The sequence below is a fragment of the Pelophylax lessonae genome (assembly GCF_965119305.1).
Source record: "Pelophylax lessonae genome assembly, chromosome: 10".
NCBI classification, from domain to species: domain Eukaryota; kingdom Metazoa; phylum Chordata; class Amphibia; order Anura; family Ranidae; genus Pelophylax; species Pelophylax lessonae.
The window spans coordinates 72,581,792-72,653,880 of record NC_138777.1 but is presented as its reverse complement, the minus strand read 5'-3'; the positions used below and the strand labels follow the sequence as shown (position 1 = coordinate 72,653,880).

At 44.2% G+C, this 72,089-nt stretch overlaps 2 protein-coding genes across 2 annotated transcripts in view; both read left to right on the top strand.

The window, feature by feature from the left end:
* CPSF7 (cleavage and polyadenylation specific factor 7) overlaps nt 1–16,312 on the top strand; it is a 43,397-nt gene extending 27,085 nt beyond the window's left edge. Inside the window, exons 6-9 of the mRNA XM_082271150.1 lie at nt 25–140; nt 239–386; nt 13,375–13,515; nt 15,436–16,312. Coding sequence (XP_082127276.1) covers nt 25–140; nt 239–386; nt 13,375–13,510 — 400 coding nt within the window. The 3' untranslated portion in view covers nt 13,511–13,515; nt 15,436–16,312. The remainder of the gene's footprint in view (nt 1–24; nt 141–238; nt 387–13,374; nt 13,516–15,435) is intronic.
* Nucleotides 16,313–30,507: 14,195 nt separating this feature from the next.
* On the top strand, nt 30,508–71,096 carry LOC309565944 (uncharacterized protein; the record flags this gene model as incomplete). Its single annotated transcript, XM_082270973.1, has 9 exons — nt 30,508–30,764; nt 40,857–40,909; nt 40,990–41,067; nt 42,740–42,831; nt 43,746–43,859; nt 46,386–46,440; nt 51,310–51,372; nt 55,575–55,630; nt 71,009–71,096. Exons 1-9 carry the CDS (start codon nt 30,671–30,673, stop codon nt 71,094–71,096), a joined length of 693 nt encoding a protein of 230 aa, XP_082127099.1. The 5' UTR covers nt 30,508–30,670.
* Between the last annotated feature and the right edge of the window lie 993 nt (nt 71,097–72,089).

Here is a 72,089-nt window from a genome sequence, read left to right as displayed (position 1 = left end):
AATGTTTATATTGTACTTTTACAGGGAAATGAAACATCACCAGCCCCTAGTCAGTGAGGCAGAGTTTGATGAGTTAATGAACAGAAATAGGGCGATTTCAAGGAGTGCACTTTCCAATGCTGTGTGTACGGCATCATCGGGTAAGAATCACTTTCCACGTTCTACCTAATTGAGTAGTTTGCTTTATCACAAACTGGTTATTCTGTTTTCATTGATGTGGTTTTTTATTTTCCCGTAGGGGATTTTACAAGTGCCATGAAAACATTAGAAACAGCAATAGCTGTTATCAAGGAATCTCGTGTAGCCAATGATGATAGATGTCGTGTTCTACTGACATCTCTTCGAGACTGTCTGCATGGGATACAAGACAAGGCCAGCTCTTCCAGGTACTGATTAATACTTTAATGCTAGGGCAATCTACGCCTTTGTGAACAGAAGGCCTTAGGTCAGCAAGTTCTTTTACCTGTTTATAAACTATGTAGGTATCTATGCAAGTGGTTCTAAAGCCTGAAGGTTTTTTACCTTCATGCATTTTATGCATGAAGATAAAAAACTACCTGAGTGCAGCAGCCCCTCAGCCCCACTAATACTTACCTGAACTCTCCCTTGATCCAGCGATGTGCACGAGATCATCGGTTCTCCAGGGGACTCTCTCTCCTCATTGGCTGAGGGGGCGGGGTCGAGCCACAGCTCCTTGTCGAAATGGACATGCAGAGCAGCGGCTAAGGAGCGCACCACAGCTCTGTGTCTGAATGGACATGCAAAGCGGTGGCTCGGGCTTGGCTGCCCCCATTGCAAGCTGCTTGCACCTGGCGGGAGGATCGGGGCTGCTCTGTGCGACACCTCTGCACAGAGCAAGATAAGTATGACATGTTTGTTTAAAAAAAAAAAAAAAAAAAAAAGAAATCACTTTAAATGTTGGAATTTGGAGCTTCCATTGTGGACTTGTTTCTGAAATTACAAGTTCCAGGTCTACTTGGTGGGTTATTGTCCTGGAACAGGCACATGCATATGCGGTATTGAGACATTTGATAAGTACAGGATTTTTCAGAGCACTTTTTCTGATTTTCATTTGAATATAGACCATTGTGTTGCCGTCTGTGTCCTAGGCCTAAACATCCGAAGGAAATTGCCTTGCGTGCCTTTAAAGTGGTCCAGGTAGTTAGGGTGTACCTGGCAGCTACGGAATCTTTCAGGAAGTCAGCTCTCCGGGGACTCTCCCTCATTGGCTGAGACAGCTAAGGAGCACACCACAGCTTCCTGTCTGAATGGACATGCAAAGCAGCGGCTCAGGAGCGCACCTGCTTTGCAGCGACTCATCTACGGTTACAAATAAACAGCAACTCCAATTGGTGAATCTTCAAAAATAAGTAAATATTAGCAAACTTAATTCTGGTTTATAAGTCTACTACTTAACCACTTACCGACTAGCCACGGTACTTATACTGCCGCAGGTCGGCTCTGTCCCGCGAAACAACGTACCTGTACAGCAGACGTTGGACAGAACACGGCAGACCGCTGTTCTGTCCCTGATGAACACAGGGATCCTGTGTTCCTCCTATTTAGGAACACAGGTCTCTGTGTTCATCCAGCAAGTCCGTCCCCCCAAACAGTTGGAAAGCACCCCTAGGGACACATTTAGCCCTTTGATCGCCCCTGATGTTAACCCCTTCCCTGCCAATGTCATTTGTACAGTAACAGTGCATATTTTTAGCACTGGTTACTGTAGTAATGTCACTGGTCCACCCAAAAACGTCAGGTGTCCGTTCTGTCCGCCACAAAGTCACAGTCCTGCTAAAAAGCGCTGATCGCCGACATTACTAGTAACAGAAAAATAAATAAATAAAAATGACATCTTTCCCCTTGTTTGTAGGCGCGATAACTTTTGCGCAAACCAATCAATATACACTTAATGGGATTTATTTTTACCAAAAATATGTATACATATTGAATACAGAATACATATAGGCCTAAAATGAGGAAAAAATTAGATTTTAAATTTCTTTTTTCTTTTTTTTTTTTTTTTTTTTTATTGGGAATGTATTATAGCAGAGAGTAAAAAATATAGTTTTTTTTTTTTCTTCACAATTGTCGCTCTTTTTTGTTAATAGCACAAAAAATAAAAATCGCAGAGGTGATCCAAATACCGCCCAAAAAAAGCTTTATTTGTGGGGGGAAAAAGGATACCAATGTTATTTGAGTACAGCATCGCACAACAGCGCTATTGTCAGTTAAAGTAACGCAGTGCCATATCGCAAAAAATGACCTGGTCATTAAGGGGTAAATCCTTCCGGTCCGGAAGTGGTTAAAGGAGAAGTAAAGCCAAAGCTATTTTGGCTGTACTTCTATGGATCACAGTTTTGCACTCCTCTGACCTGTTTTTTAGCTGCTCCCGGCTGACATCACACAGCCCGTCCAGGCTGAGGAAAGATCCTGACTTTACTGTCAAGGTCCACCCAGATGTCTAGACTGGCAGCTGGATTACCCTCTCAATGAGCAACTGAGCCAGCTGCTCTCACCCCCTCAGAGCAGGGGCGGAGCAGAGAGCCAGTGACTGACAGTCACCGACTCTGCTCAGTGAAGCGGTCTTTGATCTCTTAGTTCTCACTTTTTGAAGAGGCAGGGAACAGATACAGCTTTGGAATGATGCGGTTTCCAACATAATGAGTATAAAAGTTTATTTCTCCTTCATTCATTGATACACACCTTCTGGTATTCTTAACTTTTGGGTTATACTGCCCCCTACAGGAGTAGGACACTAGGCAGAAATGAATTCTGGCTACACCCATGGGCAGTCCCGTGGGGTATACTCCCTCTCTCTGCTATAGCCACTGTGTTCTCCTGCCTAGTCAGGAGTAAGAACCTAGTTCCTTTCTGGGATCTTTGGTCCTGACAAAATTTTTTTTTTTTTAGCTGGAAAATTTTTTCCTCCTGGATTTTTCCTGTGAGATCTACAATCAACTGCCGACGGACTGGGTGACAGGCTGGATAATGTAGATCCAGTGGTCACCCCAGTCTGGCCAGGGAGTACGCACAGGCCTCAGCTCCGTGCAAGGTCGACTGCGACATAGCCCCACTGGACGGGGGCTGACCCTGCAAGTTAAACGTCTCGCAAGGTCACATACGACCTGGCCTAGGTCTGAGTCGCAGCGTTCTTCCTGGCAGACAGCCCCCCATTTCGATGGCGAGCAGGATCTGTCTGGAGCAGTGCCTACCTGATTCTTGGTATGGTGAGTAGCTGTCCCCCCCCCCTCTTCCCTTGGAGGTCTTTGGGGTGGACGCGGGTTCTCCTCCCTGGCACCCCCCCACACTTGTCCCCCTCCACTATTGCGGGGTTTGTTTTATGGGTGGTCTGGAGTCTGGACACACCCTGGGGTGGGGGCGGGCATTATGCTGGCTAAGGGGGCGGGGGGGTGCGCAGCCAGCGACCGGACGATCGGCTGGGGGGGCGGTTTGTACCTGATGGGGGCTCCTGCCAGCGCCCCCCGTCCTGCCTTGTGCTTGTCCTATGGCTCGGGATATGTCCTGGGTCCCCGAAAGCCTTGTGGTGCCGCCATTTTCTTGTAGGCTGCAATGCACAGCGGCCATTTTGCAGTGGTTTGCCACTGAATACAGCGGCAGGCCATGATAGTGGAGCATGAGGGCTGCGTTTTCAGCAGTGGGAGCCCCCCCCTCATCCCCTAGTGCTGACTCCTGGATATTTTTCACTTCCTGATCGCAGACGTGCAGTGCAGGTTCTCCTGGTGACTAGCAGTGCCTGATTCTGCGAGTGGGGAGTCTGGTGGGGTCCTCTCCTTCTCTGCTGAGGGTCGATTGGTGCTTGTAGCTGGCAACTGGGTGGGGCTGCAAGCGTGGTGGGGGTGTCCCTTAGCAGTGTTTTTACACTTATTCTGTGGGTTCCCCTGGTGGCTAATGGAGTCTTTTTAGCACATTCCACCACCTGATCCCCCTCTGAGGCTGCGGGGCCCTCCGGGTCCTGACCATCCATCCATGCACTGACGGTGGCCCTAGAGTCCCTTGTGTCCTGGATAGAGGTGGCTTTCGGGCGATAGGCTAGCAAAAAGCGCCCCCAGTCTCATCCGTCTCATCAGGTCCTTAATCTGATTTGGTCGCCGCGGATGTGGGTCACCCTGATGGGTCTGCAACCATGCTTCCTGAATACTCAGATAGTGAGGATGATTCCTCCATGTCTGCAACCGCACACGAAAATGCGCTGGTGGACGCACTGATTGTATTTGTGCGTGAGCCTCTAAAAATTAGGGATGCGACTGCGACAGGAACGCAGGTTCCCTTGGCACTCCCAAACCACCCAGAGTGGCAAAAGGTGTTTGCCTTTTCCCGCTTATTTTGACAGAATTGTCGCAAAAGAGTGAGGACAATGGAAGCGTCCCTTTAGGGTCCCTAAGCGGTTTGCTAGGCAGTACCCCTATGAAGAGTCCCTTTTCAAAAAGTAGTCTGTTCCACCGGTGGTGGACCCTCCGGTTTTCCAGGTAAAAAAAAGCAGCCATTATTCTGGTTGAATAGTCTCCGGCCTTTAAGGACCCGGTTGACAAAAATGGCAGAGGCTGTGGCCCACGATATGTTCACCCTGACTAGTTCGGCACTGAAGCCGTTTTCATTGCCCTGGGGCTGCAAACTACGACTGAGTGGGCTAAGCTTTTGCATCGTGACCTAGAGGGAGAATCGCTCCCACCTGCCTTTGCTGAGCTGGCGGACCAGCTGTTCCAGGGGCTACAGTTTATCTGTGCTGCATCTTTGGATGCGGCTCCTCTAGTGGCTAAGCTCTGTTTTGACAGTGATCCTTGGCTAACATGCTGGTCTGCGATCCAGACTTCTTTTTTAAAAAAAAAAAAAAAAAGCCCTGGCTGTTCTTCCTTTTCAAGGAGATCGCCTGTTTGGAGCTACACTGGATGACATCATTAGGGGTCTCACAGGGGGGAAGACCCCTTTCTTCCACAGGCTAATAAGGGCAAGGACCCTTGTCGCAGATGTGGGCCTTCCATTTCCTGATGGATCCAAGCGAAATTGGTCTGGCAAGTCGAGAGCGGGCTTCTCCAGACTCATAGACAAGGCTCCTTCACCAAGAAGGTGCGCCCTCACCCGTATCTGGGGTGGGGGGACGCCTTCGCTGGTTCCAGGATCTGTGGACTTCCTTGGTACATGACAAGTTGATCCATGAAGTAATACGATCCGGATACAAGTAGACATATGCCGGTTTTCGGTAATTCGATATATCGCGGTATTGCATAGCCACGGTATTGTTATTGTGGCATTTTTAAAATACCGAGTTTATCTGCTCCTGGGTCTGACTTGTGAATTGATACATTTTAGTGAGCTGGATGACTCATTCACTCACACAGCTAAGCCTTTCAGCATGAGACCCGGTTCACACTCATGCGAGTGCCGGGTTCGCATGTAATGTCGGAGCGCACTGCTCCGACATTACATGCGATCAGCTGTGCGGTGCGAGTTTAGCCATACAGTTTGTATGGCTAAATTCGCATCGCACCCGGTGCAAACACGCACAGGAGGCATTTTTGCAGCCGCATCAGGATCGGATCGCACAGCGGTTCACACTTGTGCGATCCCATCCTGTGCGAACTGCACGATCGCACTGCGATATGCGATCAAACTGGGGGTGTCGTTAAGATTACATTGACACCCCCAGCGTATCGCATATGGCAGTGTGAACTGCCGGGGGTGCGTGTGCGATGCGGGAAAAGGCTGCGAATTCGCAGCCTTCCCGCATCGCAATAGTGTGACCCGAGCCTAAGTCTCCTAACTATAAACAAAAATGTTTACATTTGTATCTTTTCCTTCCCTCTGCCAGGGAGAAAGGAAGTTTAACCTCTTAAAGACTGGACCTTTTTCTGACAATTGTTGCTTGCAAGTTAAAATCAGTTTTTTTTTTTGCTAGAAAAGTACTTAGAACCCCCAAACATTTTATATATTTTTTTAGCAGAGACCCTACAGAAAAAAATGGTGATTGTTGTAATATTTTATGTCACACTGTATTTGCGCAGCAGTCTTTCAAACGCAATTAATAGACTTTAATGAAAAAAAAAAAACGTAACAGTAAAGTTATCCCAATTTTTTTTTTTTGTTACACAGAGAATCGTGAGAGAATCGTGATCTTTATTCCAAGCTAAAAAATCGTGATTCTCATTTTGGCCAGAATCGTGCAGCTCTAATATATATATATATATATATATATATATATATATATATATATATATATATATATATATATATATATATATATATATATATATATATATATATATATATATATATATATATATACACACACACACACGCATAGCAGCCCACATTACATTATTATATAGCCATCAAGCAGTGTCTGGCCTACCTGGTGATGACTGGTTCTGGCGCTCTGATCCGATGGCCTGGTCTTTAAAGGGGCAAATCAAGATAAAAACACCGGTCCTCCTGCAGGTTTAACCAATTAATGACTTTACTATTGCTTTAGGCCTGGTTCACATGTATGCGGGTTGGGGGCCCACATTTGCACAGGCATAGCAGCCCATTGATGTGAATGGGCTTGAGCTGCTATGCCTGCGTTTTCAGCTGAAAAAAGGTGCATGCAGAATTTAAAAAAATGCAGTGGCCGTGAAATCCATCCTTCTTTTGCACCATGCGACTTACCTGCCGTTGCTGCACACGCAAACTGTTTTTAAATGCCGTGCCCACGTATACAAAAAATGCAGAAAGCTTGCCAGAGCAGGAACTGCAGGTTAGTCGCATGGTGCAAAAGCAGGATGGATTTCAAGGCCACTGAATTTTAAAAAAATGCTGCATGCACCTTTTTTCTGTGGAAAATGAGGGCATAGCAGCCCGTTCAAATCAATGGGCTGCTATGCCTGTGCAAATGTGGGCCGCCAACCCGCATACATGTGAACCGCCAACCCGCATACATGTGAACCACCAACCCGCATACATGTGAACCAGGCCTTAAGCAATAGTAAAGTAATTTATAAACAACACCTCCTTCAGGTTTAACCACTTCTTGACCACAAGGATTTGCCCTCTTAATGACCAGGCCATCGGATCGGAGCCGAGCGCCAGGACCAGTTATCACCAGTTAGGCCAGACACTGCTTGATGACCTATTTTAGGCCTGGTTCACAGAGTCTGTACTGACTGACTATATAATAATGTGCATAAGTGAACCAAAGCCCCTAAATTCAGCAATGAAATTGAAGTTAGGTGGAAATTTAATAATTTAAATTTAATAATAGAATACCGTGATAATACCGTATACCGTGGCAAAACCTTAATCAATTAATCGCAGCATGAAAATCTGATACCGTCACAAGCCTAGATACAAGATCGAGTTTCGTGCTCACCCTCCGGAAGGGTACTTTTCTTCCAACGTGTGACTCCCTCCAGTCCGCTTACAGGCCCTCTTCGGGGCGGTGCAAGATCTTTGCTTCAAGGAGTGATTGTCCCTGTTCCGATTGCAGAACGTTTTTCAGGGGTTTTTACTCAACCTGTTTACAGTTCCCAGGAAGGAAGACAAGGTGCATCCAATCCTGGACCTCAAGGTGCTGAACTGCTTGTGCGGGTGCAGAAGTTCAGGATGGATTCCATTCGCACAGTGGTGGCTTCCCTGCATCAGGGGGATTGTCTTGCCTCCATAGACATCAAAGATGCCTACCTTCACAATCCAATATGTGTAAATCTCCAGCGCTCCCCCCCCCCCACTTTGCAGTGGGAGAGGAACATTATCAGTTTGGAGCATTACCATTTTGGTCCCTCCTCCTCCTTTTGATGCAGTGTGCAGCGTATGGTCTGAGCACTGACAGGCTGACCCCCCACCCCTTCAACCTCTGCAGCAAAGCTGGCAGCACTTATACGTCTATTTCCCAAAGACAACCTCTGGATATGAATCTGAGCATGTGCACTAAACTTTTTTGGTCCATCATTCCAAGGCCTGTTCTGAGTGGAACCTGTCCTGTTAAACTGCTGTAGGGTCTTAGCCACCATGCTGCAGCTCCGTTTCAGGGTCTTGGCAATCTTCTTATAGCCTAGGCCATCTTTATGTAGAGCAACAATTCTTTTTTTCAGATCCTCAGAGAGTTCTCTGCCATGAGGTGCCACGTTGAACTTCAAATGACCAGTATGAGAGATTGAGAGCGATAACACCAAATGGAACACACCTGCTCCCCATTCACATCTGAGACCTTGTAATAGTAACGAGTCACATGACATCGGGGAGGGAAAATGGCTGGGCCCAATTTGGACATGTTCACTTAGGGGTGTACTCACTTTTGTTGCCAGGGGTTTAGACAAAAATGGCTGTGTATTGAGTTATTTTGAGATGACAGCAAATTTACACCGTTATACAAGCTGTACACTCACTACTTTACATTGTAGCAAAGTGTCATTTCTTCAGTGTTGTCACATTAAAAGATCTAATAAAATAATTACAAAAATGTGAGGGGTGTACTCACTTTTGTGAGATATTGTACATAATGAAATCTGACTATTGTAGGCAACCATGTCAGGGATAAATGGTTTGTCTCTACCTTCTAACTGGTATATTTGCTGGACTGGTAAAGGAAGTTGAAAAATAACATGCTTGCTGACCGGATCAACAGGTGATGACAAAGGGGATCAAAGGCTAAAAAGACATTTCATGCAGTCACCACATCCTACTTTAAGCCTCAGCTCTAGGTTGGAAAAAATCTTGCACAGGAGTTAAAAGGGAGGACATCAGAAGGAAAAAAAAAAAGATATAGACACAAATATACTAACACTCTGTGTGTGTATGTATGCCACAATACCTTAGACAAAAAATCAATTACTAGACTGAAAAAGATATCCTCATTTCTCTTACGTTCATTAACAGACACAATTACTACTTCTTTATCCATGACCAGACAAGGTTTTATAGCCCCACCTACAGGAGTAGGACACTAGGCAGAAAAAAAAGGACTCAGCTCCGCCTATGGGCAGTCCTCTCTGGGCATAAAACCCACTTTCTGCTATAAGCCTCTTTTTGCCTATTGTCTTCAGGAGTATGAACGTGATGTTTTTGCTGGGGCTTGTTGTCCCATGGCTTTTTTTCAATTTCTTTTTCCCTGGAATTTGTCTCTTCCTGCAGAGATCTATCAACTGCCAGACTAGAGAATCTAGATCCAGTAGTCACCCCAGCCTGACCAGGGAGTACGCACAGACCTCTGGCTCTGCGCTCGATTGGTCGTGACTATGCCCCATCTGGATCAGGGCGGCCAGCGTGTTAAATGTTTCGCAGGTACACATATGATGGGATGCCTATAGTCTATTTCATAGTGTTACCCTGGCCGACAGCCCCCCAACTTCGGTGGGGAGGCGAATCTGTCATGGGAGCCTTACCTGCACACTTCAGCTGGATTGGTAAGTAAATGAATCCCCACCCCTCCTTGCCTGAAGAGGTGTGGGTCCCGGTTGCTCCCAGAGGTGGTTGGTTCCCATAGGGTTGTCCTGCTGGGGTTCTGGGATATGCTCAATGTGGTCAGCCAGCCAAAAAATTTAGGCCAGGGCTTTGCGACCTATCGCAGCGGCCCGCCATCTTGGGTATGGGCAGTTTGCCCTTCCTCTGTCATCACTTCTGCCTGCCATTGAGCTAAAAGCAGATTTAGACTGATTGCCAGGAAGGGCAGGCCTTCGGGAGGCTGGGCTGGTTGGGCGGGCCAAGGCTCCCTGTGCTGAGATTTTTTGCCCTTCCTTCCTTCCCTCCCTATCTAGGTTCTCACCTTTGGCGCTGAAGGGAATGCTGGTGGGCCTGTCGTCCTGGAATAACAGCAGAAGGTCCATTCTCAGCACTGCAATTTGCTGTGGTCCTGTTTAAGCACTGTACAGTTAATTAAAAGTGACCGGGCAGCTCTACAGCCGCCCTGATCCCTTTTACTGAAAAGCCAGTCACCAGCTGAAAAAAACAATACCAAGCTTGCCGCTGCAGCCGTGACCCTTTTTTAAGCACTTTGTTTACCCACATGCTGTCCATAGGACATGTATATTCATTTGGTACTTAAACTAGTTTGGCCATCTGTCCTGTGTTTTGCGGTAACTCTGATCTGTAAAACCTTGTCAAAATGGATAGAATCCATCAAAGTGGTTCCTTCTACCTCAGCGGAAGGCCCTTGGTTTCTAAAACAAATGTCTAAAGCCTTGTGCTTTTATTATGATGGCCTCCTAAAAGCCTCAAATCTTGTCTAGCATGAACTGATGCCTTTACAAAATGTCGCTCTGATTACGGGTAAAGAAAGCAAAGGAGGTGTCTAAGGAACATCTGGTTCCTGGTCCCTTCAAACGATGTCATTTTTAACCTGCTCTTGACACTGTCATTAGCAACAACACAAGTGGCCAGAGTGTGTGCAGAAGATCTGCGGAAAGGTTGGAGGAATCTCACTTATTTTTCTCATCCACCTTGTCCGTAAGTGTTTGTAGGTCTTCTGATCCTACCTCCTGCTCACAACCTAGGGCCTGAGGTCAATTATCCTCTGAGAAGCCCTTTGCATGAAGGTTTGCCCCCACTACAAGTAAAGGGACTGTGTGTACATCTGGATGAGTCCTTTAAAAATGTATTTATTGCATTTGGGTGTTTAGGACACCCCTTTTAGCCCTGGTGTGTGGCATCTCTTTTGGCTGCCCTTCTTAACTCTACACGTGCTACTGCTCTTGGCAGTGGGTCTTTCTAGGGTCGTCGCACACTGGGACCCTTTATTATTGTGCGAGTGGGAACTTGGCCTTGGGAGTTGTATTTATTTTGAAGTTTTCTGTCACCTCTCCAGGAGAGTTTGACATTCCTGATTGCTGCTAAACCCCTCCAGGTAGTCAGTCCCTCTGAGAATTCTTCCTCTTTAGGGGAACCCCCTGACTCTCTAGGTTAGCTGAAACCACTTGCCACTTCCTTTAATAATGAGCACCTGAGCTCTCAGAACTGCTTGAAGGTACTAGCTATTTCCTATGATTTTGTGCCTTATGTTCACTCTAGTGCCTTTTCCTGGCATCCCAATAAAGAGGGTTAGTACCTTTGTACTCGACCTGACATTCTTTAAAATTACACTAAACTCTGATTACCAAAAATAAAATTCTATTCAAAATTGTATTCCGAATTTTAAAAAAAGTACTTTCTATTGGTTTCATCTGCCTCCAAATTTCCAATTTTTTTTTTTCTGCTGTGATCTAGCTTCCTATTAGGGATTAGCTATATTTGTTTTCCATGGTCTCACTGTATGTAGGATTGTAGCCACCACCCTTTTTTGCTTGTACCTAAAGTGGACTAAGGACTATGGAATTATATATAGTGTGCATACAATATAACATAAAAGTGTAGCGCTAAGGAAAAAATGATACTCGCGAAAATAATAATAAATTAGTGTCCAAATGAATAAATCACTAATAATCACAATAGTGTATAAAGAAATGTCCAATTGAATAAATCTTCAATGAAGCATAGGATGTGAAAAAAACATAAATCCACAAGTGCAATAGTCCAAAAAAGGGAGGAATTCTTCCCGGGGCACCAGGGGTATGTGAAGGAAGGGGGACACCTCTGTGATGGAATATGATAAGCAGCTTACCAAATTTCCATGGCTGCTCAGATTAGTGAGTCAGCCTCTCCCAGCTGTTTAATCCAAACCACTGAAGGTCAAAAGGTACTTTATCAGCTCCAAGGAATCACCACTTGAGATGCAGTAGGATCAATATAGGATTGGCACTCATCAATATATGTCATCAATCATAAATGAATATGTGAAGAGAAGAGAGAGGCAACACACATAGCGTAATCCCATTTAAAACTTGTAGTCTTGTTTATTTAAAAGTTATACTCACAGTGTATCATAACAAACAGGCATATCAATGGCTAAATCGGGGATGAAAATGCGGCGTCCCGCAAACGGTCCCAGATAATAGGTGATGAAGGCCGGCTAATTTCAGGGGGCGTGTGGACGTTGCGTCTGGAGTCGCCAACGTTTCGTCTCAATTGAGACGAAACGTTGGCGACTCCAGACGCAACGTCCACACGCCCCCTGAAATTAGCCGGCCTTCATCACCTATTATCTGGGACCGTTTGCGGGACGCCGCATTTTCATCCCCGATTTAGCCATTGATATGCCTGTTTGTTATGATACACTGTGAGTATAACTTTTAAATAAACAAGACTACAAGTTTTAAATGGGATTACGCTATGTGTGTTGCCTCTCTCTTCTCTTCACATATTCATTTATGATTGATGACATATATTGATGAGTGCCAATCCTATATTGATCCTACTGCATCTCAAGTGGTGATTCCTTGGAGCTGATAAAGTACCTTTTGACCTTCAGTGGTTTGGATTAAACAGCTGGGAGAGGCTGACTCACTAATCTGAGCAGCCATGGAAATTTGGTAAGCTGCTTATCATATTCCATCACAGAGGTGTCCCCCTTCCTTCACATACCCCTGGTGCCCCGGGAAGAATTCCTCCCTTTTTTGGACTATTGCACTTGTGGATTTATGTTTTTTTCACATCCTATGCTTCATTGAAGATTTATTCAATTGGACATTTCTTTATACACTATTGTGATTATTAGTGATTTATTCATTTGGACACTAATTTATTATTATTTTCACGAGTATCATTTTTTCCTTAGCGCTACACTTTTATGTTATATTGTATTTTGAATCACTGTTGGTTGATTTTGTGTTGGCTGCTGATATTTACTATTCCTTTTCATTTATCATTATTAGCGCGGAAATTTTTTATCTTTTTTCTTATATAGTGTGCATATAGCAGTGCACATGACCCCAACTACTGTGCACTGCTCATTCCAAACAAACAGAAGTGATGGGGAAAAACAGTGGCTCGGGAGGCAGAAAAACACAAGAAGTAGTAATTTCATAAAAAATAGATTACAGTGCCATTAAGTAGTGGCTGTGCATGGATTATTTTTTGGAAAATAAGGTTTTGAAAGAAGGTTCTCCTGTCTGTCTCTTCTTTCGTTGATTCTCAACCTTCATCAGCCATTTCTTGGTATATGGGAACATTTCAGATGGTCCTTATGGAGCAGTAAGTCCCTGCATGACCCAACAGTCTCCTAGGGAGAATGGATTAGTCCCTCTGCTATTCTGGGGTTCCCTTGTTTGCAGGGGTGCCCTCGTCATTGGGACTTCCGCCTGGTTTCATATGGTTAGAGGAGGGATTATATGAGGGCTGCAACTTTCCTGTTTGTCAGTGTCTGAGCCTCCTGTATGCGGCAGTATAACTAGACTGTACTGAATTTCTTGTATCCCTTAATGGACTTGAAGGAATAGATTTTACGATGTACAAAAATCGTAATATTTTACACCAAGATAGGAGAGCTCACATTTTGTCTTCTCTCAGCAGAAAGCGCCACCGCTCCAGAGACAGATCACCCAGTCGATCGCGGGAAGGCAGCAGCCGGCGCCACAGAGATCCACATGAAGACAGATCAGATGAATATTATCACGACCGTCATCGTGATAAGGACAGACACCGCTAGTAGAGGTGATTTTTTTTTTTAAGTTAAAAACAAAAATGTATAGGCAGGAGGGGTATAGCAAAACAGTGTCATGAAATGGGCCTGATGCAGTTTTGTTTTGTTAATTCCCTGAAAGCCACAGGAGATCTTTTGAGTCATAAGAATAACAGTAAACCAGAACTAGAGCATATGTATATCTGGGTGTAAAATTTATAATAATTTTCTTAGCCCTTAGATGGAGATCTGATGCAGTTAGGTTCCATAAACAGTAATAGATATGGCCAAGACCAAGCTGAAGCCATTTCTTACTAAAGGGAACTCACTACGTGCCATGACAGTGTGCAGACGGGCCTCGTTTTGTTGTACCAATAGATATGGCCAACTTTATTATATATTTTTTTAAAAGTAATATAGTGCTGGAGATGCCTGTGGTGGCAGCATTCTTCATCTCTGGTCAGCTGCTCATCAGAGAATGCAGGGTTCACAGTCTTCAGCGGTCCTAGAAGCCCCACTCCACAGTGCTTCAATTGATGCTCATTCTCACAGAGAAACACTGTTGTGCAAGGGGTGTGTGGGACTGCTGAACCAAATACAGCACAACAAATTAACTAAAAAAAAAAAAAAAAGACGCTCTCATGTATAACTCTTTAAACAACCTGACTGCATTACAGTTATAAATAGGAGTTCTCCTTGGGACTTTGATAACAGGTAAGATACCAGCCGTAGAGGGAACCTTTTTTTACAAGTAGTCAGCCAACTGATAGACATGTATAATAGTAAAGCACAACCATTGTATAGCATTGTGAAGCGGAGTCTATGTAATGAGCAAATATGGCTGCCCCCCATGTGCACACACTATTTCTAAAACTAAGGTTTTAAAAAAGTAATATGCATTAACATTTATTTCCATCAAGCTGATTTTTTTTTACCTTTATCTGAAATGACTGTACATTTATTTTAATGGACTTTGGTGAAGTAGTCTTCTTTAAATTAATTGCACCCCCCTCCCCTCAGTGCAAGCCACCCAAAACATTCTTCCCTTCAACACTGATACAGCATGGTTCACTGTGACCCTGCCAGGCACCACACAGCCTTCACAAAGAAAACCTCGAATTGGCTCCAGCCCTATTCATATGTAGGGGACAGCAATGTGCAGCAGGACCTGTAGACTGCCTTGTGTATGACTATCGCCAATGAATGAGGAGGCTGCACCACATATGCAAAGAAGCAAGCTGGAGGTTTTCTCTGTAAAAGCTTTGTGACGTCTGCACTCAAGAGGGTGGGTTATTTTAAAAGAGAGCTTCACTGGTGGTAAAGTTTTTTTTGTATTTTAAGGATAGGTTCACCTTTAGTAACATGTTACACCTTTATTTAGGTTGTAACATGTAGCATGTTATTATGCACTACATCAACCCTGGACCCGCTGTCACATTTTAAAATTGGTGCAGCTGTGTGGGGCTCTGCGTAGCAGTTCATTGGCAGTTCCTTCAGCTTTCTATCAATAGCCCATACAGATTCATGGCAAGAAAGCTGCAGGGAGAGTGTGCAGGAGCCTGACAATGCACCTGTGATTCACTGATTGTTGGTGCAGTGCTCTGCAGGCTTTTGAGGAAAAAAAATACACTTTTACCTGCAAAAGCATGTGCATTTATTATTTTTAATCAAGAAAAAAGGTGAATTTAGCCTTTAAGTATTGTTGGAAGGCTTTCAAGGACAACTCAGGCTTTGCAATTACTGATTTGTCTAGGGGGAGACCATGTTTTTGTATACAGCCATCAAGATGAAGGGCAAGAGACTGGGGGCGCACCCACCGTGTTATATGGAGGGCTCCCAAGTTTTATTTGTTTTAATCCGGGAACCCAATATAAATGACTTGGTAATAGAAGATTTTCAGTATTTCATGTGACAAAGTTTCTAACCTCTAACCAGTTTTCTTTTTTGCGCAGGTCTTCAACGTACTGCACAGATGCTTTTTTTTTTTTTTTTCCCTTTTTTTTTTTTTAGTTTTAAATAAGAGACTCACATTTTGTTGTTGTGACATAGAGGTGATGCCTGGCCCTCCAGCTACAACAGAGACCTATGTTACTGCAGCCCCTAATGGATTTATTCCATTTCATGCAGGGACCAACCTCTCTCCTGTAAAGCACAGCTCTCTTCCTGTTCCCAACCAACAGTCTCTCCTAGACAACTTTTGCAGCGCCCCGTACACAGCACCGGCCCATTCTGATGGATTCTTTTCTTTGCTATTGTTGAATTTCTCTTGTTTTCCTACCAGAAGTAGTGTCTGATCAATTGCAGTCTCTCTCTTCCCCCCCCCCGTGTTTTAGCTTTGCCTTGTTGCATTATTGGACACGTCAAGAGATTGTCTTTTTTGAGTGACGCAAACATCTGTACAGTGATGTACTTAACCTTCATCTGTCCTGTAAGTGCTCTGTATGCCTGGCCTTTTTTCATGGGCTGGTCAGAGCTGTTGTGAAGCGTGCAGGCAAGGATGCCTGTTGTATTGTGGGTGGGGATGCCTAATGTGTTGAAGCAGAATTCATCTCCCTGTGTTCACCATCCCATCATATGAGTTATATGGAGGGGACTGCATTTACCAGGTTTGCTATGGACTGCAGATAGGAGAGGTGGCTTCAACGGTCAATCTAAAAGTCTATATTTTTTCTTATATTTGAAAACATCCGAATTTTTAGTTGCTCATATATTGAGGGGTGTCAAGACAACTCACTGGACAGCATCTGCAGGGATTTCACCCTTCCCATTGACACTCGATTGCTCCTCCTAGAAACTGCGAATAAACTTGATAAAGGTGTCACTCTTTTACCCGAGTCTGTCCTTTCTTTTTTCAGTTTTGGAAATTGCTGTGTATATGTTTGAGTTGTGTGCTAATGTGAAAATGTCATGAAATTATGCATCTAAAGCCAAAACACACACCTACACATAACGTGTGTGTGTTTTTTATATATATATATATATATATATATATATATATATATATATATATATATAATATACCGTGTTTCCCCGAAAATAAGACCAGGTCTTATATTAATTTTGGATACAAAAAACACACTAGGGCTTATTGTCAGGGGATGTCTTATTTATTTACGGCATGTACAATAATTTACATTTATTCAAACAGTCATGCCACCATGACGATCTTAAAGTGGTTGTAACCCTAACAAAAAAAAAATCCTGACTCTTTAAGGCATGATAGACAGCACAGTGCTTGTATTGTGTCATTTACCCCTCTCTTTGTTCTAAAAAAAACTTGGAATAAAATAGAATGTTTTTAAAAAAAGTTCCTGCGTTCCCTGTCTTCTCAGGAGTCAGCATTAGGACATTCAGTAATCCCAAAAAACAACCTTGATTAAAGGCATTATAAAATTATATAATCAGTTTTGTAAAAAGATTATAGAGTGTGTAGTGTGTCTCTTTTTGTAACTTTATAGTAGAAAATACCTTATTTACAGCGCCATTGGGTTCTCACATAAACCCACCGGAGCTCTTCTTCCCCGCTTTCAGCACTGCAGAGTGAGGAGCCATTGACGTAAGCCGCGAGGAGAGGAGATCTACCTCAGGTCATATGAGCACCCAGCACGCTGTAAATAATCTATTTCCACAAAAGGAGACACACTGCACATTATATAATCTTTTTACAAAATTGATTAAATGTTTTTAGAACGACTTTAACTAGGGCTTATTTTTGGGGTAGGGCTTATATTGCAGCCATCCCCAAAATTAATGCTAGGTCTTATTTTCAGGGTAGGGCTTATTTTCAGGGAAACAGGGTATATATATAAATGTGTGTGTGGATAGATAGAATATAATATTTTATATTTTTTTCTCTTTTGGAATATAGCGGTGAGGAGTTGGAACCCCTGTCAGTTGTTGTTGCTGTCTGGGACCCCCTAAAGAGATTCACTCCTATTTGTCCTGGTAAACATAAGGACTGAAAATGACCGAGAATCCAACATTTTGAGCTGTCACCAGAGCAGAAATAAAGGGGAAATCTTCCAACATGCATGCTTGACCACTTTGGAGAGATTTGCCTTCATTTCTTGTTAGAGCTGCATGATTAATGGTTAAAATATCGCGATCTTGATTCAACCCCCCTCACAATCTTATTCCAGGATTTCCACAATTCATGTAACAAATGCAGAGCAGTTCTCTGCTCACAGCTGTCAAAAAAAAAAAGGAAGTTGGCAATGTTTAGCAACCACATTGCTCAGCACTGAAAGAGGGCTAAAAAGAAACTTCTCTTTCTGTTCTTGTAGAGATCAAAGGGATGAACTCATCTGCAAATGAGGTCAGTTTAACCACTTAAAGCAAGCATGTCCAAAGTCCGGCCCCCAGGCCGCTTTAATATGGCCCCACAGATAATTTGGAAAAATCTATTGTTGTGGCCCCTGTGAATCCCAGAGCGCTGCTCAGGACCACTGGGATCTCTGGGTCTTTCAACACCCATGTTACTTGTGAATACACTAAATGTTAACATCCACCGCCCATCCCCACCAGCTTTATATCCCTTGCTCAATATGGCCTCAGACTTAAGGCCCGTACACACGATACGAAAATCGGATGTAAAATTTCATCCGACGAACGATCTGCCGATTTTCAGATTGTTAGCATAGTGCTTTCAACAGCCGATAACGAATTTTCGGACGACAAAATCTGCATGTGCAGGCTATAAAATTTTTATCATACGTCAACACAACGTCCGATTTTCCTTTAATTAGTACAGTTATCGTCCGAAAAAAAAAAATCGTAATAGCCAGACTAGGCATGCTCAGAAAGGAAAGAACACATACAAAACAATTCAACACATGACATCACTTCTGAAGTTGAATTCTGTCGTACGGGAATTTTTGTATGAAAGTAACCTCTTCACTTTCGATATGAGACTAGGATGCAATAAAAATCAGACGCAAGATCGTTTGATAATCTGATCGTGTGTACGAGGCTTTAGCCTGATAAGGGAGCACTAAAAAACACAAATAAATTTGGTGCTAGTATGACAGGACCAGCGCTCTCTCTATGATAACTGGTATAACACCTGTTTCGATTTGTCATCCATGTGACGAAATGAAAAGTATGCCGTTTGCAATAAACTTTGCATAAAATAGTTAATTTGCATTTAATTTTAATGGTCCAAAGAATGTCAGGCAAAATGGTCGGCCCTCACGCATGTTCACTTCATCAAATCTGGCCCTCTTTGAAAAAAGTTTGGACATCACTGGGATAAGTTCACCCGAACACTAAAATCCCTGCATCTACAGACATCCACGATCTAACACTAACCTATCTAGCACTGTAAAGAAAAAAAAAATCAGTAAACATACCTTTTTTTGAAGCCAGTCCGACCCAATCACACGCTGAGCTGTCAGCCGTGGCTTCGCTGTGGAGGTGGGTGCAGAGGACGTAGCCGACCACAGAAGCCCCATAATAAATCTATGGGTGACATCACTTCCCATTCATTTCACAGCTGTTGTTGGCTGTGTCCTCTGCAGAGCTTCCTCCGCTGGAGACCAGATTGGATCAGCTTCAAAAAAGGTATTTATACCAATTTCTTATTTACAGGGCTAGATAGGTTAGTCTTAGAACGTGGAGGTCTATAGATGCAGGGATCTTAGTCTTAGGGTGGACTTTATCTGTTAAAGACCAGGCCTTTTTCTGAAACTTGTTGCTTACAAGTTAAAATCTGTATTTGTTGCTAGAAAACTACTTGGGGCCCCCAAACATTATATATAAATATATATATATATATATATTTTTTTTTTTTTGCAGAGACCCTATAGAATAAAATGGCGGTTGTTGCAATATTTTATGTCACACTGTATTTGCGCAGCGGTCTTTCAAATGCAATTTTTGGGAAATGCATGAGACGCTGTTACACTGAGAATCATATTCTTTATTCTAAGCAAAAAAATTGTGATTCTCATTTTATCCAGAATCGTGCAGCTCTATTTCTTTTTGTGCCTACAGGTTATAGTGCAAGGATATCTCTCAAATAGGACATAGATGGCAAACACAGGGATTATATCCAGTTTTCTCTCTTTCCAAAATGTGAAAAATTAGATTTGGATATATTAGATGTAAATGCCCACTGAATGAGAATTAGTTTTTCAAGGCACTTTTACAATTGCCATTTTCTTTTTTTTTTTTTTAATCTAATACTTTTCACCTTCCCCTCCTTTGTGGCATTTCAGTACTCCTGACCTCCTGCAGCCTCTTTTTAGCCGCTTCCTGTCTACATGCCCTGGTTTCATTGATGGTTGTTTTGCATTTCTTAGGGCAGGTATCATGGTGGTGACAACATTGGGGCCATGCCTGTGTGATGTGTACTGAAGCAGCTACTTGTAGTTTCCATCAGAAGCTCGTGGGACAGGGTAATAACACAGGTGCACAGCTGGGAGATAGGGGCAGAGAGTTTTTACCCTGAAACAGAAAGTGCCCAAACAAGGACCCTCATGGCAGAGTCAGCAGGTGCTATTTTAGAGAAAGCTTTCATTTAAACCTATTGGAACTGACCTTTTGAAATGCTTTTAACATGTTAAAAGGTTTATGATATTTTAGTGCTTGGGTTTACGTTTGCTTTAAAGGAAACCTGTATTGAGAGCAACTGCCCGCATGAAAATGCCAGTGTCCTATCTACCATGGAAATCCCCAACTTCAGTACCTTGAGTAGATGACTTGAGAATGTATGCAGTAACTAAAGGGGGGGGGGGGGGGAACTCTTGATCTGTATTCTTGAGCCAGAAAGTACGGAGATAGGGAATCAACATGAATGTCTTTGGTAAGTGTTCTACAGATTTAATGACAGCTTTCAGTTAATAGGGCTGGTGTACTTAAACTGGGAGAATGGAATGCAGTCAGTTTTCTGCTGTCAGTACAGGTTAATATTTGTGAGGCCGAATGAAAAGCTTTCTCCAGGCATGTTCGGAAGTGCAGAATTTTTTATTAAATAGAATCAATTTGGACAAAAATATGAAAACATTTACATGATTTGCAAGTGTGAAAGTGATGACATGTTTCGGACGTGATGTGATATGGGGAGGTAGGCGGCATAAACGCCAAACATACAAATAGCACTAGACACACCAAACTAGTTTACTAACAGCCGTGCCCTTTTTTTATTGGTTTTCATAAATATAAATACTTTTTTTTGTAAAATTATTTTTTATTGATTTTATAAAAGAACAGAGAAACACAAATAGACATTTACAAATAGCCAAAAAGAGGCAGACATAAATATAAATACTTCACCATAACTCTAGGCCCCTTTCACACGTGCTATTTTTCCTGCGACTTCAAAGTTGCATGACAAGTCGTACCCCATGATTTCCAATGAGTACTATTCATATCTGTGCGACTTCAAAGTAGTCCCTGTACTACTTTGGTTTGACTTTGATGTGACTTAAGGACCATAGACTTCGAGATTACACATGCATTGCTTCAAGTCAAAGTCGTGTCAAAATATTGTGGTAAAGTCACTTGACTTTCAGGTCGCACAAGTGTGAAAGGGGCCTTAATAATTACTTTAAAACTGTAAACAAAATTAGTGGGGTGCTCTTCAAATATCCCTCTGGCAATCGGCAAAGACCATCCTCAGCCTCCTGCCTAAATATGGGTCCTGGAGAATTAATACCACTATTATCAATTGGTCTGACACATCAGAAGGAGCACAATGCAGCTAAGTCATCTTAGTCCTTTAGCTTGTTCGTTACTACTGGACCCTGAGCAACGATTGTTAGGCTATACACGTTTATTTTATATGTGTTGTATACCTGTTAGCCGGGGTATGCCCCCAAGGCTATGTTTTGTACTACATTTTCATAACTTTTCAATAAAGAGTTTAAAAAAATAAGTTTATGGGTCCTGGGAATTTCCTAGAGGACCCCCCCCCCCCCCCCTCAGAACTTCCAGAACATTCTCAATCAGCTGACCTTTTTTGACCTAACACAAAGCCCTCTATTAAAATCATGTTTCAGATTAAATTATTCTTCATAATTCCAGCTTGATGTCTATGCTTTTATAGGATTCTGGAATTATGTTGAAAATACAGGACCTATTACTCAACTCTCTTCTATGGTTTTTATGCTGGTAGCCCTTGCTACTATTAGGATATAAGCCTTGATTACCATTCTGGTATACAGGCTATTAATGTTTAATCAGCTTCTATTTGGTCTAAATTTGGGTACAGTGTAAAAAATTGTGACTGTTGGCTCATATGCTGACCTTTGGTTATATGCAAATACCTCTACCTGAGAGACAGAGGCTTCCAGTTTGGTGTATCAGGATATACCTCTGTGGGAAACTGCTCACATGATGGGAATTCCAGCCGATTGCATTGTTTCTTTTAAAGACCAACTGTGGGTTCCAGTGTATCAATTCTAATTCACCTGTGCTCCTGAAGAAAATCATTTGAAATGCGTTGTCTACATGTCAAATGTGTTGGAATCTAGACATGATGTGAACCTCTAAGCAGAGAGCATTTTATTACAGGGGTTGGACAAAAATATGGAAACCCTACATGATTTGCAGGTGTGAAAATGATGACTTTTCTGATGTGATGTGACATGGGGAGGTAGGTGGCATAAACTCCAAACATACAAATAACACTGGGCACACCAAACTAGAATAATAACAACTGTGGCCTTGTTTATTGGCATTCACAAATAACAATTCACCCTTAACTCTTTTAATCAATAAATATGTCAAAGCTGTACACAAAATCAGTGGGGGTGCTCTTCAAATATCCCGCTGGTGATTGGCAAAGCTCCCCTCCCCCCCCCCCCCGGTCCCCTGGAATGTTCTAGAGGGTCAGGTTACCTTTAAATGACCTATCCTAGTGGACCCTCCCAGAACATTCCTAATCGGCTGACCTTTTTTGACCTATTACAAACCCCCTCCCCCTTTGCAGGCAGTCAGTGGGGGGCTTGAACCTCCTACCACCACCATCTCATGAGGGAAAGGCTGGTCTCAAAACAGGCTATACCCCTTTTTCTCACATTCTTTTGCTTCTGCTGTCTGATGAGACATCTAGCTAATGTGGGAAGCCTCACTTTCCTCATTCACTGCGTGCGCTCCTAGTAATACAGTCATGTCAGAGCTTACTGATTCTCAAAGAGGGCAAATTGTTTGTGCCCTCTTAGCTTGTGCCTCTGTGACTGAAGTTGCCATTTTATTTGCTGCGTGGCGCGGCATAGTATTAAAGGTTATGATGACATATAAACTTTCCAGGAAAACGTCTGATAGGCATAAGCATGTTCAACTGACTGAGAGGTAAAATGACATTGTGCAGGACTGTGACCCGGAGTAATAATTGTCAATTCCCTGGAGAATTCAGGCTGCCTTGGATGCCAAAGGCGGTCTAACACCATACAGTTAGGTCCATATATATTTGGATACAGGCACAATTTTAGATTTTGCAGGTATTTACCAACACATATTCAGGCTACAGTTATATAATGGATATGGGCAGAAAGTGCACACTCTCAGGTTTAATTTGAGGGTATGTACATCCATATTGGAGAAAGGGTTTAGGAATTACAGCTCTTAGAAATAGCCATCCCCTCTTTTTCAAGGGACCAAAAGTAATTGGGCAATTGAATCAAAAGCTGTTTCATGTCCAGGTGTGGGCTACTCATTCAGTGTTTCTTCATCAATTAAGCAGGTAAAAGATCTGGAGTTGATTCTAATGGGCCATACACACTATAAGATTTTCTGAAGACTTTTTCCTTTAGACTTACCAAAACCATATAATATGAGGTCAAACCTAAACACTTTCAATTTGTATGCAATCTGGCAGGCCCTTGCACTACATAGAAAAGGCAAAATCTGAAGGAAATCTAACCACAAAAGTTGGATAGTGTGTATACAGCTAAAGTGTGGTATTTGCATTTACAATCTGTTGCTGTGAACCTACATCATGCATTCAAAGAAGCTGTCAATGCAAGTGAAACAGCCCATTGTAAGGCTTCAAAAACTAAACAAATCCATCAAAGAGATAGCAGCAACATTAGGAGTGGCCAAATCAACAGTTTGGTACATTCTGAGGAAAGAAGAATGCACTGGTGAGCTCAGTAACATAAAAAGGCCTGGATGTTCAACATCCAGACAAGTGAAGGACACTCTCCAGGAGGTGGGCGTATCATTGTCAAATCTACAATCAAGAGAAGACTTTACAAGAGCAAATACAGAGGGTTCACCCCAAAGGTGCAAACCATTCAAAAGCCCGAAGAATATAAAAGCCAGATTAGACTTTGCAAAAAAAAAAAAAACATCTAAAAAAGCCAGACCAATTCTGGAAAAGCATTATTTGGATGGATGAAGCAAAGATTAATCTGTACCAGAATGAGGGGAAGAAAAAGGTGTGGAGAAGGCTTGGAAACAGCTCATGATCCAAAGCACACGACGTCTGTAAACCATGGTGGAGGCAGTATGATGGCATGGGCATGCATGGCTTCCAGTAGCACTGGGTCATTCGTGTTTATTAATGATGCAACAGAAGCAGCCGAAAGATTTCTGCAGTGTTTAGAGATGTACTGTCAGCCCAGATTCAGCCAAATGCAGCAAAGTTGATTGGGTGTCGCTTCACAGTACAGATGGGCAATGGTCCTAAACACACTGCAAAAGCAACCCAGAAGCTTTTGAAGGAACAGTCTGCAGTGGCCGAGTCAATCAGCTGATATACATCCAATTGAGCATGCATTTCACTTGCTGAAGGCAAAACTAAAGGCAGAAAGACCAACAAACAAAGAACAACTGAAGACTGCTGCTGTTAGAGCCAGGCAGTGGCAAAGCATCAGCAAGGAGGGAAACCTTGTCCTTTGGTAATGTCCATGGGCTCCAGACTTCAGGCAGTCATTGCCAGTAAAGGATTCTAAACTAAATATTAAAAATAAACATTTTATTTATTCATATATTCATTTGTCCAATTAAATTTTAGCCCCTGAAAATGGGGGGGGGGTGTATAAAAATGGTTGCAGTTCCTAAAACTTGTACTTGATATTTAAACCCCTTGAATTAAAGCTGAAAGTCTGCACTTCAAACTCCTTTGGATTATTTCATTTTCATTTTTTTATTCTGGTGCCATAAAGAGCCAAGGGTATAAAAAAAAATGTGCCTGTGTCCAAATATATATGGACCTAACTGCATTCGGTAAGGATTTTGTTCTTTTGCCTGGTGTTTCCATGTTTTTGTATTGTTTTATTGTGACAAAATAAAGAATTGTTTTTATGATACCCCCTTTGTCTCTATATGATCCACGTTAAATAGAATTATGTTAGATGTATGACCATAAGGACATGGACATATAGCACACACAGTCTTGGTTTCAACAATATATGGATACTTCGAGATTAGTCTCAGGTGGATGACCAGGTGCTTTATCACAAGACCGGTTGAAAACTTTGCCCCCACTTTTCACCTACAGCCCCTTAAATATACTTAGGCTTCCTTCTGCCCTTTTGCCACAAGAACGTGCTACAACAGGGATCCTCAAACTACAGCCCTCCAGCTGTTGCGAAACTATACATCCCATGAGGCATTGTAAAACTCTGACATTCACAACCACGACTAGGCATGATGGGAATTGTAGTTCTTGAAAAACTGGAGGGCCATAGTTTGAAGACCCCTGTGCTACAGGATGCTCTGCACCTGAATTGCTGCATATTCCTCCTCAGCCACAATTACCCCATATCTGCAGCCTACTTGGTGAGTATCTCACAGGGGAATACCCTCACCCATAGCAATAGTGGAAAACAAGCAAAAGAGAGCCACAGCAAAAGCTCAGGCAAACATTCACTTTCCGAAGACCCACATAATACTCAATGTAGTGGTGAGGCTTCCCTTGCTCCAGAGCAGGGCCTGATTTTAACATTGGTCTTTGTGTCTGCTTCTTGTTCTGTCTCATGTATGCAACTAGCAGCCTAAAGCCCCGTACACACGTACCGATTATCGGCCGTAAATGTTTGGCCAACGTCCGATCGGCCGATTGTCGGCTTGTTAGTATGATGCTTCCGACAACCGACTGCGACTTTTCGGCCGAACAAAATCAGGTCTGCATGCTATAAAATTTTTGTTGGCCAACTACAGAACAGCCGATTGTTCGTCAGTTAGTACAGATTTCAGCTGACAAACATCAGTGAGCAAGACTGGGCATGCTCAGAGAAGAAAAAACACGAAAAGTAGACCAGAACATGACATCACTTCTGCAGTTGGTTGTTGTTGGCCGACATAATTTGTGTGCAGTCTAGAATACATTTCAACCAACACAACAACACTGGACAAAAGACGGCCGATCGTTCGGCCGACAATCGGTGCGTGTGTACGGGGCTTAACTGACTAATCGGACATGTGCAAATGTGTCAGTCCTCAGACAATTCATGGCTTTCATACAGTCATCACTGTCCAGGGCTCAAAAACCTCTACCTGAATCCGATCCTGATCTGCCCTGCCTAGAAAATGCAGACAGAAGGAAATGAAAAAGACTTCGAGATGTTAAAGGAGGCTGCAGAAGATTTCTTACCCCCCAGTCTCCTATGCACTTGAAGTTGTTACAGCTTCACGGAATATGCTTGGTTGCCAGTATTGATATTCTCACTTCGTGTGCAAAAGTCTCAGCATTGTTGCACTTGGATCTCCCATGCCTGCCTCTTTGAATATTGGAGACCAGAAAAATCCAAAGTGGCTTTCCTTATTCTTGAATAAATAGAATGAACATTTTTTGACCATTGGGTCAATCCAGAAAAGATTTTCACCCCTCCAAAAATCATTGCTGACCTCTATCCAGTGGAAAAAGATCACAAAACATATGTTCCCGGTAGTGCAGGTATTTGCAAACTGTGGCCCTCCAGCTGTTGCAAAGCTACAAGTCCCATCATGTCTCTGCCTCTGGGTGTCATGCTTGTGGCTGTCAGAGTCTTGCTATGCCTCATTGGATTTGTAGTTCTGCAACAGCTGGTGGCTGCTTCTGTTTGGCTACCTTTGAGACCTGTGGGTTTAATATGTGGTATCAAAGAAGTGCAAAATAAAGCTCAAAATTCCAGCACTTCACTACAATTTATTTTCCCAAATTAGCCAAACTCTGACCAAGGATATATTCTAAACCATCTCTAGCCCCAAGGTGTAATTGTGCCAGTACCTGTAGACTGCTTCAAAGGATTCTATTCATGTCTGTTTATGTTTCCAAATCCCAATGAGGGTATTCCTCCTTTCCTGGACCTAAAGTCACAAAAAACAAACTTTCAAATTCCAAAATTTTGCTTGGAATTTGCAAGGTTAGTTATTGCCTCTGAGATGAGGGGGGTACTTGGCATCTGTAGACATCCATTATGCCTACCTACATATGTCCATTTTCACTTCATCAGCATTTTCTACTCGCATCACTTTGTTTGTCACTCTGCTATTTGCTTATCTTCTGCTCCAAGAATATTCACAAAGGTCCTTTTATATCTTCTTGCCCTTCGGGCATCCAGATCACAGGATGTCTAGATAGCCTTTTTCTGAAGGTCTCCTTTACCATTCCAGCTACGGCCACAGGACAATTCAGATGTTTCAAGCTTTTGGATGGGTGATCAACTTCTAAAATTCTCTCCAACCTTCTCTTCCCTTGGAATACTGGAATGCAATTTTAAACGTAGCCGAAGCCAAAGTCCTCCTGCCAGCGAACAGAAAACACGCTTGGTACTTGAGATCAAAGAGATGCCCTTCTGTGAGATTATTCATGAGAATTCTGGGACGCAGGGTGGTCTCCTTTGAGGTCTGTTTAATCAAATAGCTCAAAAGGGTCCTGTTATATTCCAGGACACTTAGCAAACTGAAATCTGCCTTCTCCCAATATCTATTAGGATTGCACCAATTCCAGTATTGGTGCAGACATTGAGTATTTACATGAGTACTTGTAGTCGTGCAAATGCTCCCATACCTAAAACATACCTTTGTGGTGCGAATTGAGCCCATACAAAATTAATAGGCTCAAATCGCACTGCAAATAATTAAATGCGATTTAAACAGGAATGCGGTGCGATTCCTGTCAGAATTGCATGCGGTTTCTGACATTGCTCCTGTGAGAACCCTGGCTTGTAATAGTGACTGCAGGCTGGGTTTACACAGGAGTAGTGTAGGAAACTGCATGCTGCACCGCATTCCTGTTAAAATTGTATGTGATTCTTTGCATTTGCATTCTTTGCATTTTGTATGGGCTCAAATCACACTGCAAAGCTATTGGTACTTTGTATCCGCGAGTACTTGACAGAAAGTATTGGTGCTTGGTGCTTGTACTCCCTGGAAAAAAAAATATCAGCGCATCCTTAATCTCTGTATATCCTCCAAAATCCCATCAATGCTTTAGTGCCGCCCCCCCATCCATGCGTCCGGCCCCCTAATCTACATGCGGGGGGCCGGACGCATGAAGTTAATCACCTGATTAGAGGATGTGTCCAGTGTTGTATGACCACACGTGTACCCAGGTTTACGCAAATAGCACAAACCCACATACAGCCATGGATTGCTCTGATTAGGTAAGTGCACTGGTCTGGCGGGGGGGGGGACACGCTTACGCTGGTCACTCTGCATTGGAAGGGGGCACGATGATTTCTGCATTGAAAAGGGGCATGCTGGCATCTCTGCATTGAAAGGGGCACGCTGGTATCTCTGCATTGAAAGGGGGCACGCTGGCATCTCTGCATTGAAAGGGGGTACAATGGCATCTCTGCATTGAAAGGAGGCACGCTGGCATCTCTGCATTGAAAGGGGGCACGCTGGTCACGGCATTGAAAGGGGGCACGCTGGTATCTCTGCATTGAAAGGGGGCACGCTGATCTCTGTGCATTGAAGGGGGGCACGCTGGTCTCTGTGCATTGAAAGGGTACACGCTAGTCTCTGTGCATTGAAAGGGGGCACGCTGGTCTCTGTGCATTGAAGGGGGGCACACTGGTCTCTGTGCATTGAAAGGGGGCACGCTGGCATCTCTGCATTGAAAGGGGGCATGCTGGCATCTCTGCATTGAAAGGAGGTACAATGGCATCTCTGCATTGAAAGGAGGCACGCTGGCATCTCTGCATTGAAAGGGGGCACGCTGGTCACGGCATTAAAAGGGGGCACGCTGGTATCTCTGCATTGAAAGGGGACACGCTGATCTCTGTGCATTGAAGGCGGGCACGCTGGTCTCTGTGCATTGAAAGGGTGCACGCTGGTCTCTGTGCATTGAAAGGGGGCACGCTGGTCTCTGTGCATTGAAGGGGGGCACACTGGTCTCTGTGCATTGAAAGGGGGCACGCTGATCTCTGTGCATTGAAAGGGTGCACGCTGGTCTCTGTGCATTGAAAGGGTGCACGCTGGTCTCTGTGCATTGAAAGGGGGCACGCTGGTCTCTGTGCATTGAAGGGGGGCACACTGGTCTCTGTGCATTGAAAGGGGGCACGCTGGCATCTCTGCATTGAAAGGGGGCACAATGGCATCTCTGCATTGAAAGGAGGCACGCTGGCATCTCTGCATTGAAAGGGGGCACGCTGATCTCTGTGCATTGAAGGGGGGCATGCTGGTCTCTGTGCATTGAAAGGGGGCACGCTGGCATCTCTGCATTGAAAGGGGGCACGCTGGCATCTCTGCATTGAAAGGGGGCATGCTGGTCTCCCTGCATTGAAAGGGGGCACACTATACCTTGATTACTGAAGGCCCCTTTCACACTTTTGTGACCTCAAAGTCATGCAAGCGTTTTTTGCCGCAAAGCAATGCCTATTACATTTTTCTGTTTGCGCCCCCCCCCCCCCCCCCAAAAAAAAAAAATTTTTTTGAGCACCAGCCGCCACTGAGGCTGAACAATGAATTGGTTTAATCACCAGGGGCTATATCATTAGCTTTGTCTGGCCATACATTATACAATTTTCCCTTAAGACCTACCAAAATCGTGTAATATGCTGTCAAACCTAAACACTTTCATTTTGTATGTAGTCAGGCAGGCACTTCACTTGCACTACATACCTGCAGCTAAATCTAAAGAAAATTGAATAGAAAAAATGTCTAATGCATGGCTAGCTTTAAAGTGGATCTTCATGCATTAAAAGAGAAGTATGGAGTTTTTTTAAATCATTCTTACCTAGGTGGATGCAGCATCAGACCCCCGCTGACTCTTAACGCAGAGAACAGAGCGATCTAACACTGCTGATCGCTCGGTTCTCAGGACTCCCTGAGCAGAGAGCTGGTGACTGTCAGCCACGGCTGTCTGCTCTGCCCATCGGAGTGCTGGGCTGTGGAGGGGGTGGGAGCGGCCGGCTCAAGCTCTCAGCGGCTCGCTGAGAGGCTGAGCTGGGTGCGGGTCCTGGCACGTGGGTGGATGCTGGATTTATTGTTGTGATTTTGCCTGAGCCTGGACCGGCTCTGTGACATCAGCCAACAGTTGGCTTCAGCATACTGCTGACAACAGGTCACAGGAGTGCAAAATGAACTGCACTCCTGTGATCCATGGGAGAAGTACAGCCAAAATAGCTTTGACTTTACTTCTCCTTTAGGTAAACTACCTATCTTCTTCTTCCTCTCTTGTTACACAATCACAGATTGTAATGCTTTGGAGACCTAAATACCTTTTCCCCCCACTTATAGTGGTGCAGCCTGCCACTTCCTGATCTCTTGCCTAGGCAAAGATGGTGTAGGAATAAACCACCTGGAATATTCATGTCACATATCCCAGAAGTCAGTGTTTTAGTAAGGGACAAAGTATCGCACAGTTTCAGTCTTGGCAGAGACCTGCAGCATACCCCTATGTGTGGGAAAATCAGCAAGCAACAGCTGGCTCCCCCAACAGGAGAAGGATGGTGGTGTGAAAGCAGAGTGGTGCAAGGAGAACTTTGGCTGCAAGACAACACTGACCTCCAGGGACTAGGATTTTCTTGCAAGTATGCTTTTTTATTTCGTGTTGTTTTTTTTTTTTTTTTTATTCATACCGGGACAATTATTACATGGAATTTATTTATACCTAGATAGAGTGAAGTTCCACTTTTAATAGTGAACAAAAAGGAAGCATGTGGAGTTTCCCATTAGCAAGCATAGATTTAGAAATGCAATATGGACTCTGGACAGCAGAGGGCAGCAACGCTCCTCTCTGTGTTCCTTAGAAACAGATTTGTTGCCAAGTAATTATTCTGGCTATACAAAACGAGTGTCACCGACAGCAGCAATATGAAGGGTGCTAGAAAAAAGCTAAAAGTGCGAAAGAGTATACAAGAAACTCCTAAGGGTGATGAAGAGAAAGAGATTGCCCCTAAGGATGAAGGTATGAAGAACTGTGGGGATTTAGTGACTGCAGACTTTTAGAAATCTAAGCTTTTCACAGGGCATTCCAGTCATGTTAATGCTTGGGGTAGATGTGTAACACCTGATTACAAATAATTTTTCTGAATTACAAGAGAAGTGTTAGAGTATATCTAAATCCAAATCTTTTTTTTTTTTTTTATTAGTTTTGGATAGAGTTAGGAATATTTAAAGGTCCGCTTATGAGATCAGAGCCCCTCTCCCTGTATAAATTCCATGTGCAGGTAGCAGCACTCTGGCTGCATACAAACTGGGTGAATAGCTGCATCCAGAACAGTGTTGCCAACCTACCAGACTCAAATTCACTGACACAACACTCAAAATTTACTGGCACAGCCAAGTCTTTACTGGCATTTTCCAAAAGTTACAAAATTAAGCTACAAACAAGTACAATATGCAATTAGCAATGTGGTTTAAGATAAACATTAAGGTAAAAAAACATATTTATTATGTTATTTTTGATATAGTAAGGGGGGGCTATTATAACCCATTAGATTTTGTCACATATGTCCAACTGGAGAGATTTTCTCTTAATTTCTGTTCCATAGCCATTACAGAAAGTGAGGGGAAATCCCTGGAAGCCACCAGGATCACCCAAATGTATGTCCCAATTGTAAGGATCTCCTGTCTCCATCACTCCGTCCCTCCATTGCCTCCTGTCTCCATCACCTCCTGCCCTCATCACTCCATCCCTCCATCATCTGCTGATTGCATCACCTCCTGTCTCCATCCCTTCATCATCTTCTGACTCCATCACCTCCTGTCTCAATCCTTCCTTCACCCCCTGTCTCCATCCCTCCATCACTCCCTGTCTCCATCCCTCCTTCACCCCCCATCTCCATCCCTCCTTCAGTCTGTCTCCGTCACCTCCTGTCCCCATCCCTCCTTCACCCCCTGTCTCCATCCCTCCATCACCCCCTGTCACCATCCCTCCATCACCCCATCTCTGTCCCTCCATCGCCCCCTGTCTCCATCCCTCCTTCACCCCCTGTCTCCATCCTTCCTTCATCCCGTCTCCATCCCTCCATCACCCCCTGTCTCCATCCCTCCATCACCCCCTGTCTCCATCCCTCCTTAACTACTTGTCTCCATCCCTCCTTCACCCCCTGTCTCCATCCCTCCTTCACCCCCTGTCTCCATCCTTCCTTCACCCCATCTCCATCACCTCCTGTCCCCATCCCTCCTTCTCCCCCCGTCTCCATCCCTCCATCACCCCCTGTCACCATCCCTCCATCACCCCCTGTCTCCATCCCTCCTTCACCCCCTGTCTCCATCCTTCCTTCACCCCGTCTCCATCCCTCCATCACCCCCTGTCTCCATCCCTCCATCACCCCCTGTCTCCATCCCTCCTTAACTCCTTGTCTCCATCCCTCCATCACCCCCTGTCTCCATCCCTCCTTCACCCCCTGTCTCCATCCCTCCTTCACCCCCTGTCTCCATCCTTCCTTCACCCTATCTCCATCACCCCCTGTCTCCATCCCTCCATCACCCCCTGTCTCCATCCCTCCATCACCCGCTGTCTCCATCCCTCCTTAACCCCTTGTCTCCATCCCTTCATCACCCCCTGTCTCCATCCCTTCATCCCTCCATTAAAATGTCCATTCAACCATCCCTCTGTTGTAGGTCCCTCCATCCACTTCACCCTCCATCATTTTCATCTTTTCATAACTTCATCATTTTAACGTGCGCCGTTACAATGTCGGCCCCACAACCATCTTTTTTATGGGCACCGCTGCCCATAACAGGCATTTACGGGCAGCCCAAAAATGGGCTGAAATTTACGGGCTGCCCGTAAATTAACAGGCGGTTGGCAACACTTATCCAGAACCTTCATCCCTAGATACAAAATGTCAGCATCCAGGGTTGGGAAGAAACCCTATTTAACATGTAACTGCTGGTATGAGTAGGTACATGCGAATAGCAGCATTGTTGGCCATTGATTTGTAGAGGGTACAAATCTGCCCACACGGCTATTCGCACACAGGAAGGTTGATTGATTAAATTTTCCACATTTTGTCAAGTTACAACCAAAAAGGTAAATTTATTTTATTGGGATTTTATGCGATAGACCAACACAAAGTGGCACCTAATTGTGAAGTAGAGGGAAAATGATAAATGGTTTTCAAAAAGTTTTACAAATATATATCTGAAAAGTGTGGCGTGCATTTGTATTCAGCCCCCCCTGAACCACCTTTTACTGCAATAACAGCTGCAAGACTTTTTGGGGATGTCTCTACCAGCTTTGCACATCTAGAGAGGGACATTTTTGCTCATTCTTCTTTGCAAAATAGCTCAAGCTCTGTCAGATAGGATGGAGAGCGTCTGTGAACAGCAAGTCTTGCCACAGATTCTCAATTGAATTCAGGACTTTTATTCACAACAATGAATATGATTTGATCTAAACTATTCCATTGTAACTCTGGCTGTATTTTTAGGGTCGTTGTCCTGCTGTAAGGTGAACCTCCTCCCGAGTCTCAAGTCTTTTACAGAATCTAACAGGTTTTCTTCTAAGATTGCTGTGTATTTGGCTCCATCTTCCCATCAACTCTGACCAGCTTCCCTGTCCCTGATGAAGAAAAGCATCCCCACAACATGATCCTAACACCCCCATGTTTTACGGTGGGGATGGTGTGTTCAGGGTGATGTGCAGTGTTAGTTTTCTGCCATACATAGCGTTTTGCTTTTAGGCCAAAAAGTTCAATTTTGGTCTCATCTGACCAGAGCACCTTCTTACACATGTTTGCTGTGTCCCCCATGTGGCTTCTTGCAAACTGGGACTTCTTATGGCTTTCTTTCACCAATAGCTTTTTTCTCACCATTCTTCCATAAATACAGATTTGTGGAGTGCACGACAATAGTTGTCCTGTGGACAGATTCTACCACCTGAGCTGTGGATCTCTGCAGCTCCTCCAGAGTTACCATGGGCCTCTTGGCTGCTTCTCTGATTAATGATCTCCTTGCCCGGCTTGTCAGTTTAGGTGGATGGCCATGTCTTGGTAGGTTTACAGTTGTGCCATACTCTTTCCATTTTGGGATGGATTGAACAGTGCTTCATGAGATGTTCAAAGCTTGGGATATTTTTTTATAACCTAACCCTGCTTTAAACTTCATCCCTGACTTGTCTGGTGATTTATCACACAAAAAAAAACAATAAAATACATTTACATTTTTGGTTGTGATATGACAAAATGTGGAAAATTGTAAGGGGTATGAAGACTTTATTAAGGCACTGTACTGTGCACTTCAAATTCATTTGCACTAGATCTGAGGGGAAGCTCTGAAATAAGGGGAAGTGCTGCTGATTTTTGTCATCTGAACAAGTATAGGCAAAAATGCAGTTTTTTTAAATTTCCTTGCATGTGATTGAGTATTATTTGCAAAGTGAAGCTTTACCTCCTTTCTATGCTCTGGAAAAGCTGCACTTGCACTGCACAGTATTTCTCTTACGTCCTCCGACAGTCGCCGCCTCTTCATATTCGTCACATATGGGGGTATTAGACTTTGCTCCGAAGGAGTAGCTAGGCAACAGAATATGTTAACAATAAAGCTTTAACATATCCCACCCTCAAGGGGTGGTCCCCTCAGTCAATACCCTCCTACTTCCTGCAACCATATCTCAGTTTTAATGTCTAGCTTGTCAGGAGTGGCTGGCTCTCTCTGTGCTGGGACTTTTTGTCCCAGACTCTTTCTTCTTTTTGATTTTTTGTTTGAGTTTTCTCTCTACCTTTACTTAGCTGTTATTTTTGTCAGCATTAGTTAGTTCTTCGGACGAAGAGGATCATGCGGACTGGGTCTCGGGCTGATCCCCCTGGTCGCAGGTCGTGGGTCAGTGGCTTCCCAGTCTGCCATCGAGCGTTCAGCCAGGTAACGCTCCTGGCACGGTGAACGACCCATCCCTGTTCGGTGCAGGGATGATTGGTGAGGTGGCTACCTCACCGGACGCTGTGCGGTTTCTGAACCGCCTTTGTGTGCGTCTTGAATTGCGACTCTCCCTGCCTCATGTGCAGCGGCTTGTTCGCCTGTGCGGGTTCCCCACGCCATGTGAGGTAAGTGTATCTATGTGGGGACCTGTCTGTCTGGGGGGGGTCTCAGTCTGGGACTGTGTAACCTGCCTTTAATCACACTGCTTGTCTCCCTATATCTCGGCTGCATGCTGTGGGCTGCAAGGGGGGGGGGAGCTGTATGACACTGAGTATGTCAGGCTGGGCAGTGTGAGGAGCTGTGTGCTGTGGGGCATGTTTTTAATGGCATGTTGGGGCATATACAGCGATCGCTGCGGCGATCTAACATGTATCCATATTATGGGATAATATTGTGTGTGATTTTATGCACTGTGGAGCGGCGATTTCGGCGCCAAACGGCGCCATTTTACCGGCGCCCGCTCCGGCCGCATGGTTTACATGCACGGCGGCCATTTTCTTGTAGCCTCCATAGGCTTACATAGAGCGCCCTGGCAGCATCACTTCCTCTCTCCTGGAAGCACCGATCGAGGCAGCAGCAGCAGCGGAGTCTCCTCAGGTTTTATCCTTCTATTCCTGTGTTCCATTGCCTGTATTCAGTCTGTATATTCCCTGTGGGGGTCTCATTGTGCCTGAGTGTGGTGCGGTGGGCTGCGCTTGCCGCGCTTGCTGTAAGGGGGCAGTTAACCCTTGGTTGTCTGGCATACAGGGGCAATGGATTCTCAGGAGGGCAAGTTTCCCACAGTATTGGTGGAAAGCCAGGGGACCGCTGTTTCCCCCCCAGGGGGGGATTTGGCCACTATTGTGGCTGGCCTTGCTGCACAGGTGCAAATGCTGGTGGCTGCTCAATCTACTAAACGGCCCAGAGTTGCTCTGTCCTCTGATTCTGAGGGTGAAGGTGATGGGGCTGTTCTGGCGGGGACCCCCCTGTCGGGGTCCCGCTCCTCTCTTGATCTAGTGGGGTCTGAGGTAGAGGCTGAAGTTGAGGGGGTTGATAATTCTCCCCCTGGCTCGCCTGAAGAGCTTGCAATCATGGATGAGTTGATTGCTTCCATTAAGCAGACGCTACGTTTGCAGGACGAGGTGTGTCCCCCAGCTGCCTTGGCGGCTTATGGGACGCAGAGAAAACGCAGGACGCCGCAGGTTTTTCCCTGCAATGCTGATTTTCAGCGCGCTGTTAAGGACCAATGGCGCGATTTGCGCAAGCCTTTTGCGGTACCAAGTAAATTTAAGCTGCGTTATCCTTTCTCGCCTGCCACTGATGAACGGTGGTGTGTGCCTCCGCCAGTGGATCATGCTATTGCGGTTTTGAACAAAGCCACTGCGATCCCTGCAGAGGGATCCCCTGTTTTCCGTGATGCCACGGATAGGAGACTGGAGTCTCTTGCCCGTCATACTTATTCTGTTACGGGTTCTATGCTTAAGGCTCTGTTTGCTTCTCTCATGGCGGCCCAGGCGATCGCAAGTTGGACGCAGATGCTTAGGCGCGTCCTAGTGGCCGATTCGGCCTCGGCGGCGACCCTGGATATGGTGGATCAGATCCACCAGGGTGTCATGTATCTGTGTGATGCGGACCTGGACCTGATTCCGTTGGCCGCGCGTGTGCACAGCGTGGCGGTGTTGTCTCGCCGCCTGGTTTGGTTGAAATGTTGGTCGGTGGACCAATCTTCACGTAAAACCTTAGCCAATCTGCCTTATGATGGGTCTCGCCTTTTTGGGGAGTCCCTGGATGTGTTGATTAAGGGGATTACCGGGGGTAAGAGCACTCTCTTGCCCCATTTCCCCAAGGCTAAGGGGGCTTCTGGGAAGAAGCATGCTCATTTTCGGCCCCCTCAGGGGTCCTTTCGTGCCTTTCGGCCGCACTACAAGGGCAAACCGTTCAAGGGCCAGGGCTCTCAGAAGAAACCCTGGTCTGGGAAACAGAAGTCCGGCCAATCCGGACCTGCGGCCCATAACAGTTCGGCCTGAAGGGGCGCCCTCACCCAGTTTTGGGGTGGGGGGACGCTTGCTCGGTTTTCTTCAGCCCTGGTTGGCCCGTGTGCGGGACAGATGGGTTCTGGAAATCGTTCGATCTGGTTACAAGATCGAGTTTCTCTCTCGGCCAGAGAGCAGATTTTTTCCCTCAAATCTACAACTGTCTCCAGAGCGCCTGCGGGATCTGCACCTGGCGGTGCGGGACCTGAGGGCTCAGGGAGTGGTGGTTCCGGTGCCTCATCGGGACAGATTTCGGGGGTTTTATTCCAATCTGTTCACCGTGCCCAGAAAGGAGGGCAAGGTTCGTCCAATTCTGGACTTGAAAGCTCTGAACCGCTCTGTGCGGGTTCGCAAGTTCCGCATGGAATCCCTGCGCTCGGTGGTGGCTGCCCTGGTTCCGGGGGAATTCATGGCCTCCATCGATTTGAAGGATGCGTATCTTCACATCCCCATATTCGAGGGTCATCAGAGATACCTTCGATTTGCCATTGCGGAGGATCACTACCAGTTCGTGGCGTTGCCCTTTGGGCTCGCCTCGGCTCCGCGGGTCTTCACCAAAGTGCTTGCACCGGTTCTGGCATTATTGAGAGCCCAGGGCATTTCTGTCCTGGGGTATCTGGACGACATTCTGATTCGGTCTGCGACCAGTCAGGGTCTGGAGAAGGACCTGTCTGTCACGATGCAAACTCTGCAGGAGTTCGGTTGGACGATAAATGTTCCAAAGTCGACACTGAGTCCGTCGGTTCGTCTTCCCTATCTGGGAATGATACTGGACTCGGTGCAGGCGAAGGTCTTCCTGCCGGAAGACAAACTCAGGACTCTTCAGGAGGAAGTCAGGTCCCTCAGGGACGTTCCGAACTCGTCTCTGCGGACGTGTATGAGATGTCTGGGATTGATGGTCTCGGCTTTCGAGGCGATTCCTTTCGCGCAGTTTCACACGCGGGGTCTCCAGGCGGAGATCTTGTCCAAGTGGGACGGGCGACCTCAATCTCTGGATCTTCTGATCTCGTTGAGTCATCGCACCAGGGAAAACCTTCTGTGGTGGCTCCAGTCCCCGTTGGTGTCCGGGGGCAAGTCGTTTCGTCCGATCTCGTGGACGATAATCACCACGGATGCCAGCCTGTCGGGCTGGGGTGGTGTTCTGGGCGTTCTGTCCGCCCAGGGGACCTGGTCGGAGGGGGAGTCTTCCCTCCCGATCAACATTCTGGAATTGCGTGCGATAAGGCTCTGTCTTCATCGCTGGACGGACCGGCTGCAGGGCTGCCCGGTTCGGGTGCAGACGGACAATGCCACGGCGGTGGCCTACATCAACCACCAAGGGGGCACCAGGAGTGCCCGAGCGGCTCGAGAAGTGGCCGACATTCTGTCTTGGGCCGAGACTCATGTCCCGGCGATAACGGCGGTTCACATTCCGGGAGTGGAGAACTGGCAGGCGGACTATCTGAGTCGCCAGACCCTGGATCAGGGGGAATGGTCTCTCCACCCGGCTGTCTTCCAGATGTTGTGCGCGAAGTGGGGTCTTCCAGATGTGGACCTGTTCGCGTCTCGCCTCAACTACAAGGTGAAGAGGTTCGTGGCAAGGACGCGCGACCCTCGGGCAGACGCGTCGGACGCGTTAGTGGCCCCGTGGCATCAGTACAGGCTGATGTACGCGTTTCCACCGATTCAGTTGCTGTCCCGGTTCCTTCGCAGGTTACACTCGGAACGCAGCACGGTGATTCTTGTGGCACCGGACTGGCCTCGCCGGTCCTGGTACGCAGACCTCGTGAATCTGGCGGTCGACGCCCCCTGGCGTCTGCCTCTTCGGGACGATCTACTGTCTCAAGGACCGATTTACCATCCTGCTTTACAGTCGCTGGCTTTGACGGCCTGGCTGTTGAGACCGAGGTCCTGAAGGAGAAGGGTCTCTCTCCAGAGGTTGTTCATACCTTGATCAACGCGAGGAAGTCTTCCTCGGGAAAGGTTTATTACCGTACTTGGAAGGCCTATTTTGCCTGGTGTGAGTCCAGGGGGTTTTCACCCCGCACGTACTCGGTTTCCCGTGTGCTGTCTTTCCTTCAGACGGGTGTCGATCAGCGTTTGGCGCTGGCTACGATAAAGGGTCAGGTGTCTGCGCTGGCCGTTCTGTTTCAACGTCCCGTGGCTTCCAACTCCTTGGTTGGCACTTTTATTCAGGGTGTGCGGCATCTGGTTCCTCCTAGGAGGGATCCTTTGCCCCCTTGGGACTTGAATCTAGTCCTGTCTGTGTTACAACGTGCTCCTTTTGAACAGATCAGGGAGATATCGTTGTCTATGTTGTCCAAAAAGGTCGCCTTTTTGGTGGCGATCACTTCGGCTCGCAGAGTGTCGGAACTGGCGGCTTTGTCCTGCAAGTCTCCGTACCTGGTTGTTCATTTGGATAAGGTGGTCTTGCGACCTAATCCTTCTTTTCTGCCGAAACGAGTTTCGGAATTCCATCTTAACGAGGATATTGTTTTGCCTTCGTTGTGCACGAAGCCTAAACATCCAAAGGAGGTGAGACTACATTCTCTGGATGTTGTTCGGGCGATTAGGGTTTACCTTAAATCGACTGAGTCTTTTCGAAAGACGGACTCCTTGTTTGTTCTTCCAGAGGGTCCTCGGAAGGGCATGGCGGCTTCCGCCTCTACCATTGCCAAATGGATCAGGCAGACCATTGAACAGGCCTATGCCTTGCAGGGGAAGGTTCCCCCTGTGCCTGTGAAGGCGCACTCTACTAGATCTCTGAGTACGTCTTGGGCCTGTCGTCATGGGGCTTCTGTAGCCCAGGTGTGTAAGGCGGCGACTTGGTCGACCGTACACACTTTCACAAAATTCTACAAAGTAGATGTTCAGGCATCGGCGGATGCTTCCTTTGGCCGCAAGGTTCTTAGTGCGGCTGTTCCCTAGGGTCCCTTGTTGGGGACTCCTGGCTGTTGGGATAAGTTTTGTATCCCCTGGTTTTTTGTCTTTTCCTGGGTTGTTGCTCCTGTTGAGCACTTATTTTTGCTGTTGCCCAGCTGGTTTCCTTCCTTTGGTAAGGTTCCTCTCTTTGATGTGGAGACTGCGTTGCCTTTCGGCGCGGATGCGTTTCCCACCCCTCATGTTTGCACTGCTTTGGGACGTCCCCATATGTGACGAATATGAAGAGGCGGCGACTGTCGGAGGACGTAAGAGAAAACGGAATTTTTGTAAAATCTTACCTGTAAAATTCCTTTCTCTGAGTCCTCCGACAGTCGCCGCCCCCGCCCCTCTTTTGGGGTTTGAATGTATACTCTACTGCTATTCCACTAAAACTGAGATATGGTTGCAGGAAGTAGGAGGGTATTGACTGAGGGGACCACCCCTTGAGGGTGGGATATGTTAAAGCTTTATTGTTAACATATTCTGTTGCCTAGCTACTCCTTCGGAGCAAAGTCTAATACCCCCATATGTGACGAATATGAAGAGGCGGCGACTGTCGGAGGACTCAGAGAAAGGAATTTTACAGGTAAGATTTTACAAAAATTCCGTTATTTGCCTTTAGTAAATCAACCCTAATGTGTGATGATAGTTTCTCCACTGGCAAGAATCTCAGATTGTTGCTGGTGGACACTCATCTGAATGAGCCCTAATAGTAATGGAAATATGTACCTTTTAGGGAAAAAGATTAGAATAAATAACGGCCCTTGTCTTGGGGGCATGGCATCACTAACCATAATTTGAGATTCCTCGGGAACAATGAGTACCCCAAATCTTGTGAGAGGTAAATTCAGTCTAGCATATGAGCATCGTCTTGCCAGCTTTAGGATCCCCATTGTTCCCAGGATCCCGCCAAAGGGAGCATGATGCCATCCTTGCCTAAGCAGCATGGGTTATCTACCTGTTTTCCTTACAGATACATTTTTTGACAGCTATTATGCAGATTTTTATGGAGGTAGGGGGCCCTTATCCTCCTGACATTCAGTATTAACTTACTCTCCTCTGCTTCTCAGCACCAGGTGAAAATGGAACATGCTCCCCCATTCACACAATCCTCTGTTGCCATTGAAAACAATTTCTAGAGTTTGTAAGAATGATGTCATTATATGGAACTGTCATTTAATTCTCTATATCCTATTATTCACTGTAGTTTTTATTCTAAGGTGATAAACAACCACTTAACAATGATGAACCTCCCGCAATATCAGAAAACAAAGTGAGTTGTCAGTCCCTTTCCATAACCGAGACCTTACAGCAGATAATGCATATTGTAACAGGGACCCTCTTGTCTTCCAGGAGGATGTAATGGTGTTTGAGGGTCTTTGTGAACGAATGCTGTCAGCTATGTGTCTTTTACAGACCAGTGTATCAGAGGTGAGTAAAAAAGACATGGGCCCTGTGCAGAAAATTAATTTGGACTGGGCCAGGGGACGGGGGAGGCAATTGCCCCCCGGGCCACTCTGATGCTCCGTAAAAAGGCTGCACCGCTTCTGCCACAGACATACCTAAAGGATTCCTGCTGAAGAGAAGTAAAATGTCCCCACTGCTGTGACCTACTGAATGCCGGGCGAAGACAAGGACAGAGAGCATGCCCCACTAGAGACTCTCCTCCCCCAGGCAGCCCCGACCGAGCTGTCCCAGTTCCCCCCAGCTGCCCCCTACTGACCAGGTCAGGAACCCGGATTCGGCCAGTGAGTAGAGAGTACTTTGAGCAGAGCTTCAGCCTGGAATGGGGGTCAGGAGGAGGCCGGGAAGAGGGAGAGTGGGAGGGGGGCCGAGTCACTGTGCCATAAGCCTCTTGTTTGTACTTGCCCCCAAGGCCGAAAGTTTCCAGTCAGCCCCTGGTTGTCTATAGTAATCAACCATTGTCATTCTTCTATAGCTAGCAGAGCAGCAAATGAAGAAATAGTGTTTCTTTGCTCGTCACAGACACAGTTGCCCTACTTTTTAACCGGTTGCCGACCGCCGCACGACTATATACTGCGGCGGTCAGCCCCGGCCAGGCAGAGTGACGTATCGGTACGTCACTCGCCTGTCACTGACTTGCGAGCCTATCGCGGGCGGGCGCGCGCCCGCCGAGGCGCGCGCCCGCCGCGGCTCGTTCACAAGCAAGTCAGTGCGTGTGACCGGTGGACTCGATGTCCGCCAGTCACACTGCGATCGCTCCTGTGAAGGGAGAAAGACAGAGCAGCTTGTGTAAACAAGCTGCCTGTCAGTTCTCCCTGTGTAAAAGTAAAGATCTGACCGTTCTACTATGTAGAACGGTTGATCTTTGCTTTTACACCAATAGGAATGTCCCTACACAGTAGAAAGCACGCCCCTAGGACACACTTAACCCCTCCCTGTCCAATAAAGTTAACCCCTTCCCTGCCAGTGTCATTTTTGCAGTAACAGTGCATATGTATAGCACTGATTACTGCAGTAATGTCACTGGTAACCCCAAAAGTGTCAAAAATGTCAGTCAAGGGTCCGATCTGTCCGCCGCAATGTCGCAGTACCGAAAAAAAAATCGCAGATCGCCGCCATTACGCGTTAAAAAAAAAACACCAAAAATGACAAAAATCTTTCTCTTTGTTAGTAAACGCGATAACTTTTGCGCAAACCAATCAAAATACGCTTTTTGCGATTTTTTTTACCAAACATAGGTAGCATAAAACAAATTGGCCGAAAAATGTTAAAAAATTTTGATTTTTACTTTTTTTTTTGGGGAATTTCATATAAAAAAATGTGAAAAATATTGTTATTTTTGCAAAATTTACGCTCTTTTTTTGTTTATAGCGCGTGATCAAAAAATCGCACAGGTGATCAAATACCACCAAAAGAAAGCTCTGTTTGTGGGAAAAAAAGGACGTCAAATTCGTTTAGGTACAGCGTCGCACGACCGCGCAATTGTCCGTTAAAGTCACGCAGTAAAAAATCGCAAAAAAACCCCTGGTCCTTTAGCAGCCAAATCCTCCGGGGCTTAAGTGGTTAAGCATAAAAACTGTTTAATTGTATCGCATGTTTCAGATAATTTGCTGCATAAAATTATTTTTGTTATCACCAGGTCCTAGATGTAAAAGATGAGTTAATTTTACACAATGTGCCAAGTTGTGTCCAAGCACAGATGTCCCTGTCCACATCAAGGCTATTCAGAAGGTAACGGTGACATAACAATACCCATAAAAGCCAATGCAGCTACTGTGGGGCCTGGCATAGGAAGAGTCAGATGAGTCATTTGTACATACATACATACAAACACACACATGCATAAAAAAACCACACATACATATACACGCATGTAAAAAAATACATGCATGCATATACACACACACACACATATAAACACACACAGGTATACATAAACACACACACATATTTTAAAAAATTGCAGTACTGTACCTGCACCGCGCATAAAAAAATAAATGCATACACGCACATATAAACATACATACACACACATACATAAACATACACACAGATTTTAAAAAAATGCAGTACTGTACCTGCATCGGCACTGCACTGTAGGGGGAGGTAGAGAAAACAGCGCACACTGGGGAAGACATCTCTCCCTTCCACTACTTTCACTTTCCTGACCAAGCTCTTGCTGTTCCACTGTACAGTTTGGTAGAGGAGTGGTAGCTTGGTGTGTTCCACATGCCTTTCTCTGCCAGGATGACCCGGGACCCCTGACGACCTCAGGCGGCACCCCTGTCAAAAAGGCTACCCTAGTCAAGCAATTCCTCTATCATGTTTGCAGTCTCTGACCATCTCTTGTAGCATACCTGTAGTCTTTGGCCATCTCCTGTCTGTCTGTTTGCAGTCTCTGACAGCCTTCTGTTACATTACATTCACTGATAATTATGTGTATCCCTTTGGTGATGTCAGAAGCTGGACTTGGGGGCCCCCTACATTAAGTAAATTGTCCACTTCTGATCTAGAGGAAGCTTGCTCCTAATAGCTATTGCTTCTCAAAATGTACCGTTTCTCAAAGAAAAAAATCCCCCATAGTGCATGCTAATTCTTACATACTTCGTCTTATGGCACCATAACGCTCCTTAATTTTTTTTAAGCTTGACAGATATGTACGTCCCCAGCGCAGAACTTGTCCGTCTGGTCCGTGTGTTTGGGCCACAGTGGGAACAGAAACAATTGATCCTCAAGCAACTACAAGAAGAACATGAAAGGTGCGAAGATTGGGGGCTACAGAGGTTTGGATAATTGGAATTGGCAAAGTATCCACAGGGGGTATTACTGATGTAGATTTCTAGTGGTTGTAAGTACATTTGCTCCAGTTCTATACACGCAGGTTATCCGTGTGATATAAGATTACTGTGTCATTATGTATCCGCTGTGTGTATTATTATACAGAAAAAGATTTATGTGGCACAAGTACATTGACTGTGCAAAGTGTAATAATTCTTAGTAATCAATAACATCTCTGATGTCTGTAGTCAGATTAGTTTAGATCAGTCATGCTCAACCTGTGTCCCCCGGGCCACAGCCATCTGATGTGCCCTGCAACCTCAAACTGTTGGCAACCTACACAACCTTCTTCTTGTTCACGCTGCTCTACTGAATAATTGTTTGTCTTCCATAATCCTGGCGGCTGTGATATACAAGCGGCTATTTTTGCCGGCTCCCCAGTCTTCTCTTTTTTCCTAACCCACACACATGGACAGAGGAGCCTTTAGCCGAGTTGATTACATCTAGTGACATCTATACATGGGTTCTGAAGGTGGATTCTCACAGTTGTGTGATGGAGCTTGCTGTCATTCCAGGAGCATGCGAGTGCATTTGTGTCATTTTATCTTTGCTTAACCACTTGATGACTACCTCACGTATGAATATGGCAGCAGAGTGGCTCTTCTGTGCCAGATCACATACCTGGTACATGATCCAGCACTTCCAGGTAGGGGGTGTGGCGGCTGTGCTGTGATGAGTCAATGGATGAGCGCTGGCACCCGCTGACCAGCGAGGAGGAAGACAGGACAGACCTCTGTCAATGTAAACAATACAGTGCTCTGTCCTGTCAGTGGGGATGTGCCGCTTTTTGTTTCCCTGGAAAGCAGGGAATAAAAGCTGGCACATCCCTTAGTAAAAGCACCTCACAGTACACACACAATCACTGGTTAGGTACAGATTTAACCCTTTGATTGCCTTAGATGTTAACCCCTTGCCAGCCAGTGTTAGTTGAAGAGTATTTGTTTTTGTAGCACTGATCACTGTATTAGTATCACTGATTCCCCACAGTGTCAGTTTGTGTCAGACTGCCTGCCATACTATCACAGTCCCACTTTAGATAGCTGATCGCCAACATTACTAGTATAAAAAACAAATAAATAAATAATTCCGGTATATATACTATAGTTTGTAGCTGCTATAACATTCATGTAAACCAATCAATATGACAACGCCTATTGGGATTTTTTACCAAAAATATGTAGCAGAATATATATTGGCCTAAATTTATGAAGAAATTCGATTTTTTACATTTTTTTTATTAGGTATGTTTTATAGCAGAAAGTAAAAAAAATATATTTATACATTATAATATATTAAATATTAGAGTGCAAAAAAAAAAAAAAAAACTGGTTATGAAATACCACCAAAAGAAAGCTCTATCTATGGGGAAAAAAAATATACATTTCATTTGTGTACAGCGTTGCATGACCATGCAATTGTCAGTTAAAGTAGCACAGTGCCAAAAAGCAAAGAATAGCTTGGTCAAGACGTGTATTACTCTACTAGGGCATGCACTTCCCTTGTGTTTTCTGACATTATGACAGACTTACCTGAAAATGAAGCCCTCCAGCCGCACGCTATAACCGCTGAAGGCGCTTTCATCTTCACCCGGTCTTCTTTCCGGGTTCTCGGGCTTTAGCGGTCAACTCAAGCTGTCTGCCGAGAACCGCGCAGCTACCAGAAGTGTACCGAGCGGCGTGCGTTGCCATCAACTCTTTTGGGCTCCCCGGCTGGGAAGGCCGCAACTTCGGGCGGCCGGGCTGTCAAAGCGGGCGGTCGGGCAGCAGCGTGTTAAGTGGGCGTGTGTATCCCGGGGCCAGAGAGAGCACTGATAGCTCCGCTCTCCTCCTCTCCTGTCCCGCGAGGAGGAGCTCCGTGTTCCACAAGCCCGGCCGCCGCCAACAACTCATTAAGCACCAGCGCCGCCATGACACTTCTGTCCCCTTCCCCCAGAACTGACGTCATTAGCTAATCGATTTTTCAGTCACCCCGAATCGATGCAGAATCGCGAAGGGTAGCATCGCGATGCATCGATTCGGCAATTATATTCCTCAGGCCTAGTCACTACTCCTGTCAGCCTTTTAGTAGAAGGAACTTGCAGCACCCCATCCCTACAACATACGTTGTGCCCATGGACGCCTCCCCTTCTGCCCACCTCTTGTCCTGGCCCTGCCGTTGACTCTGTGCTGGGGAGGTTCTAATCTTGTGTGAATCTCCATTACATGTGTGCTTCTGTTCTGTACTCCGTGTCTATGTGCAAACGCTCAGAATTATATACACACAGCCAGAGCGCGAGAGACTCTCAGAGGAAAAGCCACAGAAGCCTTTCCTCACCCTCCACAGCGAGAGCCATTTTTAAAAAACATCTAATACTTCCGAGTTTTGTTACTTTTATCTGATTTAAGAAAAAAATGTACTTTAGTGCACATTTACGCCTTATGCTACATTTTTATATCTATTGTTGACAGGCTCCACAGGCTCCTCTCTTTGGCTCTTCAACGGATACAACATTTGGAAACTCGGGTATGTTGGAAAGATAAAGACAAGTTTGCAGTTGTAATGACCTATGACTTGGAAATTACTGCTAAATTACACAATACATTGTATCCATTGTTCTCTGTAAGTTGCCATTTGGGCCCCAGGAGCAAATCCCCTAAAAGGTAAAGTAAATAGAAAACAGGACATTTGACCATAGCAGCCAGTGAGGTGTTTTGCTACTCCAGCCTGCATTAAGATCATAAGGAAAATAATATTTTGGTGGTAATAACACTTTTTTCTTTATTAATAAGCATATACTGTACATTAGAATGGAGTAGCATGTAAATTGTTTCTTTGTGGAAATGAATTGTTTTATCTGGCATGGTGTTACCATTGAGGGTGTAAGGGTAACCCCAAAACTCAAGGGTTTCAGTAACATTTTGACTGTTAAAGCCAGATTGAAAATTATATTTATTTAGACAAACATGTAGATAGGAAGCCATGTTTGGAGAGCAAGTCAATCACATTACATTCTGTTGGCTTAATGAACATTGCTCTATCTGGCTAGGGTTTCTAATACACTTTTATACACTAAAGTGGGTGGAACCTAGCTATCTAATTTCTTTCTTTTAAGTCACATCTCAGTCTTTGATGACATTCTTTGATATGCAAAATGGACATTTAACATAGACATGTCACTTCCAAAGCTTGTGGCTAAACAGGTCTTCAAGGGTTGAGATAGCAATCTTAACAGCTGGAGCTGTAAATGGCTTTTGAATACAACAGCTGTTATACAAACGGACTTCTCACACAATATATATCCAATATATCTGCTTAATCATAAATCCATGTTGGATAATCATAAGTAAATATTTGATAAATAAAATGGCTGCTTCCCTTTTCCTCATCAATATTTATTTATCAAGGGTAACCTGTCAGGATAGACATATGAGAATATCGATTGTGTCAGGAACTTTCTTACTTACTGCTCTGCTCACTGGGGTTGATTTACCAAAACTGGAGAGTGTAAAATCTGGTGAATCTGGTAGCCAATCATCTTCTAACTTCAACTTGTTCAATTACGCTTTGAAAATGAAACCTGGAAGCTGATTGGTTTCTGTGCAGAGCTGCACCAGATTTTGCACTCTCCAGTTTTTGTAAATCAACCCCACTGTGTCTATTTTTGCACTTGCTGTTGTTCCTTCTGTCCTCCATGGGTCCCACAGCCTTCCTTCCTTCCCCTGCCTTTGTGTTTATTCCTTTGAATGCAGTCACGCCTGGCTCACTATACTCCACCAAGTGCAAGTTCACCTGCTGTTTATCTGTCCATGTAGGCTGTGCACTTGCACAGGTGTGGCATGTCTCCTGATTGCTCTATACTCTCTGTGCTCCAGTTGCCCATTATAACATTTACGTAGGATGGATGTTCCTGTTACTTTTGTTTCTATCAAGTATCCTGGTTTCCATCTCCGTCCTTGTGCTTGTTATGCTTACTGTAAAGCTCTCCTAGTTTCCCAGTCATAGTCAAGTTTCAGTCCCTTCACTCTACTAGTTTGTTTTCAGTCCTGACTTTTGTCTAATCTCTGTTACCTACTTATACTGTTAAGCCCCGTACACACACGTCGAAAATTGGCAGGGAATTTTCGACCAACGTCCGATCTGCCGATTTTCGGCTTGTTAGTATGATGCTTCCGACAACCGACTCCGACTTTTCGGCCGAAAAAAAATCTGCTGTGCAGACTATAAAAGTTTTGTTGGCCGTCAACATAACGGCCGATTTTCGTGCAGTCAGTACAGATTTCGACAGGGAAAAATCTGGTGAGCAAGTCTAGGCATGCTCAGAGAAGAAAGAACACAAAGAAAGCAAACCAGCACATGACATCACTTCTGAAGTAGAATTTTGTTGGGCGAGAAAATTCGTGTGCAGTCTAGGCACATTCCAACCAACAAAACACCACTCTGGACAAAAGACGGACGATCGGTCGGCCGATAATCGTTGCGTGTGTACGGGGCTTAATTCTGACCCTGACTTCTTGAGTTTGACTGCTTGAGCACCTCCTGACTCAACCTTGGTTTTGGTATTCATTGTACCCCTTCCCAACCCTACATCTTAGACACTTGATTTTGTTACCCCTGGCAATGATTATAACTACCCACCTGAGCTACTCCAGGCCTTGAATCACCATTTTTAGGAAACCGTTTCTTGTGAAGGTCCAGTGCTTTCAGCTTTGGTGCTCAAGTTCTAGGAGCACCAAAGTACTAGTGACACACATAAAGGCTTTATGCACCCTGTATGCTATTGATGCTTTTTTTCCTACAGAAGTTTACTCACAGAGCCAGTGACCCAAAACAAGCATGCAACCAGTGATATGTACATACATGTTTCAAGTTAGTGAGTCACACCATAGTGACAATAAGAGCTCTGGAAGCTGCAACTTTAGGACAAGTCAGCAATGGCAGCTCCCATATTTCTTTCCTGACAAGCTCCTTTGATGATCTCCAGTTTTACTGACAAAACAAGATCCCTTGCAAGGTCATCTGTACACATAACATGAATGTTGGAAAACAACATGGCAAAACCTCACCTGCTTCTCTTATAAAGAGAATGTAGGCCATTACTGTGCCCGAGCAGAAAGCAGATTCTGCTTTCTGAAAATGACATATTATCAAAGTGCTGTGTAGATGCACATCTTCTAAGCCAGAATTAAGCATTTAATGCAGCAATGTAAACATTGATTAGAATGCCACATTCCCTGTAATAGGCTAATTTGACTTGAGCTATGTATAGGCTTTTAAGAGCAGCAGAGATCCACCTAAAAGAGGGTGAGTATTCTGGGAAATTTTATCTACAGAGTACTTTTACCTTGCTTGTAAGGAAGAATAAAAAGCACGTTCAACAACTATAGAAAATCTATGATGACTGCCAGGGCTTTTTTTCTCAGAAAAAAGGTGCAGGAACTCAACCATGACCCCACAAAACCAACCTCCCTCTACACACACACACGCCCTCCAAACTGCATCAAATAGTTGGTGTGGTCAAATTTCACTAACAGTGGAAGGGTCTTAAAGGGGCATTAAATTCCAGAACTGCATTACGTACAGATTTAGAGGAGGGAGGAGGTGTTACACACAGAGTGCAGAGATCAGGTGTGCACTACACACAGAGTGCAAAGTCCAGAGGTGCACTAATTGCAGAGATCAAAGTTCAACCTTCTTCCACAGCTGCTTACCTCTGCATCCCCCATCCACATCTCACCTTCACCCCTCTTTAGCCTCTGCATGCAACCCCCCTCCACTGCCCCATCTTCTCCTTCCTTAAAAGCTCCACCATCTTCCACATGTCTTACTCTTGTTGCTGTATTAAACTGAAGGACCCAGCTGGCTCTAAGTACCTCCCTACACAATGTAGGTGGCTCTGCCTCTCTCACATGCAGGAAGATAATCCAGTGGGGGTGTCAGGATCTGCACTGCACCCCAGGCATCTGCATCTAACTTGTCCCTATCCTGCACTAAGTGGGACCGCTCAGGAGATCAGATCTGTGGAAGCCATTGGGAGACAAGCTGTCATCTGTAAACATAGAAGCATATACACATATAAACATATATTTACAAGTGATAGTGGTGAGCAGGGAGAAGAGGGCCTGAGCCAGAGGTGGTGGAACTGAGTTCCACCAGGTTCCAGCTGAAAAAAAGCCCAGATGACTGCAAAGAAAAAGGAAAGGTAATATTTTTATAAACGTTAAATTATGTCGCATCACAATGTGGGATGGCAATGATGGACATTTAGGTGAACTGATTTCCAAAATAGCATGAAAAATAAGGTGCTTTTATAAAACAAAAAAGCAAAAACCAAAATAGGATTTCACAAAGTAAATTTTCTCTTACAAAGCAAGTCAAATGTGCTGTTAATCAGAAGTTCTCTGCTAAGTATTTGTAGCACCCTCCTAGTCAGGTGCTAGGTAAGAGAGCGTCGTTTTGGCTCTCTCTGCTTACCAGAAGAGCAGCAGGCAAAATATTTGTGCACTCTGCTTATCAGGGAGCAGGATTGGTAGTTAGTTCTACTCAGTGTGCCCATTATGTGATTCATCTGATCTCAGGGAGTGTCCCCAGCTGATCCAATAGGGGGGTACGTTGGATGCTGGAGAAAACCTGACCAATGATAAGCAGGCTTTTGGTACTGTCCCAGGGTTTGGCACAGACAGTGGTCCATTATGGGACAGGGTATAAAAAGCCACGGGCACATTAGGTAGAGGTCTTTGGCGGGAAGCCAGGTCCAAGAAGGAGGGTGGCGGCTGCCTCCTCTTCTGCAACAGTTGATAGTGGTCACAGGCAGTCGGCCTGGTGTACCCGGTGGTGTGAGTCTGAACCCAGAGGTCCAGGAAAGCTGACTACAGGAGTTGGAGCATTGGAAAATCTGGAAAAACAGTGTCGTGAGTACAAAGGAACTTGCCCAGGGGTCTGCCCAGGAAGGGGACCACTCCGGAGTATAGAGTCAGTGGACGGTTGTCAGCTACCCAGAGAGAAAGGGGGTACTAGGGGAGTGCCCTGAAGAGAAATACTATAGGAACACTTACCTCCTCTTCATTCAAGTGGCAGGATGAAGTAGCGGCCTTGCCGTATTCTCAAGTTAAAAGTCCTCCGCATTGTGAAACAGTTGAAGTATCCCACTCATTCCTTCTCCCATCCCAATTTAAAACCACAAAAACAACATCCCCTGGACTTATCTTTGACTGAGCCAAGAACTTAAAGTGTTAAGTTTTTTGCAAACAGTTGCTACTGGTAACCCAGGGGAATCCCTAAAGTGTAATATCCAGCAGCCCTCTAGGGGGCAGTGCTACGTATTGATCACTTATATGCAGCAATGTGAGAGGTAGGCTTCAGAAATCATTATATGTCTACCTATTGTCTCCGCAGCTGCACAGAGACTCCGAATCACAACATTACAAAAACTGGGAGAAGCTTTTTGTCAGACTAATGGTGGGTATTATGCCCCTTTTTTCTATGTTAGTGAGAAATTTATTTTAATATCCTCCTTCATGTTAAGCTGGCCATGCACTAATAGAATTTCATTTAAAATCAGTGGGGTCAAATCAACATTTATTTTCAAACGTCATGACAAGAAAATTCAAAGGAACAAAATGGGAAAATTCCTCTTGAACAAATTAATTTCTAACAATCTATGTGGTTTTTGTTTGAGGAAAGTCAGTTAACGCCAAAATCTAAAGGTAAACGCAAACAAAATTTCATCAAGTCATCAGATGTAATAAGAATTTTCATACAAATGCTCATTTGAAAATCTACTAGTGTATGGCCAGTTTTAGTCTCCATGGTGCCTTTGACATTTCATCAAAAGCTGAAGATTTAGGGGTTTTTTTTATTAATAGTTTCTCACATCTTTCTAATGAAATCCTTTAATTTCATTTTAATATGAATCTTGGGTGAAAGTCAATAAATGGACCCCTTGGTATTTTTATGTCTTTTAGCTATACATTTAAAAAAATAGAGGACAGCATAATGTAAGTGATTTAATTGGTATGTGTGCCAATGATTTAATAAATCTTGTCTTCGTAAACAATTTGTGATAGAATATGTACATTGGGCAGCCGTATTTGCTTATTACATATGCAGGCTCAGCTTCCTGCTTTGTGGTACTACATTGTAATTGTTATTTACTGCTTTATATATAAACTCTGTTTATTTTTTTTCTGTTTGAATGATTTTTAGAGCCGGTTCACACTACTCCGACTTGGGACACGACTTGTGTGCCCTCAAGTCACCCCAAGTCTCTTGTCATCACAAATTCAATGTAAATGAATGAGAGCCGTCTTAATATGCACTACTGAAGTCTCTCCGACTTCAGAAAAGGTTCCTGTACTACTTCAAGGCGACCTCTATCCGACTTGTGCACATAGACTTCAATGGGAGTCGCCTCTAAAGCCCCGTACACACTTGACGAAAATCGGACGAAATATCCTCCGATTTTTCTCTGTCTTCTCAGTGTTCATTACCGTTTTTAGTCGACAGTGCATAAATGTTCACAAAATTTCTTGTCCGATTTTTCTTTTTTTTTTTTGGCACATTTGTTCCTAGACTTCCGGTTGTCAGCAACTTCAGATCATGCGCGGTCTTTCGTATCCGATTTTTCACGGACGTACTGCATACACATTAAACGAAAATCGGTCGTCTGGGGACGGACAAAAAAAAATGTGGTGTTTGTCCCTCCGTTTTTTTTCGTTGAAAATGCCGGCATCGGCTGCTGAAAGTTGTGTACACACTAGGTGAAAATCGGACGATTTCACATTGGGCGGGATATTTCGGCAGATTTTCTACTAGTGTGTACCCCACTTAAGTCCTATCCTTATCTATTTTCAAGCTACTTGTTATCAGACTTTCCAGGAAGAAGAAAAAGATTAGCCAGGCATTCCCCACAGACAAAGTCGCCTATCATTTAAGTCTCTTCAAAGTAGTGCACAAGTCTCTTCCAAGTCTCTAAAACAAGTCTCTTCAAAGTCACGCTAAAAGGTCGCTCCTTCATGGGGCGACTTTCTGGTCGCGGTAGTGTGAACCGGCTATATAGTTTAGCTGAGAATATGACAATATTACAATGCATTAGAGTCCATGGAGATTGCAATGGACCAAGGGATAATAAACAGCATTGGAAATATATTTGAAACAGATAAAATTTAAAGGTAGAATACTATTTTTGGTAAAATTATATTTGAAGGCAGTGGGGTTATTTGTTTAGAGAAATGCAATATTCTAGGATCGAAGGTGTGCCCAGTGAATTAAAATTCAATGTTTTCTAAAATTTAGTGGAAAGGTGAAAGAGCATAGATCCTGATGAGTAAGCGAAAAGATAGATAAAAGGAAAGGGTAAAAAAAAAAAGGGAGGGAGTTTGTTGTCACATCTCTGTCAGGGTATTCGTCCTGGTAGCATTATATACTGTATATACTGTATAGTAGTGGGAGAGTAGGTAGAATTGGGCTGTATATTGGTAAGCCAATATGTCCATATTTTGAGGAATATGTTATGTGAGTTCTGTTCATTTTCCATTTATCACGGTTCCATTTATTCGTTTTTGACTTGACTGCAAAATTCAGAGTCGGGTATTTTCTGGAACTACCTATCACAGCATATTCGGGTATTTTCTGGAACTAGCTATCATAGCATATTTGGGTATTTTCTGGAACAAATAAGAAAACAAAAAACAAAAACAAAAGTGCAGCGCTAATTAAAAGTTGATGTGTTGAACCTGTTAAAGTCCATTGAATACCAGTCCCATTAAAGAGGAAGTAAACCCTCCTCTGACACTTTTACCTATAGGTAAGCCTATGATAAGGCTTACCTATAGGTACTGTAAATATCTCCTAAACATGTAGCGTTTAGGAGATATTTACCTTACATGCAGCCAGTGACGTCACTGGCGCATGCGCTCTGAAGGAACGGCCGCTGGTGCCGTTCCTTCAGAGCCCCGTGGCGTGACCATCGGCATGCGCGGGAGTGACGTCACCGCGGCTTGGGGCCAATCAGATGGCCGGATGCCGCGATCCCGGAAGACGGGTGACTGGACATGTCGCCCGTCATAGAGGAAAGCGAGCGGCACGGCGGGGGCTCGTTCTAAGGTAAGTATTTGATAATGAGCTAGTATGCGATGCATACTAGCTCATTATGTTTTTCTCTTACAGGATGGAAAGAAGAAAAAAAAAATTTCGGTTTACAACCTCTTTAAAGTGCTTCAAAGAGATAAAGATGGGAAATCCCAAATTCCATGGATAGTGATGTGAAAAATAGCAGAGGTGTCACCAGCCTAAGATCTCTCACCGCTCTTACTATGTATAAAGTGACCCCCTAAAAAGGGCGGTTTCATTCGCTTTATTTACAATGGGTAAAGCCAAGATCCAGATCACTGGGATATCCTTCCATCCAGCCAGATGAATGGCACCATAAAATATAGATGGACAGTGTCCTCCCTTTGTGATGGATACACCAGGGAGAGCTCAGATGACCAAGGTTTCATCTCATATCCAGAATCCGGTTTTGCTTTGAGCGCAAAAAGTGCACAGCAGAATACTATGGTACTGTCGCCTATCCTGTCTGATATCTGACTATAGATAGGCAGCTGTGCAGTTCAATATATCAACTTTTAATTAGCGCTGCACTTTTTTATTTGTTATTTTTATTAATTTGGTGTACATTGTGCACAACTGCTGTCATTATTACTTGTTTTAACTGTTTGCGCGGATTTACTTTTTACATATATTTTATGGAACTAGCTATCGTTTATTTAGTCTCGCTGCAAAGAAGAAAGAGATTAGTTTGGTATGTTTACAAGGAATACCTATGGTCTGGTTTGGTATGTTTATAAAGTGGGGTACACACTAGTAGAAGATCTGCTGAAAATTCCCGTCCGAGGTAAAATCGTACGATTTTCGCCTAGTGTGTACACAACTTTCAGCAGCCGATGCCGACATTTTCAACGAAAAAAAACAGAAGGACAAACGCCAAAATTTTTATCGTCCGTCCCCAGACGACCAATTTTTGTTTAATGTGTAGGCAGTACGTCCGTGAAAAATCGGATACGAAAGACCGCACATGATCTGAATTTGCTGACGACCCGGAAGTCTAGGAACAAATGTCCCAAAAAAAAAAAAAAAATTTGACGAGAAATTTCGTGAACATTATGCAATGTCAACTAAAAACGGTTATGACCGCTGAGCATGAGAGAGAAAAATCGGAGGATATTTTGTCCGATTTTCGTCAAGTGTGTACGGGCCTTAAGGAAGCCCTTGGAGAGAGCCTCAGCTAGGACTTTTCTCAAGTTGTGGTGGAGGTGTAAAGAAGGCCCAGTGTGTTCCATTTCGGGAAGACCAGTGCAGGCACATGAACATATTTCTCTGCATAAGGTCAATACCAGACATGTATTAGCACACATGCACATACATTTTAGCGTGCATGCTAAGCAGCGATGCGTGAAACACTGCCAGTGCTGCTTTTCAGAGGACTACAATTAATAAACTAAACTTTTTTTTTTTTTTTACACCTTTCTGGAGTTTGCCTTTGACATCCCTTGTGTGTTTGGACTATTATTAAGTTACTAACTAATGCAGTGTTTAGCTTAGGAACATGAAGGCTTCATCCTATGATAGCAGTTTACTCATGTTTTTATTTATTTTTACAGCGTATGGGACCAGATATAGGCTCATCTGAAATATCAAGTGACTTGGATATCAAAAGGTAACTGAGGCATCCATTTTCAGTCCTTACATATGCTGGATTAGCTACTCCAGGCATAGGCTGCCTGAGACGTGTGCGTGTGTGTCAATTTCCACTCTGACTAATGTGACTGCACATTATCTCCCAATGGCTGTCCTATTGCTCAGTGTCATGGTATATAATCTGTCACTGTCAAATATCACCATATATAATATAATTTGTCATGATTAGTAAAATGGCTAGAAAAAAAAAATCACAATAGGGGTCTATTCACACATGATCACAATGCACCATAGAGCACACATTTTCTTGTGTTAAGCCCATAACATTAGACAGTCCATTCAAAATAAATGGACAGTAATGCACCTCAACTCATGAAAATTATGACATTCTGCATTTTTTTGCAGCAGAAGTACATTCTGATGATCCTATTAAAAATAATGGCACCACCGCACACCATGTGTTGTTTAACCAAGCATTACTAGCTCTAGCCAATGTGGGTGTGTTGATTATATACAGTATATTTGTTATAATAAAGTGCTATAAAACATAAAGGAGCCACACAGCTTTCCTTTTTTACCTGTTTATGCCGTTTTTGACAATATGTATTTATTTTAACAGGTAATAATTATAGAGTCTCTACTGTCACAAAAGGCTCAACTGCAGAGAGCAGCAATATTTGTTACAAGGAGTGCTAAAGACCCAAAGTACTTTACTACAATATAATTATGTCAGTAGTTAATAAGCTAGACCCAAGCTGTGCGTCATGTCTTTTTTTTTCTGTTCTTCAGGTCTGTGTAAATTATATTGTATAGATTGGAACCCTAAAATTGTTTCTGTGTGAATCCAGGACTTTAGTAAATTGGATGCCTAGGGGTCCATTCACACTTCTGTTACTTATCATGCAACCTTGGACACCAAAGTCGCATGACAAGTATTTCCACATGTGTTAGAAAATACTTAGATCCAAGAATCCCCAAAGAGGTTTACAAAATCAGTATTAGTAGCGCAGATAGCTTACATAAATGTTCCGCATAAGATAAAGTAAAGTCCTTCTGAACGTTTCAAAAAATTATATCATATAAAAAACGTCCATCTCCATGCAGAATCTTGCATCAATCCTCTCCACCAAATTGGGATCACCAGTGTGTTATGGGGTCACCAAACAGCAAATCCTCCACCTTTGTGACATAAATAGGGGCAGAGGCGGCTCTAGACTTTTTAAGGCCTTAGGCGAAATTCAAATATGAGGCCCCCCACGCACGATAAAAAAAATAAATAAGCAGGCGATATTAAAATTGACTGTATAAATTGCATATTTTAAGGCAAACATCAATACATCTCAGAACCTCAGTATTCACAGCTCTTAGAATCTTATTTTTGTAATTAAATTATTCTACAAAATATCTATACACAAACATTGGGTATAGATAAAAAGATTGTGAATGACTACTCAGTTATTCTTGTTGGTGTCTCCTAAAAGTGAAAAAAAGTTGTCGACAGTGTAGTAAAAAAAACACTATAGGGTCAAGAACACAAATGTGTATTCCATCCAATGCAGAGTGACCAGTGCCCCCAACAATGCAGAGTGACCAGTGCCCCCAACAATGCAGAGTGACCAGTGCCCCCATCCAATGCAGAGTGACCAGTGCCCCCAACAATGCAGAGTGACCAGCGCCCCCATCCAATGCAGAGTGACCAGTGCCCCCAACAATGCAGAGTGACCAGTGCCCCCAACAATGCAGAGTGACCAGTGCCCCCAACAATGCAGAGTGACCAGCGCCCCCATCCAACGCAGAGTGACCAGTGTGCCCCCAACAATGCAGAGTGACCAGCGCCCCCATTCAATGCAGAGTGACCAGCGCCCCCATTCAATGCAGAGTGACCAGCGCCCCCATCCAATGCAGAGTGACCAGCGCCCCCATCCAATGCAGAGTGACCAGTGTGCCCCCAACAATGCAGAGTGACCAGCGCCCCCATCCATGCAGAGTGACCAGCGCCCCCATCCAATGCAGAGTGACCAGCGCCCCCATCCAATGCAGAGTGACCAGCGCCCCCATCCAATGCAGAGTGACCAGCGCCCCCATCCAATGCAGAGTGAACAGCGCCCCCATCCAATGCAGAGTGAACAGCGCCCCATCCAATGCAGAGTGAACCAGCGCCCCCATCCAATGCAGAGTGACCAGCACCCCCAACAATGCAGAGTGACCAGTGCCCCCAACAATGCAGAGTGACCAGTGCCCCCAACAATGCAGAGTGACCAGTGCCCCCATCCAATGCAGAGTGACCAGTGCCCCCAACAATGCAGAGTGACCAGTGCCCCCAACAATGCAGAGTGACCAGCGCCCCCATCCAATGCAGAGTGACCAGTGCCCCCAACAATGCAGAGTGACCAGTGCCCCCAACAATGCAGAGTGACCAGTGCCCCCAACAATGCAGAGTGACCAGCGCCCCCATCCAATGCAGAGTGACCAGTGCCCCCAACAATGCAGAGTGACCAGTGCCCCCAACAATGCAGAGTGACCAGCGCCCCCATCCAATGCAGAGTGACCAGTGCCCCCAACAATGCAGAGTGACCAGTGCCCCCAACAATGCAGAGTGACCAGTGCCCCCAACAATGCAGAGTGACCAGCGCCCCCATCCAACGCAGAGTGACCAGTGTGCCCCCAACAATGCAGAGTGACCAGCGCCCCCATTCAATGCAGAGTGACCAGCGCCCCCATTCAATGCAGAGTGACCAGCGCCCCCATCCAATGCAGAGTGACCAGCGCCCCCATCCAATGCAGAGTGACCAGTGTGCCCCCAACAATGCAGAGTGACCAGCGCCCCCATCCATGCAGAGTGACCAGCGCCCCCATCCAATGCAGAGTGACCAGCGCCCCCATCCAATGCAGAGTGACCAGCGCCCCCATCCAATGCAGAGTGACCAGCGCCCCCATCCAATGCAGAGTGACCAGCGCCCCCATCCAATGCAGAGTGAACAGCGCCCCCATCCAATGCAGAGTGAACAGCGCCCCATCCAATGCAGAGTGAACCAGCGCCCCCATCCAATGCAGAGTGACCAGCACCCCCAACAATGCAGAGTGACCAGTGCCCCCAACAATGCAGAGTGACCAGTGCCTCCATCCAATGCATAGTGACCAGCACCCCCAACAATGCAGAGTGACCAGTGCCCCCAACAATGCAGAGTGACCAGTGCCTCCATCCAATGCAGAGCGACCAGTGCCTCCATCAAAATACAAATATTAGAGCTGCTGCTACAAGCCACTACTGCCTGGGCTGGCCATATAAAGAATTGTGGATGGATGGTGGTGGGGTAGTATTCCATTTAGGTCACTCACTCGCTCCGCCTGTCCTCAGGGCTGCTGATAGAAATCGTGGGGCCCTGTACAGCCTACCTGACAAGGCCCCCCTACAGAAAATATCAAAGAGATATTTTGCTAAATATACACTAAAACCAGTATTAGCTGACACAAAACACAACCTAACTTACTAAATTTCTACTAAATCTAAAATTTACAAAACTGTATTGAGGTAATAAATAAAGCTCTATGTGTGAACGAGGTCTGGGGCCTCATTCACATGGGCTATGTGGCCTGTACAGTATTAATAAGTGGATTGTTTATGTGGCTGGAGCCACCTGGAGTTGTGTGCAGGCAAACTATGTTACACTATGTGGCTGTATGAACACATCTGCAGGTCCTAATTTGAAAAGTGTATGGGTTCAGGTGTACAGCCCCCAACACAAAAAGTGGGCATTTGGGGCCACTCACCAACACCTGCCAAATTAAAACCTGCAGCTGTGTTCATATAGCTGCTGCGTCTCCATAAAGTAGCAGGTAGCTCAAGCCGCATAAGCAAATCACTCATTCACATGGCCACAGAACCTGTTTAAATGAGCCCTTTTTATTTATTTATTTTTTTTACAATTTTATTATTTTTTTACTAAAAAAACAATTTTTAAACAATCCTGTTGAGCAGATGAATGATCAGGAAGTGCTCTGTGCAGAGGCTCTTTGTTCATTCACAAACTGAAGAATATTAAACAGTTTACTATTCTTCAGTTATGAATGAGCATGGTGAGTGAAAGGTAGCTATCACTCACTCATTGTGGAAAAAGGAAAGGAAGGGGTTGGTAAATATGACATATTTACCAATCCCCACCCCTATCCTGAAACGATGCCCCTGTGTGTGGGGAGAGAAGAAGCTACTGCTGGGGGGTGTACAGGGAGATCAGAATGCTGGAGGAGGGGGGGGGGGAGTTGTATCCTGGACAGGGAAAATGATCATAGCGGATCCATAGGGGGATTGGTTTTGGGGATAATCCAGATTAATGATTAATAAATATCCATAGAATTATTTGCAAATTAAAAAAATAATAATAATAAATATTTTATATATATAGTAAAATGATTAAGGGTTATTATAGGTAAGGGAATGGGACTGACCTGTAGTTAAAGAGGAAGTAAACCCTCCTCTGACACTTTTACCTATAGGTAAGCCTATGATAAGGCTTACCTATAGGTACTGTAAATATCTCCTAAACATGTACCGTTTAGGAGATATTTACTTTACATGCAGCCAGTGACATCACTGGCGCATGCGCTTTGAAGGAACGGCCGCTGGTGCCTTTCCTTCAGAGCCCCGTGCCGTGACCGTCGGCTCCGGCACGCGTGCACGGGAGTGATGTCACTGCGGCTCCGGCCAATCAGATGGCCGGATGCCGCGATCCCGGAAGACGGGCGACTGGACATGTCGCCCGTCATACAGGTGAGTGAGCAGCACGGCGGGGGCTCGTTCTAAGGTAAGTATTTCATAATGAGCTAGTATGCGATGCACACTAGCTCATTATGTGTTTCTCTTTCAGGTAGCAGCAAAAAAAAAAAAAACTTCGAGGGTTTACAACCTCTTTAAGGATGCAATTGAACTAGTGCTGAGACTAAGCCCCGGTTCACACTTGTGCGAGTGCAGGGTTCGCATGTAATGTCAGAGCGCACTGCTCCGATATTACATGCGATCGGCTGTGCGGTGCGAGTTTAGCCATATACTTTGTATGGCTAAATTCGCACCGCACCCGCAGCAAAAATGCACAGGACCCTTTTTGGAAGCCGCATCAGGATCGGATCGCACAGCGGTTCACACTTGTGCGATTCGATCCTGTGCGAACTGCACGATCGCACTGTGATATGCGATCAAACTGGGGGTGTCGTTAAGATTACATTGACACCCCCAGCGTATCGCATATGGCAGTGTGAACTGCCGGGGGTGCGTGTGCGATGCGGGAACAGGCTGCGGATTCGCAGCCTTCCCGCATCGCATAAATGTGACCCGGACCTCAATTAGGAATCCTGTAATGATAGATCCAAGCTATAGGTATTAGGAAATGGGGCGTTATTAATCAGAATGACGACTAGTAAAGGGGTAAATAGAAGTGATTTATCAGTGATACATAGATTTGTAGAAGCATATTTGAGGATTCCCCTTGGGGTGGGACTTTGGAGGTCACTCAAAAGATATACAAAAAGTTGTATTTAAATATATATTGGTTTTATTACAAAAATAATAAAAAGTAAACATACACAAATAACATTGAAAGCTAATAAAATTATTGGCAAAACTGATATTGATATGAAGGTGTGCAAATCACTCAACCAATTATTCCAAGCAAGATCCGACGTTTCAAGGTAAGAACCTCTTCTTCAGGGATTTTTTGGGGAATAATTTTATCTGTAAGTATTGAAGAAATATATCAAAGCAAACAAGCAGTTGTTGATAATATAAAATATAGCAACAAAGTATTCATATGAACATGTTTTTGAGTATAGACATACATTCATTATAGAACAACATTGTAAGTAAAAAAACGTTGTATACACTTACATGGTTGAAGGATGCATGGACACCACAATTGTTTTGCCATAGATTAAAAACATGGAACATTAGCAACACCCACAGAAATCATCGTCAGCCTTGTCTATAAAAGGGAGGTTTGGTATTTGGAGTGGATCCAATAAAGAATATAGCATATGGTAGAAAGTGTGCAGACCAGAGGGGGCCCAAATTGCTCCAGCTGGAGTCCAAATTGGCTCAACCAAGGGGGCGGGGGTCAGTCACAGTAATGCTGTAAATAGCAAGGAGATACAATGAATAAGACGTAAAAGATAAAAATAAAATACAAAAATGTTTGTTTTATCTGGGTACAATGTACAGAGAGTACAATGACGCAGCAAAACCAAAAATATGCACGTATATACAAATACTACATATATAAAAGGCAATAGCCCGATAGATATATGTCTAATGAGTGCATGTGTGGCATCTTACTAGGATCAGGCATGGTTGATAGCACTGCTAAAAAAGAAGCTAGTGCATAGAGTTAAATAGAGCCCATGCTCTAGCAATTTTGTGACTATAGAGGATAGCCAGTGAGACTGGATATATAGAGATGAAATATAGTCATGACATAGGCTAAATGTGCATATTTGTATATGAATAAAGGTTGGTAAATCCCTTTGAAATAATGAGAACTGACCTTAAGACATCAGACTCCAAGGCAAACTTCCTCCCAGCAGTGGATGTACTCAGTACTCCATGCTGGGAGTGGTGCCTAAATAGGAGCGCAGTCCGATGAGAGCAATCAAGCTGATTGCATCTCCGCCCCCTGGTGGCCCTGGGCTCCCTGAGCGGCGCTCGCCAGACCTGCCCATAACTACGCCTCGATGACCACAGGAAGTGCGTCACCGGAACGAGAGGCCAGAGGCGTAGCCGGCGGGCGTCTCCCACCGGCACGGGATGTGACGTCGCTGAGGCACACGAATGCGTACAGCGGCGTGTCCCGGAAGTGGAGAGGACATCCGGAGATGTCAGCAGGAAAGGTCCCCACCGCCAGGAATCTCTGGGTCTTGTATAACAGACCCGGACCCCGTGCCGGGCTAGAGCAAAGGGTCCCCGAGGATGCACGAACACATCCACACAAAAGAATGTCAATCAAACAGATGCATGTACTCTATATAATACATGCAAGTATTAGAAACAGAGATGTCTACATGTTGTGACCATAATAACATCAACTATTATGATCTTGGGCTATTTTGTGCTATAGTGGTGCCAATTGGCCACTTGTTACTAGGCAGCCAAACATACACTCAGCTGCTCTAGTGACCAAAAAGAATATATATAATACATATTAGTATCAAGGCTGAATCGACGAGGCCGTAGGTGGTGTCAGTTCCATGTCCTTTTACAAAATATTTCAAATAAATCCATTACATTGCATAGACAGAAAAATGTGGGTAGTCAGGTGAATATACAGAGTATCCAAGGAGCTTGGTAGGGAGAGCGTACTATGTGAGAAACTCTGGGAGGAGGAAGATGTCATCTCTCCATACCACCAGAGGCAAACCCCTCCAAAAAAGGTCTAAACGACACCATGTCGTTAAGGCCTGGGGGTTCCGTTGCCCTTAGCGAATGGATCCATCTCAGCTCCATTTGGAGGAGGCGCTTATTCCAGTCGCCTCCTCTGGGGCTGGGATGGATCCGGTCGAGGGCCAAAAACTTGATCTTGGGGAATTTGCCCCCATGTGCACTAGACACATGGCGGCCCAAAGGCAAATCGGGGTCACGTTTACGCATACTTCTAATATGCTTGTACATGCGTTTCCAAAATTCTAATTTAGTTTTTCCAACATAAAAACAATTACATTCGCAAATCAAAAGGTATACAATGCCGATAGTCCTACAATTCACAAAGTGCTTGGCCTTAAACCTCTGGCCATTGGGGAGGATAGGATTCTGCATGGTATGCATGTAACTACAATAGTGGCATGCCCCACAAGAAAAAGTACCTTTGTACTTGCATGGATCGAAAGTAGACTGGCTTTTTAGTTCACTATGCACCAGTCTATCCTTCAAAGCTGGTGCCCGTTTGTATGAGATTGATGGTTTATAAGGTATGTGTGGGCTTAGAACTGGATCCAAGGCTAAAATATGCCAATATTTTTCAATAATTTTCCTTAGGTCCTGATGTTGCTGAGAGAAAGTGGTAATGATCCTCAGAGTATCATCATTTTCACGGACTCTAGGGACAAGAAGTGAGTCTCTGTCGCTTAACAATGCCTTCTTATATGCAGATTTTAGCAGCTTGCGAGAGTAGCCTCTCGCAAGCAATCTATCCCTCAAACCGGTGGCTGCTGTTTTGAAAGTATCCACGTTGGTACAGTTACGACGTAAACGTAGGTATTGGCTCGACGGGATTGAGCGAATAAGCGGTTGGGGGTGAAAGCTCGTGGCGTGGAGGATGGTGTTCCCAGCAGTGGGCTTACGAAAAAGTCCACTGCGGAGAACACCATCCCCATCACAGAAGACCTCAACGTCCAAAAAAGTTATCCTAGTGGTATCGGCATGCATCGTGAATTTTAGATTAAATTCATTACGATTAAGTCTCTCCATGCATCTATTAAGCAGCTCTCTAGGTCCATCCCAAATCACAAAAACATCATCAATATATCGCATCCATGTGCGGATGCAGTCAGTGTATATCGTGAGATCTTCATCTGCCAAAATTGTTTTCTCCCACTCCCCCAGGTACAAATTGGCGTAGGATGGGGCACAACATGTGCCCATCGCTACGCCTTGTACCTGGAGGAAGTGGGAGCCCTGAAATGAAAAAACGTTGTGTGTTAAAATGAAATCCAACATAGACAGCATAAACTCCCCATATGCGTCCAGGCCCATACTGGTGGCGATTGTGTGGCGTACAGCTGCGACCCCCCTAGAATGGGGGATCGAGCTGTACAATGCCTCAACATCAATCGCCACCAGAAGACACCCAGGAGGCAGGGTGAGATCACTGATCTTTTGTAAGAAATGTATAGTGTCGCGTATGTGAGATGGGAGTTTGACAACAAAAGGTTTCAAAAATTTATCAAGGACTTTGCTTGCGCTGTCTGTAATAGACCCACACCCAGAGATGATGGGCCTCCCTGGGGGGTCCCCAAGGTCCTTATGGACCTTGGGAGGGCATAAAAAGTTGGAACCACCGGAAAAGATGGGCGAATGTACTCCCAGGTGTCTTTGGTGATAACGTTATGCAAATAGGCTGTGTCTACTAACTTATAGAATGCAGTATTGTATTTGGTTATAATATCATTGGTAATAGGTCTATACCATTCACGGTTCCATAATATTTTTTGACACATATGGATGTACTGTACATCGTCCATTAGGACGATGTTGCCCCCTTTATCCGATGGCTTAATTATAATTGATTTGTTTTTTGCAAGGGAGTTTATAGCTTGACGTTGTTGGAATGTAATGTTAGATGCATGTGGAGACCTAATTCTTAACTTATCCACGTCATTGGAAACCATTTTCAAAAAGGCGTTTATATTTGAGTTCTGTATCGGGGGACATTTGTCGGATTTTTTCTTCACAATGGGATGAGGACATGAAGATTCATTGGGTGCTTGATCAACGCTTGCTAATAGCAGGGGAAGATCAACGCGGTCAATGAGATCCTCGTTTTCTTCTAAAAGCGAGATCAAAGTTTCAAGGGCAGGGTTATGCGGAGTATTCAGAGATGTAGCTTTGGGTTCTTTGTTGAATAATACTTTGAAATTTAATTTGCGTGCAAATAGATGCAGGTCCTTGACAAAATCAAATTTGTCAAGGCCTGCATCCGGACAAAAGCTTAATCCCTTCCGAAGAGCCGTGGATTCATCTTCCGTTAAGATATGGCTTGAAAGATTAATAATAGTAGACTCTGTGGGGGGTGAGGGGGGAGTAATTAGATGGGTGGTTTTGATGTGTGGGGCTGTGGGGATAGCTGGTGAGCTTGTTGGTGAAGAATCTCTAAAAAAGAGGCGTGTTGTAAATCAATGGTGCTGGTAAAAGAAGAAGGGGGTTGGGTGGATGAGGGGTTAGTAACTAATGAGGTCTGGTGATGTGGTGGTGGTTGAAGGTTGTTTTCAGCTAATTGATTTGTAGCAGGTGATTTGAAAAGGGGATAGACATTTTTAGAAGTGGATTTTGTGTTAGGTTTTTTTGAGGAAGATTGATTGCCATGTATATCACCTGGGAAGGGTCTTTTGGGACGATCATTATTAAATGTTTTTGGATTGGAATAAGGATGTTTAACATTTGTTGGTATAGATGGATCGGTTTTTCTATTGATGTTAGAATTATGTTTACGTGTTGTCCAATCATACGCTTTTCCTAATTTAAATGTGTTTTTATCACGATTAAACTTTTTTTGTTTTTTACTCATGATGTTCTTGTTAAATAGGTCTAGGTGTTGTTTTAATTTGGACTCGCGATCCTTAAATGTCTTATGGGTTTTGAAGTTTTGAATTTTTTCACAAAGTGAAGAAATTTCTGTATCCAAGTTTTTTGATCTCAGGGTATACTCCTCGACGAGGTGTTTCATTAAAGAGGTCGAGCAGTCACGAAGTGACTGTTCCCACTTCAATTTGAAGGATGGACTTATGTCGTCCAGTGTGGGGAAAATTTGGACTTTAAGTCCAAAGGGATTGATGTTATCTCTGAGGTAGTCGCCAAAAGATTTTACATGCCAAAAAAAAGAAGACTTCTTTTCTAATAATTTTGTTAATTGAAAAAAACATGAAAAAATCTCGATATCTATGTATTCCTTTTGATTGTACTCATGTGTATATTGAGACATAAGTGTCTCCCAGTCATCTCCTACAAACCCCGACATTATAATCACCCACAATATTAATGTCTTATGCAATGAAATACCACTATAATATTACATGTAGAATACAAGTGATCCAAACAGTCATAAAGAAAGAAAAAAGTCAAAAAATTGTCATGAAGCAAAGGACAGGGGATGTGAGCCAAGCAACATCCCGAGCCTTTTAAAGGCTTCAAACAGGGACAGCAGTGGGAGTGAGCGGGGATACGGTATTTGCTACCAAAATGTACAAAATGGAAGGTGTGCTCTCACTGTGTCCCTAAATATGAGTGCCACATCCCGATATGAGAAGCATATTTGAGGATTCCCCTTGGGGTGGGACTTTGGAGGTCACTCAAAAGATATACAAAAAATTGTATTTAAATATATATTGGTTTTATTACAAAAATAATAAAAAGTAAACATACACAAATAACATTGAAAGCTAATAAAATTATTGGCAAAACTGATATTGATATGAAGGTGTGCAAATCACTCAACCAATTATTCCAAGCAAGATCCGACGTTTCAAGGTAAGAACCTCTTCTTCAGGGATTTTTTGGGGAATAATTTTATCTGTAAGTATTGAAGAAATATATCAAAGCAAACAAGCAGTTGTTGATAATATAAAATATAGCAACAAAGTATTCATATGAACATGTTTTTGAGTATAGACATACATTCATTATAGAACAACATTGTAAGTAAAAAAACGTTGTATACACTTACATGGTTGAAGGATGCATGATGGACACCACAATTGTTTTGCCATAGATTAAAAACATGGAACATTAGCAACACCCACAGAAATCATCGTCAGCCTTGTCTATAAAAGGGAGGTTTGGTATTTGGAGTGGATCCAATAAAGAATATAGCATATGGTAGAAAGTGTGCAGACCAGAGGGGGCCCAAATTGCTCCAGCTGGAGTCCAAATTGGCTCAGCTTGATTGCTCTCATCGGACTGCGCTCCTATTTACGCACCACTCCCAGCATGGAGTACTGAGTACATCCACTGCTGGGAGGAAGTTTGCCTTGGAGTCTGATGTCTTAAGGTCAGTTCTCATTATTTCAAAGGGATTTACCAACCTTTATTCATATACAAATATGCACATTTAGCCTATGTCATGACTATATTTCATCTCTATATATCCAGTCTCACTGGCTATCCTCTATAGTCACAAAATTGCTAGAGCATGGGCTCTATTTAACTCTATGCACTAGCTTCTTTTTTAGCAGTGCTATCAACCATGCCTGATCCTAGTAAGATGCCACACATGCACTCATTAGACATATATCTATCGGGCTATTGCCTTTTATATGTGTAGTATTTGTATATACGTGTATATTTTTGGTTTTGCTGCGTCATTGTACTCTCTGTACATTGTACCCAGATAAAACAAACATTTTTGTATTTTATTTTTATCTTTTACGTCTTATTCATTGTATCTCCTTGCTATTTACAGCATTACTGTGACTGACCCCCGCCCCCTTGGTTGAGCCAATTTGGACTCCAGCTGGAGCAATTTGGGCCCCCTCTGGTCTGCACACTTTCTACCATATGCTATATTCTTTATTGGATCCACTCCAAATACCAAACCTCCCTTTTATAGACAAGGCTGACGATGATTTCTGTGGGTGTTGCTAATGTTCCATGTTTTTAATCTATGGCAAAACAATTGTGGTGTCCATGCATCCTTCAACCATGTAAGTGTATACAACGTTTTTTTACTTACAATGTTGTTCTATAATGAATGTATGTCTATACTCAAAAACATGTTCATATGAATACTTTGTTGCTATATTTTATATTATCAACAACTGCTTGTTTGCTTTGATATATTTCTTCAATACTTACAGATAAAATTATTCCCCAAAAAATCCCTGAAGAAGAGGTTCTTACCTTGAAACGTCGGATCTTGCTTGAAATAATTGGTTGAGTGATTTGCACACCTTCATATCAATATCAGTTTTGCCAATAATTTTATTAGCTTTCAATGTTATTTGTGTATGTTTACTTTTTATTATTTTTGTAATAAAACCAATATATATTTAAATACAATTTTTTGTATATCTTTTGAGTGACCTCCAAAGTCCCACCCCAAGGGGAATCCTCAAATATGCTTCTCATATCGGGATGTGGCACTCATATTTAGGGACACAGTGAGAGCACACCTTCCACCTAGATTTGTAGAAGGGAACTGAGTCTGTTATGGGTGATGATAGTGTTGAAGGGGGAGAAGAAATGACATTACATAGGGGAATGAGTGATTTGTGGCAATGAGTTGTGGGAGAAGCAGACTAGAAGAGAGCCTCAGCCACATAAACACTGAGCCAGGCTGGATAAGATAAGAGACATCTATGGCTATAATAACGGTGTCAGGGAGGCAGAGCAGAAAAGGACATACAAGCTGGGCAGTTGCAGGAACAGGATGGACTGTGAGACAGGACCGATCACATGGGAGAGGGAGTGAATGCACAATCAACTTAACTGAGTTAACTGAGAAGGGAGAAAGATACGAGCATAATTGGAGGGATGGGGGGGGGAGGGGTGATATATGACAGGGACAGGAAGCATCCTAAAGCAGGGCAAGAATCTGGGGGGGACGGGCTGGTCTGAGAAACAGGTAGATAGAAGGTAATGCAGGAAGCAGAGCTAAGATCATCAGAGCACTGAGGCACGCAGGGAGAGAATGAAGGAATGCTGTGAATTGGCTGCAGAGGGAGAGAGTCCCTTGTCAGCTGCCAGGCCCGGTACACAAGGACCAGTGGTACCCCCTTATCAGCAGCCCTGTCTGTCCTTACCTTTTTCTCTCTTCTGCTCTTCTCTTCTCCTGGTACCACCGGCGGGAGAATGCAGGGGAGGAGTTATGTTGAGTCGTGATGTCTTCGCTCTCCATTGGCTGATTGCAGGACCAGGAGGAGGAGACTCACAGCAGAGCACAGCACAGCACGCACGGGTGAAACCGTGATGTGAGTGCGGGGCCAAGGTTTTTCAATCCTGTACTAGCGCCGGCGCCGCGGCAATGTGGATGCGGCCACCGGCGGCCAAGAATACATTTCTACTTATATTATTTACTGGGTAGAAAGGCGGCCGCGAGGCCCCTTGAAGCGCGAGGCCTCAGGCGGCCGCCTAAACTGCCTAATTAGAGAGCCGCCTCTGAATAGGGGGATGGCAACTCACCAGTATCACAGATGCACCGGTCGGCGATATTGGTCTGGCTCACTCTCTCCTCGCTGATGCCCCCGGTGCATCTGTGATACCACCTATTTGAGATTATGAAGGCTTTTGATTTTTATGCGTTTGTGAGTACATTTTAATTGGGTTTGTGATTAATAAAGTGTGGAGTGGTCAAACAATATCACACTAGTGCGGTTTCCCTCTCTTTGTCTTCCTTAACCTGGTTGATGGGAGCATTACTTGGAGGAAAAGGGACGCAAGACACGGTTTAAGGAAAGACACATTCGGCAGCTGTAGCTGATCCAGGAAGGAGTTTTGTGTTCTTTGCCTTTTTGCCTGTCCTATGAGAATAGGTGGGCTACGTTGTCTGGTGAGTTGCCATCCCCCTATTTATGTCACAAAGGTGGAGGATTTGCTGTTTGGTGACCCCATAACACACTGGTGATCCCAATTTGGTGGAGAGGATTGATGCGAGATTCTGCATGGAGATGGACGTTTTTTATATGATATAATTTTTTTAAACGTTCAGAAGGACTTTACTTTATCTTATGCGGAACATTTATGTGAGCTATCTGCGCTACTAATACTGATTTTGTAATCCTCTTTGGGGATTCTTGGATCTAAGTATTTTCTAACAGATTTCATTTTACAAGTAGCTGCGATAGATCTTTAACAAGATTAATTGGTTGTATTGAATTCACTTGTATTTCCCCATGTTTTCCAATGATAACCATCCAAATACTGTATGTGCGATCTAAAGTTGCAGTGACATCAAAGTAATTCATGTACTACTTTGGTCTGTCTTTCATGCAATTTAAGGGCCATAGATTTCTAATATTACCCCTCAAAAGTTGCTTGAAAGTCGTACTTGAATGTTATACAATGCAGCAGTTGTGCAATAGTTGTCACTGGTCAAAGCCAAAGTTGTATCCAAGTTGCACCCATCCACAGGTTCACTCCAAAAACTTTTGAGCTGTACATATGTGAATAAAAAAAAATCTCTTGTAAGCCTACAACATATAAAATATTTGGTATTGTCTCCACGCCGGCCACTTATTACATTTCTTTAATCTAACCTTTATTCATTAAATTAAATAGACATGTTGAATTTTCTTAGTTCTAAAAAGAAATGTACTAAAACCATACAGGAACAACAATGTATAATGCTTTGTTTAATACAATCACTTGCATCATTATCGTTGTGTTGTTTTTTTTTTTCAATTTCTTGGTATGCCTTTCCAGAGAATTTCTAAAAAAAATATTAAATGGCTTTGATGGTAATTAAATATATAGTATGGTGTTGGAGCATATTTTTCAATTCTTTCCAGTAGGGTTGATTTTAGGGCAGTCCCAGAAATTGTGCATATAAATCCCCTAAGTTGCTGAAATTGCTGGCTTTTATTAAATGTCGGTTGCAATTTGTTCTACTGTAAGAAACTATTGTGTGAAAATGGTATAGAACTTTTCTTATATACTGTAAATAGATAGTTTGCTAGTGTTTGGGACAGATTACTTTTTGCTTTTCTCTAGGTCAAATTCTAGACCTGTATATTTCTCAAACAAATTCTCAGATAGGAAAATTGGGAGACAGGAATTATCTGGAAAATATCAAGAATAGAGATGGAAGATAAAATAATGTAATCTCAGTGCATATGAGCAGGCAATAAAGTGGAAGTAAAACTACTACCCCCCTAATCCTACCTATACTGTATAGTGCTGGTAAAAAAAAAATATCTGTGTAAATACTTATTTCTGGTCTAATGTGATGTAGAAGCTCCAGCCCCCCTCTGTTGTGGAGTGGCTGCTGCGGGAGAGGAGGCAGCGCCGACAATGGATGGGTAATGTGACGTCACAGCTCCTGGAATTCAGCTCTGCTGTCGAGCTTTCCATGACACAGAGGAGCTGCAGCTTCCCGATCGGGTGACTTTAGTGGATTGAAATAAGATATTTACACATCTTTTTTACCAGCACTATACAGCATAGGTAGGAGGTCGAGGGAAGCAATGTTTTTAAGCAGATTTACATGTAGCCTTTACTTAAAAATTGTCAGTGGATGACTAAAGGTTGAAGAAAGAAGATTTCAGACCAGGCGGAAATGCCAGAAAATATGGTGCAAGTGGTGGCTCTATTAGTGCTAAAGAAGAGCAGACTGAAATCCAAGTTTGTATTAATTGTTGGGCTGTCTATACTTGCACATTATGGAACAAGCTCCCCCCCTCCAGCTGCCAAGTTTAGTTCAGCTTTAACAGAGCTCAATAGAGTAATTGGGATCTTTAAAAGCGGACTCTGAACAGATTGGAGGGAAGGGGAACTGTATTTTCAATGGGTAGCCATCCCTACTACAGAAGAAACATATTCCAGGTGATCCCTTTCTGGCAAGTCCTTACTTACCTGCATATAGCATACTTTAATGGAAATATAGTACCAATATAGGGTAGACAGACATTTGGGGCAGCTACAACTTTAGGTCAGGTCACTGACCTGCACTTTGTAATAGAAATGGAGAAAGGTCTGTGCTGAAATACAAAATGCTTATGTGTATATCGCATGAGTTGCTACAGTGGTGTAACTGAAGGTTAACATTAAAGATTCTGAATTGCTATACACTCTT